The sequence below is a fragment of the Stenella coeruleoalba genome, assembly GCF_951394435.1.
Source record: "Stenella coeruleoalba genome assembly, chromosome: 1".
NCBI lineage: Eukaryota > Metazoa > Chordata > Mammalia > Artiodactyla > Delphinidae > Stenella > Stenella coeruleoalba.
In genome coordinates this window covers 27635584-27700599 of record NC_137169.1, presented here as the reverse complement: position 1 = coordinate 27700599, position 65016 = coordinate 27635584, and the positions used below count along the sequence as shown (strand labels likewise).

Genomic DNA, 65016 nt, shown 5'->3' with positions numbered 1-65016 from the left:
GAAGGCACTAGGGTGCTCACGTCAGGAGAAGCCAACGTGTGGAAACATATGTGCCAGTTGCCTTGAACAGATCAGCTTATTTTCTCATTGCCACAGCCTTAGAAGGTAGGTATCGTTATCCCTATTTTACAGATGACCAAATTGAGACTCATGGTCACGCAGGTAGACTGAGATGAAATGGTTGGAAGCAGATGATTGTCTTTTCAATACCGAGCAATAAGTTCACCGGGCTTTCCCTCCCGGATCCTTGGAGTTGGAAGAAAGACCACCAGCCCAGGCTGTGGGGATCAGTGGGGTCTACAAATCAAGGGCGTCTAGTTCTCTCAGATGCCATCATCTTTGGCCACCAGAGCTGCTCTGCTGTCTTCAGCATGCTTAAGGGGTGGGAGGTCTTCAAAAGGAACCTAGGCAAACAGAAAGTCCTGGGTGAAGCATGAAACAAATGAGTATTCAGGGTTTTGGATCTCTGATGCATACCTGATTCAGGTATGGCTACAGCCTCTGACCGAGGCTGTCTGAGGAACCCTCTCAAAGGCGCTGCTCCCAGATCGCACGTGTTTTAGTGTTTTCTCCCTGGTAGTCAGGAGCTAACCCCCAGCCCTGTGCTACTTTACCTGCAGTACCTTAATCCTCATGACATCATGGTGAGAAAAGAGCTAGGCTTGCCCCCATTTGGAAGGTGAGGAAACTGAACTAGAGAGGGATGCAGGGACTTCCTTAAGGCCACGTGTCTAGTAACTCGTGGACCTGGGACATGAACCCAAACAGTTGTCACTGGGGACCCATCACCCACAGTCTCTCTCGTTAGCCGTCCCTGACCAGGGTCCTATAGGAGTCTAGTCCTGGGATCCTGCCTCTCAGCGGTTGGCTGGGATGACTTCCCCAAAGCAGACTCCTGGAGACCTTCAGGAGGGGGAGCAGGGACAGGCTGAGCAACCTGAGGATTGATGAGTTGACAGAAAGGGAAGAACGGGCCCAAAGCAGTTGGCTGTGGCCGCAGCTAGCGGGTATGAGGGGTGAGGCTGGTCAGGCGGAACTGTATCTCGTAGGGCATTTGGTAGCCCTGGAGAAGCCTGAACTTTGCTTCTGGTGCCTCTGGGCTATATGGCCCCAGCTGGGAGAGAAGCTGGGACCCAGAGAGTCTGGAGGAAGAGACCTATTTGGGGCTGGGAGATTCCCTCCTCACGGTCTCCTCCTTCTGCTCTGCAGTGTGGGGAGTGTAAATTTCCCCCTTCATTCCTCTTTCCCCTTGCTGCCTTCCTTGAACTCTGCCAAGGGGCACACCTCGAGAGCCCCAGACGTGGCTGGAAAAGAACCATCTTTACCTGCCATTTGAGAGGGCCTAGATAAACAGTGACGAACAGGGCTGGGTTTGGTGGCGGGATTTCGAATACCAAATCCTCCAGGGGCTCTTTAGAGCCCTTATAGGGAAAGGAGCGGAGGTCCTTTCTGTGGGCTGCTGGGCACAGGAGTGGAGTGGAAAGTGACGACATTCATTCATGTGATAGATACTTTTTGAGCACCTGTTCGTGCTAGGCCTTGCTCTAGACACTCAGAATACTGCAGCACATAAGACAGACTTAGTCCCTGCCCTCCTGGGGCTTATATTCTGCTATGGGGAAACATACTATAAACATGTAATAGATAAAGAAAATAATTTCAAAGAGCAATAGTGCTATGAAGGCAATGAAACCGGGTGATGTAGAGCGTTTCTGGGGGCTGGAGTCCGACTTTAGTTAGAGAGTGGTCAGGGAGGGCCTCTCTGAGCTGAGACCTGAGAGATGAGACAGAGGAAGCCATGGGAATATCTGGGGCAGAGTGTTCCAGCAGAGAGAACATCAAGTACAAAGCCCCCTGAGGTGGGATTTTCAAAGAGATTGTAGGTAGTGTGGGTTATTCACGGGCTGAGCACTGTCCAACGGGTCAGGAGATGGATTTAGACTTGGATCTTCCTGTGTCTCAAGTGTTTTGGAGCAGAAAGCCCATTTTCTGTAAAATTCCTACCCTAAACCCCTAGGAAGAGTTGATTAAATGAAGTAATAAAGGTGAATGAAAAAGATCCCAACCCTCCCTCCTGTTCTGTTCCCCCTCCCTTCTTTCCACTTTCTGGGGTAGTGAGAGGAAGAGAAGGCTTTTCTAGGGTCCTAAGGGTGGGGGCTGGGCACGAGGCCTGCCGAGTCTTCAGTGACAGAGCTGGGTAGCGAGGTTGCAAGAGGCCAGGGGTGAGGAAACCAGCCCAGCTGTGGAGATCCTGCCGAAGGCAGCTGAGAAAAGCCAGTGCTGAAATGGTCAAGGGGGCTGGGACAGCCCTGGATGCAGGAAAAGGCTGGGGCTGAGGAGGAATTCCTATCCGTGGGCATGGAAGTGTGGGCTACAGGTCAGAGGCTCTGTGTTAGGGCCCCCCACTAGCTGGCCCCTTCACCGGGGACGGAGCCCCAGCCTCTGAGCTGCTGTCAGGATAGGGGGTGGAGGAGGACTGGAAAGGGAAACTGAGGCAGAATCCTGGCCACTCTGGTTAGGTTGACACAGGGAAAGGGGGTGGGAAGGCAATGCCTGAAACTTTGAGGTCCCAAGGGCACACGTAGCTCACCCGCAGGTGTGGAGGAGCCTGGGCCTACAGCAGCAAAATGAATTCCAGGCCTCACTTGCTGTAGGTTCTGCTATGTTGGAACTGGTGAGGGGATGACCTCAGAGGCTCCAGTGTGAGGGGACTAGAGAAGGCTGATCCACAGCAAGAGAGCAACTGTACCCTTTTGCTGCCATCTGGACCATCATGTCCAGCTTGTAGCTCTTCCAGACAGCTTCTTGGGGGAAGGCATGAAGCAGTTAATACTTGATTTCTGAAATCTTTATCTTTGCCCAAAGCATCACTTTGTGTCAGCCTCTGAGACCCTGGCTTTTGTCGAAGGCACCTTGCTCCTTGGCTGCCCAGGTGTGGACAATCTTGAGTAAGAACTGCTTTTTTCCAGTAGAATACCTTCGGTCTTATATAGCTGTCCCAGAGATACTAAGTGACCTACTCAAGGTCACACTGTAAACCAATGGAGGAAGTCATAAAAATGAAAATGCAAATACGGATAGCTACCTTTATTGAGTATTCATCATGTGCCAGGTGCAGTATTATATGCTTTACCTGGTTAACCATCACATCCTTCATCTCTTTCTGATGGTGCTAATATTATCCCCATTGTACAGAAGAGAAAATAGGCTGAGAGAGGTGAATCACCTGCCCAAGTACACACAGCTAGTAAGTGAATGGAGAGGGACTTAATGGAGTCTGACAACAGAGGCTATACCAATAACTGCTTTGATCCAGGGAGTTTGGGAGTCACCTAGGTCTCAAGAAAGGAAAATCAGCTGGTTTGGCCACACAGGGTCCTGGGGGAGAGGACAAGAAACCACTGTGACTCTTTCCTCTGCAGCCCTTTTCCTTCCTCCATTTCCCATTGTTTTTCTGGAAGGTAATTGCTTGGGGCAGTGACAACCTCCTGGCGAATTACACAGCTGGTTTCCCAGTGAGATTTGTAACAACAACTCTGCCAGCCTGGCAGCCCCCAGCAAGTTCCAGTTTAAGACACTAATTGCTGGATTGTGTAGTTGGTGCTAAATTGGGTAATTTCTCGGTGACAGCATGTGTGCCACTTCTTCCAATCCCAGATAGATGCGAGCTGCATCAGAGAATGTGTCACTCACAGCACCCTCCTAGCCTCCTTCACTCCCCACTTCCTAGCCAGCTACAGGCAACTGCAAAAGCAGCTGCTCCCCTGGGCTCAGAGGTTCGCCATCCGGGCAGCTCTCTGTGTGCTGGTGGCCTGGGATAGTAGATAGATGACTTGGTGCAATAAAATGGGGGAAAGTAGCACCAGCATCCAGAGTTGTCAGAGGGTTTCAGGGAGCTTCCTTTATTCTGTACTTATCTGACCTTGGACTTGGAACAAATTCAGTACTCACCACTCAGGGGAAAAGGCTAAACCACACTTTGGTTACCTCTGGAGTGTGTAGTATGTGTGTGGTTCTTAGTCATTTGTTTCCTTTTTAAAAAACAAAACAAAAAAACCAAATTCATTACTGTGTTCCTTCAGAAGGGTGTTTAATCCGTTTGGCTTCCCTGAGCAGCAGCCCAGGTATGAGGAAAGCTCAGGCCTTGGAGTGGGACTACACTGGGTTTGACTTCTGGGTTTGTCACCAACTGTATGACCTTGGGACGGTCAGCCCCTCCAAGCCTCAGTTTCTTCTTCTGTAAATTGGGAGGTGGGGATAATATCTATCCCTTGGCATAGTTGTGGGAATTAAAATGTCATAAGTGAAAAGGATCTTGTTCTTTATAGGCTTACATTCACTCAACAAACACCTGCCATCTACCAAACATTGTTCTAGGAGTGGGGGGGGGGGTAATGCAGTGAATAAGATGGACGAAATTCCTCCACTTACATGGAGCTTACATGCTCCATGTAAGAGAGACAGACAATTTCTGAATCACACAAATTGACAATGGTAATGATAGAAGAGCTATAGAGGTACACAGTGCCTTGAGAGCACACAGCAGGGGGATCTGACCTAGTCAGGGAGGCCAGAGAAAGCTTCCCTGAGGAAGCAACAACCGGGCTGAGATCTGAAGGGTGTGTAGGAGTTAGCAAGGCAGAGGTGGACGGGAAAAGCTTTCTGGACGGGTAGGGGGTGGGGAATAGGCCCCGTGATGGGAGAGATCATGGGACTGCAGAAAGACTGGCCTGGCTGGAGCAGAGGAAGCAAGGGGGAGAGTGTTGTGAGCAGAGTTTGGAAGCCCAGGAAGGGCCAGAGCCTGCAGGCCTTGTTGGATGGGTTAAGGCATTTTATCCTAAGAACATCAATAAGCCAGTGAAGAGTTTTAACCACAGAAGTGACATGATCAGATTTGTGTTTCCAAATGACCATTTGGATTGGAGCCGGGTAAGAACGGAAGCAGGGAGACCATTTAGGAGGCTTTTGCAGACGTCCAGGCAGGAGATGATGTTCTGAGGTAGTTGGATTAGTTAGCAGTGTTTTCTGCTGCAAATACAGAAAATCTGGCCAACAGTGGTTTAAATAAGGAGGAGTTTACTCCTTCCTGCATTTAGGCCTGGAGGAAGGCAACTGCTTTATGTCGGAGCCATGGCTCAGTGACTCCAGGGCCAGCATTTCTGTGATTCTCTAGGCCTTTCTTTCATGGTGGCAAGACAGCTACCCTAGCTCCAGGCATCATGATTGTATTCAAGTTGAAAAGAAAGGGAGGAAGGATGGTACTTGCAAGCCCCATCCCTTTTATTATAAAGGCAAAAATCTTTCCCAGAATCCCTCATCAAATTTTTATGTATATATCGTTAGCTACAAGTGAATCATGTGGCTTCTAGGTACAAGGGAGGCTGGGAAAGGGGAAAGGAGGTTGAGAATGAGTTTTGGCTAGTCAGCCGACAGTGATTTGGTGCATATGGAAATAAGTGGGCAGATCTATTTTTAGGAAGCGGAATCCATAGGACTTGGCGATGGATTGAATTATTAGTCCCCTCCTCGCTTGTTTTTCCTGCCTGTGGATTATGTTTAGTAAGGAGGTGGCAGCAGAAGGTATGTGATCATAAGTGTGATATATAGGAGGAAGTTTATATAATGGAATCTATATCAATTAAATCTTCTCTTTAGGAAATCCATCAATTGGATATCTTCTTCTCCCAGTAATTTGGATTTGATTGTATTGTTTAATATTTGGACGTTGGGGATTTGGGAAGTCCAAAATGAAGGCTTCACCTGTGGGATTATATTGTGTAATCTTTTAGAGTTTACAGAGTGGTTTTGTATCGCTTGATACGAAAATCCTTGGAGATAGGTGAGCAGGTATCATTAGGCTTAGATAGGGTAGGTCACTTGTCTAGCGTCACACACTTTCTGGTCTCAGGGCTTGAGCTTTTTCCACTAGCGAGTACTGCCCTGTAGGACATGGGTAAGGGAGTTGGGGGTGGCTTGTCTGGAGAGAAGCAAACACAGGGACCCATCTCCTTTGAGACTAGAGCTGGGAGGACATGGATTGATGCTAAAGAGACTGATAAGATCTTGATGAAGGTTTAGGGCTCGCAGCAGCACCTGTGTGGTGGTGGAGGAAGGGGGGAAACCTGGGAATGCCCACACCATTGGTGTGGACGTTCCCAGGTTTGATGTGGCCACAAAGAAAGCAAATGGGATGGTCTGGGTTTCTGTCAAAGTGGCCTTTTGTGCTGTGAGTCTCAGACATGGGTCCTGCCTGGGGCAGGAAGAAGAGGACCATGCCATGGATGAAAGACCAAGCTATCAAAGCTTCTTTCCAAGGTGGGGAGATGCTTCTAGGTGCTTTTCCAATAGCTGCTTGAGAGGCCATTTTGGTCTGAAGTCCCCTCCGCTTCCCCAGAGGGGGGCAAAGGAGGAGAATTGTCATCTAGAGCCAGGCAGTTAATATCTGTGAGGTGCCCCCCACCCAGTTCCCCTCCAGGCAAGATAACGAACATCTTCTCCAGCCCAGGCCATAGGGTGGGCCAGGGGCTGGGCGTGTCCTACCTTCCCCTCTGTGGAAGATTCCCAGGAGACTTCACAATTTTCCTCATTGTCTCACATCCCTCAGGGTCAGGAAGTTCTTCTTGTTGTCTGACTGTGTCTCTTCCACTACTATTAATCATGTCCGCAGAGCTAGCTCCTCCTGACATCCCTGTGCCTAATAATGGCATCATTAGTCTTCCAGTCACGGCTGCTGCAAACTTCAGAGTCGTCTTCCTTTCTGACTCTCTCCCATCTCTTCCCAGTGTTTTCCAAACCCGTGTCTGCTGGAACTCTCTCAACCCACGCCTCAGAACTCCTTATTTGCCCAACTCTTCTGCCTTTATGCTTGCTGTTCCCTCCACTGGGAATTCTCTCTCCCTTACACACAGCCATCTTGTTCTCCATCTTAAACACACTTTTCTCTGGGAAGTCTTCCTCAATTTCCCTCTATTGGATCTGCTCTTGCCCTCATCTTAACTGGCCTGACATTTTGGTACCTCTTTCCAGCACAGTCATTTATTCATCTACTTAGCGAACATTTATTAAGTACCAGCTCTGGGCAAAGCCCCGAGTTAGGTGCTGGAGATCCAGTGATAAATAGAGGTTGGTTCCTACCCTGCAGAAGACCAGATTCTAGTTGGGAAGACAGAAACTGAAACAGACAATTTCAGTGCAGTGTGATAGCTGCTTTCATGGGAGGAACCCAGGGTGTGATAAAAACCCAATAGAGAGGCATAACCCAGAATAAGAGCACAAAAAGTCTTCGAGGGAAGGTGGGCTTAATATGAATAAGTGTTAGTTAGCCAGGGGAGTTGGTTGGAAGGTGGATGAAAGGAGATTCTAGGAGGAAGGAGCAGCTTGTGCAAAAATACAGGGACCTAAAATAACCCTATCACGTGAGAGATTGTTCCCCTGTTAGACTACAAGCCTCTCGATGACAGGGGCCACACTTAAATCACCTCTATACACTTCTCATTCCGAGTATTATTATGGTAGCTGCTCAACAAATATTTGTGGAATGGAATCATTTTTGAGGGCAATGAAAAAAAATGCAGTGGCTCAGCACCATGGACAGATCACACAGACACCTGCAGTTGGAGGTAGTCCAAACTGTAAGCTCATTTGCATACATTTGCATAATGAAGCCAACTTCATTTCTCTGGGGGCCCAAAGGCTCTGCATCATGGGGGATCCAATCAGTCCTGGTTTGGGGGGTTGGGCAGGGAAACTGTCAAGGCCTGAGACTGATCCTCTGAGGACTCCAGGAGAATCTCTTTTCCTCTTTGCTTAACACCCTTTTCTTTTTGGTCAGGAGCCAGTGGTCCTGAGCCTTCTGAAGTTAGGATTCTGCCTGGCGGTGGGAATCCTGACACCAAGGATGGGACAACCCGGATGGTGAGTAGTAGGAGACTCTGGGAGATGGGGTTCTTTTTTTTTTTTTTGGAGATGGGCTTCTTAAATCAGAATAACCTGGGTTTGACTCTTGATTCAAAGTGACTCACCCATTTACCGGCTTTGTGACCTTACCATTTTGAGCTCAATTTTCTCATGGGTAAGTGTGGATAATGTCTACACATAGGATTTCAGTGGGATTAGAGAATATTAGGTATGCACACTACCTGGTACGTAGCAAGTGCTCAGAGATGAGCTGTGAGCAGGATTTGGAAGAAGCCATCCCCATGGTGGGTATGGGGAGGCAGTGGAGGGGAGGAAAGGAGGAAGAGCCTTGGAGGTGCTGCTGTCTGGAGTCTTTGAGGCTGTCATCACCTCATAGTCAGCAGATGGCCCAGGAGCCTGGTCTGGGATGAGAGAGGGCACCGTCTGCCAGCTCCTCAGTCCCTGTCCCTCCTGCTGGCACCCCCTCCTGCCGTAGCTCCTGTCCTGGCAGCTCTGGAGTCCTGATTGGAGGCAGTACTTGCTGAGAGCTGACCTCTCTGTCCTGTAGTCTTGGCAAGCCTGGGATGGGGGCCAGGAGCACTGGTTCCAATGCTTTCTCTCCATCACCCCCCTGCCCTGCCAGCCCACTGTTCCTGGGAGGAGGAACTCCTGGGTTCTAACCCCAGTTTAGGATTCAGATGCTGCTCGAAGAGCCAGCATTCTTCCTCTTTATGTTTCTCCTCCCTTCATGACTCCCCTCCATTGGAATGGGGGTGGGTGGTAAAAGGCAAAAGGGGAAATTTCATCAGGGGATATTTGGAACCCGGAAGAGGAAGGTGGAGTCATCTCAGGTTATCCCTTCCTATCTCAGTCCTGGGTAGGGGGGAAGGAGAATAAGCTTACAGCCAGATAGAAGGAGCTGGGTGTGGAAGGAAGCAGAGGGGTTTTCCTGCAGAATCGTGATAGATACGTAGATTTGGGTCCAGTGTTCTCTTTGGTTATTGCTTCTGGGAGCTGTGACCCAGAGGCCTGACTCTTCCTAGCCGTGGAATTGGGTAGGGATGAGACACAGGTGTGGTGCTGGATCGATTTGCCTCATGTCAGCTTGTTAAAAGCTAGTTCACCTAATGGCTAGTATGTTTGACTATTGTTTTTATGTCTGTATTGGTATCTTTTTATTTTGGGTTACCTAAGGATTTTTAAAAACCCATTTGGTTGAGGGCATTTCCTCTTGTGAATAAGTATTTATCATATCTGCAGCATTTGATGAATGGTGACGTTATTTTGTGCCCTTGTGAGCATCTTTGTCTAGTATGACTGTTTTAAGGCTTTTAAGCCCATTTGTGGAAAGATAGTGGAATCAATCGCACTAAATTGGTATGCACTACCTAAAGGGATATAAGAATACCTAATAAAAGATAGTTTCAGGTGACGTGGCCTGTCGTTCAGTCCTAATCCCACTGCTCCCTGTTTTTCCAGGAGGTTCCTGGGGCCTGGCCCCCAGCACTATGAAGAGCCCTTGCTGAGGCCATGAGGGGTTATCATGGCGACCGAGGCAGCCATCCCCGCCCAGCCCGCTTTGCCGACCAGCAGCATATGGACGTGGGCCCCGCTGCCAGGGCTCCATACCTGCTGGGCTCCGGGGAGGCCTTCTCCACCGAGCCCCGCTTCTGTGCCCCAAGAGCTGGCCTGGGACACCTTTCTCCTGAAGGGCCCCTGAGCCTGAGTGAGGGACCAGCGACAGGCCCCGAGGGAGGGCCGGGAGGGGCCGGGGTTGGGGGGGGTAGCAGCACCTTCCCCAGGATGTACCCTGGCCAGGGCCCCTTCGACACCTGTGAAGACTGTGTGGGCCACCCACAGGGCAAGGGTGCCCCCCGCCTGCCTCCCACACTTCTGGACCAGTTTGAAAAGCAGTTGCCCGTTCAACAAGATGGCTTCCACACGCTGCCATACCAGCGAGGGCCAGCAGGGGCCGGGCCCGGGCCAGGGTCTGGCACTACCCCGGAGGCCCGCAGCGAGAGCCCCAGCCGCATCCGGCACCTGGTTCACTCTGTGCAGAAGCTGTTTGCCAAGTCCCACTCTCTGGAGGCGCCAGGGAAGCGGGACTATAATGGGCCCAAGGCTGAGGGCAGAGGTGGCTCCGGCGGAGACAGCTACCCTGGCCCGGGCTCTGGAGGCCTCCACACCTCCCACCACCACCATCACCACCACCACCACCACCACCAGTCCCGGCATGGCAAGAGGAGCAAGAGCAAGGACCGCAAGGGGGATGGACGGCAGCAGGCCAAGGCCGCGGGCTGGTGGAGCTCCGACGACAACTTGGACAGTGACAGCGGCTTCCTGGCCGGTGGGCGGCCCCCTGGGGAGCCTGGTGGTCCCTTCTGCCTGGAGGCTCCAGATGGGTCCTACCGGGACTTGAGCTTCAAGGGGCGCTCGGGCGGGTCGGAAGGCCGCTGTCTCGCCTGCACTGGCATGTCCATGTCACTGGACGGACAATCGGTCAAGCGGAGTGCCTGGCATACCATGATGGTCAGCCAGGGCCGGGATGGATACCCAGGGGCCGGGCCAGGCAAGGGGCTCCTGGGTCCGGAGGCCAAGGCCAAAGCCAGGACTTATCACTATCTGCAGGTGAGGCTTTGGTGGGGGTGGGGAACAGGGTCCTCAGCCCTCATCAATGTTGTCACCCAGGGAGCTGTGGAAAGGGTTGGGTGGGAGCCAGCTATTCCCAGGATGGAGGGTCTGGAGTCAGGGAGGCTCTCCCTTGCCTCACTGTATTGCCTTGAGCCCCTTTGGGGACCTCAGTTTCCCTGTTTATGCAGTGAAGGGGCCCTTCTATTTTGATATTGTATGTCAGTGCCGGGAAGACTTTTCCTTTACCTGAGGTTTTGGACAAGCTGTGCTGGCCTCTGCCTCATGAGGCTGGAGGCAGAATGAGGTTGAGAGTAGGCAGTGAACAGGACAGTGCGGTGCTCCCTGCCTGTAGCTTCCCCAAGATTGGAGGTCAGCCGTTGGAAAGCAGTCCTCTTGCCCCTTAGGCCTTCTCCAGACCTCTTTTCTGCCCAAACCTGGGTGGTCCAGATACTGTTTGAATGTGAAGGTCAGTTATTTCCAGAATGTGCCTCTGCTGGTGTTTGGCGTTCTGGGGAACCTGCAGCAGGACACCCGTGAGGCTGTGCAAGAGCCTGGGAGCCTGTCTCATGGGTTTCCCCAGGCTGGGCTTCACACAAGTCTGAGCTCCAGACACAGCAGCAGGCCAGGGCACACTGTCCCTGTCCTCTTCTACCAACTCTATAGTGTCTGCAGTTGAGGCTAAGAGCTCTGAACCCTTCTTCTTATGGAGCCTTCATCCATCTCTCACTGTCCCCTCTCCGTCTTCCTATTGAGATGGGGTCGGGGGCTCTTCTTGCCATCAACCTCCCTCTTCTCTGCCTTACGCTCCCCTCTCATATCCCCTGACAGGCTTTCTTGAGCCCTGCTATAGTTTTAGGAGGAAAAGTCTAGACAAGTCCTAGAAGTCGAGTAGACTTAGGGTTATCCCCCAAACCCACGTTCCGCATAGTTCGTCTGCGTCCATTCATTCAGTGAGCATTTCCTGGGTGCTGTGGATACAAAGATGAAGACACAGATGCTGCTTGGGAGGAGCTCACCATTTAAAGGTGGGATAGACAAGGCATCAGGTAGAATACACTGTGATGAGGCTGTGAGAGGAGAGAGCCGTGGGAGCCTTGGGAGCCCAGAGGAGGCACCTCACCCACCTGGGTGATGGTGGCCAGAACAACTTCTAGGAAGAATGTCCCCTGAGCAGAATCTCAGTGGAGAATTTGGAGTTAGTTGAGTGCAGAAGTTCCAGGATTAAGGGTGTTCCAGGAAGAGACTACAGCACGTTCAAAGGTGTGGAGAGTTGAGCTTGCATGTGTCTTTGGGTGTCACTGGCCTTTTTGGTAAGTTGTTCACATGTTAGGGCTCTCCTGGGTAGGGAACCCACAAAAGCTCAAGGGAACAGATAGGGCCACAGTGGAAGCAGGAAGGGGTGGGAGACAGAAGGGGAGGTTGGAGACTTCTAGGATTCAGGACTTCTGGGTTGGCCTTGGATTGCCCCCTCCCTGGGAGAGAGGTTCTCTAAGCTGGGGATTGAAGGGTCCAGCAGAAAGGGTCGAGGAGAGAACACCAACCCTTCTTCTCCCATCCCTGGAAACTTGCCACCACTCCGCTGCTCCCTGCTGCTTCTCCAGGGCTTCCCTCACCTCCCTGGGGGCTTCCTTTTTAACATGCAACTCACAGTGTCCTGCAGAGGAGCCAGCAGCTCCGCAGTGGCTATGGAGTGGGAGCCCTGCAGTGTGCAGAGCGTGCCTGGCTGTCCCATCTGCCTCCCTCTGCCTCTGTGGCTCCTCTCTGTAGAGTATGGGGAAGGGCAAGGATCGATCAGGGGCTGGGGTTCCAGGGAATCTTAGGACTGGAAAGTCTGAGCCTGTTTGGGGGAGAACAAGGGGCTGCAGGGACTCTCTAGACAGACTGGTGCCCCCCTGGCACAAAAGCAGGGGAAGCTGGCCACATCAGACCAGGTGTCTTTGTTGGATCCCCAGTCCTTTTGTTGAGACCTTGTTCCCCTACTGGATGCCAGCTCTCTCTCAGACTTCTTCCAGAATCCCTCTTTTCACTCAGAGCCCTTGTTCCTTTATGGAGCCTCATCTCTTCCCTGCGTTCCCATCTTCTGATTGAGCCCAGCCCCACACCGAGCCCTGTCCGCCTCACCCCCTGAGGGCTCCTTCATGGGGCCCCATCCCATCCCTGTTCTTACACTGATCTCTGACCCCTCATTTAGTCCCACCCCAGAATCTCTATTCCTCTCCCGAGCCCTATGCTCTCCCTGAAGCCTGACCCCCACCCCATTTAACCTGTTCTTTTCAACAGGTGTTTTAAATCTTCGCTACCTGCCCTGGGCCCCTCCCGCATGCCTTCATTACACCTCATTCTTCACAGTGTAGGCCAACCATCCCAGACTCCCTCACCTTCCTGTCAGTGCACCTGGGGACTCATCAAAATCCCCAGCCACCCTCATACCCTTCCTTCTTGGCTCAGAGGAGAAGCCAGGACCACCCATCCCAGCATGACGTCTCCACAGGGCTTGAGCCCATCTCTCTGGGATCCCCTCTGTCCATGAGCTGTCCCCCCTTCCTCCCCACATTTAAAGACTGTCTCTTTACTGACTCTTTCCCTCATCCTGCAAACATGCCCAAATCTCTCTCATCCTAAAAAAAAAATATTTTTCTTCAACCCCATACCCCTTTCCATCTCCCTCCTGTCTTCCCTTCATTTCCAAGTTCTTAGAGTGTAGACTCCACTACTTCACTTCCTTTCACTCTCCCCTTTACTGCAGTCTGACTTCCACACCCCTGTCCTCTAAAATGTCCTGGGAGTGGTCACCAATGGTCTCTTGAGAACTCTCCTTGAAAGGTACCTTTCAATGCTTATAACAATGGTCAACATTGGGCACTTACTCTGTGCTGGGCACTCTATATTGGCTCACTTATCTTTCCCACCAATGCTGTGAAGTGGGCATAATTATCATCACCAGTTCACAGACGAGGAAACTGAGGCTTAGAGATTAATCAGTTTTGCTTAAGTTTACCCAGCTAGCAAGTGACGGGGCCAGAATTCGAACATGGTTCTAACTCCCTAGCCTGAATCACTAACCTCTGCACGCACTGTGGCATTTGACATTATCAACTCCTTCTATTCTGGAAATGTCTCCTGTTTCCATGACATGGCATTCTCCTGACTTCCCTCCCACCCTTCTGCCCACTCTTTCTCAGGTGACTTCATAGGCTCCTCTCCCTTTCTTCGCAGTCCCCTTTTAAATGTCAGTGGATCCCTTCCCACCTCTCTTTCTTCTTTCCCCTGGGCTGTTTCATTCACTCCTGTGGACTCAGCTGCCACCCATGACTCCCCCATGTCTGCCTCCAGCCCAGATCTCTCCACTGAACTCCAGAACCAAACGCCCAACCACCTGCTCCACAGTTCTCTGCCAACTCAAGATGCTCAACGCTGAACCTATCACCTTTTCCCCAAACCTGTTTCTCTGGGATTCTGTGGCTCAGTGAGCAGCAGCCCCATCCCCCCAGGTCCTCAGCCAGCAGGATCTCAGTCGTCATCGACTCCTCCCCACCCCCTCACCCCCCACGTCTAATCAGGCTCACTGATGCTCCTTAACACCTCTCATTTCCATCTCCTCTTCCCCCTCATTGTCATTGTCTTAATTTAAGCCTCATCATCTCTTGCCTGGATAACAGCGTCAGCCTCTTAATTGGTCTCCCTCTCGCCACTTGAGCCCCTGCCCTGCTCCTGGCCCTCCACGATCCATCCTCTATTTGGACGGTTGAAGTGCTCTTTCTGAAGCACAGATTGATGTCACTCCCTCTGTGGTTCTTCACAGAAGGGAGGCAGAAAGTTAGAGGATTTGGGCTATAAGCAGTTAAGAGGATGAAGGAGAAGGAGGGGTGAAAGGTCACTGAGGTCAGGTGACGCTTTATAGGGGTGAGGTTGACATAGGTCACTTTGGCCTCTGAGCTTCAGCCTCTTGGCACCTGGCATGTCAGCTCCTAGACTCTCTAGGTGGTCCTCAGTTAAGGAGCGAAAGGCACATGGGGGATGATGAGGCATCTCCTGTAGCGGAGACCTCACCTGCTCTGCCTCTGCACATTCCTGAACGTGGCCTGCTTGAGCCAGGGCTGAGTGTCTCCCACTGGCAGTGGAGAATGTGGGTCCCCACTTCCAGATTCAGCAGGGACTTGTCTGAAAGATAGAGGCCCCTTGTCCCTGCAGGTGCCGCAAGATGACTGGGGGGGTTACCCCACTGGGGGCAAGGACGGGGAGATCCCCTGCCGCAGGATGCGGAGCGGCAGCTACATCAAAGCCATGGGGGATGAGGAGAGTGGAGACTCAGATGGCAGCCCCAAGACATCTCCCAAAGCGGTCGCCCGGCGCTTCACCACCCGCCGCTCCTCCAGCGTGGACCAGGCCCGGATCAAGTAAGGACAGGGAGAGCTGGGGTGGGGGTGGGGTGTAGGATGCTGATCCTGGGTGCCTGTAGGAGATGTGCGTAGAGTGGGTACCAGTCAGGTTCCCTGCCTAGGGTTCAATTGGGCAGTCTTGCCCTGCCCCATATAAAGAGGGGGTGCCTGTGATAACCCCTATCTGAATGTCTCTTTGGCAGAATCCCTTTACCCAGGAGTCTCCTGGGGATCTCTGGGATTTCTGAGGGTTAGACCTGCTCAGGGGCCTCAGTGCTCTCATTCCCCTCCCCCACCTCCTAGCAGACCCCCATTCTGAATCTGGAATTTTGACCTTTCCCAGCTGCTGTGTCCCACCCAGGATCCACCCCCGGAGCTCCATCCCTGGCTATAGCCGTTCCCTCACCACCGGACAGGTAGGGAGAGGCCCAGCATGCTGGAAGGAAAGGGTGGGAAGGGGGATTCAGTCCCATGCTCAGCCTAGGCCTTAAAATCAGGAATCTGCCCATGGAGAGAGAACAGGTCTTGTTCTGGGGATCTGGGAAGCCTGCCTTGGGACTCCTGGAGCTGACTCAGACTGAGGATCTCAGAGAGTCACATCCTTAAAAACCACAAAGCATCCTCAAAGTGATGAACTTGTGACGGCAGCGTCAGTTCTCTGAGGTTCCCCAGCCCTTTCGTGGCCTGATTGCTCCCAACCCACCCCATGTAAAAGGCAAGATTGAGCATATAGACTGGAGATAGGCAGAACTGCAGTCTCAGAGATGATCAGGGCTTGAGGTCTTTCCCCTCCACTCCACCCTGTGGAACACTGGCAAGATACCTCCCTCTCAACGCCTCTGTTGGCTCATCTTTTTTTTTTTTTTTTTAATGTAATTTATTTATTTTTGGCTGTGCTGGGTCTTCGTTGTGGTGCGCGGGCTTCTCATCGTGGTGGCTTCTCTTGTTGCGGAGCACGGGCTCTAGATGCGCGGGCTTCAGTAGTTGCGGCACGCAGGCTCAGTAGTTGTGGCGCATGGGCTTAGTTGCTCCGCGGCATGTGGGGTCTTCCCGGACCAGGACTCGACCCTGTGTCCCCTGCATTGTAGGCGGATTCTTAACCACTGCGCCACCAGGGAAGCCAAGCCCCTGTTGGCCCATCTTTGAAATGACAATTGTAATGATGATTATCTCACAGGGGTTTTGTGAGTTCAGTGAGAAAATATATGCAAACACAAGGTACCTGGCCCCACACTGGTATTTTACAAGTGTGAGTTCTACCTAAGTGTAGACTTTACCCTTAACTAAAGGAGGCAGTGCAGTTTAGTGATTAAATGCATGAGGTGGGTTTGAATTCCAGCTCAGCTACTTACCAGCTGAGTGACCTGGGGCAAGATACTTGACTTTTTTGAGCCCCACTCTCCCTATTTAAAAATAGGCATCATAATAGTGTTCTTGGCACACAGCCAGCACTCAATAAAGGTTAGCTATTTTTACTGTTTGCTGGGCAAAAAAAGCAATGCAAAGACCGTCCTGGTTGGCTCCCATGGTTTTGCTGCTGCAGTCTCTCAGCATTTCTTTGTTACATTTCCTGAATCAGGGAATCTGATTGGCACAGCCATCTTTTCACAGAAGACCATTCTATGTTGCTAAACCCACTAGTTAATGCTCAGACCTTGTTTTACTTGATCCATCAGCAACATCTAATGCAGCTGATGACTCTCTCCTTCCTGAAACACTTTTCTCAGTTGGCTTTGAGGACACCACACCTTTTAGGTTCTTCTGCCTTCTCTCTCTGGTTGCCTATTCTTAGTCTGTGTCACTGGTGCCCGCAAACTTTTCAGGATCTGAACACTGGAGTTTTCCAGGGCTTAGTTCCTGGACTTCTTCCTACACTCACTCTTTGGGTGAGCTCATCCAGGCTCATGGCTTTGAATATTATTGAGAGCCTGATGACTCCCAAATGTCTATCACCAGCCCACATTCTCCCATAAATGCATATATATCTGTGTGTTGAAATCTCACATGGATGTTGAGTAGACATCTCAAACTTAAGATGTTCAAAACCAAAGTGCTGGTACCCTTTTCTCCCTCCTCAAATTTCCTACTCCATCCAATGTCTTCTCCATTACAGATAATGGCAATTTTATTATTCCAGGAGCACTGATCTAAAACACTGAAGTCAGTCTGGACTCCTTTCTCTCTCACACATCCCGTGTCCAACCCTTCAGTAAATCCTGTCGGTCCCACCTTCAAAGTATTTCCAGGATCCAGTCACTCCTCACCATCTCCACTGCCAGCACGTCAGTGCAAGTCACCATGTTCTTTTGTCTAGACTGTTGCACTGTTTTCTAGTTGATCTCTTGCACTTGTCCTTGCTCCACTTCATTCTCTCATAATACGGCCAGAGTGATCATTTAAGAATAAAATTGCATTCAGTCAAGACCTTGCTCAGGGGAATAGTCAAACACTGTACTATGATGTATAAGGCCCTGCATGATCTGGCCCTTTGCTACCTCTGAGTTCCTGTTCTAACACTGTTCCCATCCCACACCCACTCCAGCCACACTGGTCTCCTTGCTTCACCTCCGACACCACACGTGTGCTTCAGCCTTAGGTCCTTTGCTGCTACCTCTGCCTGGATCTCTCCTTCCCAGATACTCCCATGGATTGCTCCCTCGCTTCTTTCAGGTCTTTACCCAAACGTTCTAAATTTTAATTTTAACCCCCCTCAACATTTCCTGTTTCCCTTCTCTGTTCTTCTCCTTTTCCTCTTCCTCCCCCCCCCCCCGCCACTTCTTCTTTTCATCACTTTACACTATCTAACATCATGTATACTTTACATATTTTTCCAGGGGGGCATGGTTTATAACCCCTGATTTACAGAAGAGGAAATTTACAGGTTTAATGAACTAGCGACGTCACTCTATTATCTTTATCACTTTTTGCCCTTCTAGTATTTTCCTAGAACATCTTTTCCTATATTTTACTTTAAAGCTGTTTGTCTCTTTATGTTTTAGGTGTGTCTTTTGTAAGTAGTTTATATCTATATTTTATTTTATATCCATTCTGACAATTGTTTGAGAGTTTAGTACATTTATATTTATTGTGATTTCTGATATGCTTGGATTCATTTCTGTCATCTTATTTTGTGCCCGTCTATTTATCCTGCCTTTTGGGAGATGCTTTTCTACTCCTTTGCTGCCTTCTTTTGGATCAATTGGATTTTCTTCATTTTTCTCTTCACCAAATCCCACACTGATTTGGTAGTTATATGTACTAATTTCATTATTTTTGTGGTTATTCTTATACTTTCATGTGCATATTTGACTTAGCAAAGTCTCAGATTGTCTTAGATTGACAATTACTTCTACCCTTCTTCTGAACAACGTAAAGACCTTAGGACGCTTTACTTTTGATCACCTCTTCCCTTCTTACATGTACCAGTTGCCCAGTATTTTAGTCCCACCTTTTTTTTTTACCTCTCTCAGTTAGTCTTTATTATTGTTATTAAATTTTATACTACCAATACTTGATTAGTAGTATTACTAATACTTCACATTTTTACCTTTTCCCCCCTCACTATACCTTCTTACATTTCATTTCTTCCTTTTAAAGTAAATTCTGTAGTAACTTTTTTCAGTGAGTGTCTGTTAGTGGCAAATTCTGCCTTTAACCAAAAATGTCATTTACTCTCACTATTTTATATAATTTAGCTTATTACAGAATTTTAGGTCAACATTTATTTTCTCTCAGTGTTTTGATGATATTCCTCTGTCATCTGTTCTGTTGTTGCTGTGGGGAAGTCTACTATCAATCTAATAGTCTTTCTTGGTTATTTTCATTTCTCTCGGATTGTTGTCAAAATTTTGCCCTTGATTTTGGTGTCCTACAGTTTCACTATGATGTGTGTGTGTGTGTGTGTGTGTGTGTGTGTGGTGTGTTCCCTGAATCTGAGGATTCATGTCTTTCATCAAATCTGGAAAATTCTCTCATGGTTACTGTTTGCTGGTACATCTTTTTCCTTCTTTTTACTTTCTATCTACTTGCTTTTTTATCCAGTCTGAAAATCTCTGCCTTTTGAATGACGGTGTTTTGTCTACTCACATTTAATGTGGTTATTGATATGGTTGGATTGTCTCATGTCATTTTTGTTCCTCTGTTCTTCCTTTACTACCTTCTTTTGTATTAAATACTTTGTGTACCATTTTAATTTCTTTTCGTTAATTCCTTTTTACTATATTATTCAAGTTATTAGTGGTTGCACTAGAAATTACAATGTGTATCTTAACTTATTAAAATCTAATTGATTCTGGTAAAATACAGAAGCATTGCTGTAATATATCTCCTTTCTCTCTCCCTTTTCTGTGCTATTATTGTCATATGTATTACCTATACCTGTGTTATAAACCTAAAAATTATTATAAACCAATAATAGTATTATAATAATTGCTTTGCTTACGTCTTTTAAAGAAGTTGAGAGAAAAAAATGTGAAAAATATATTTATAGACCTATTTATATTTACTCACATATTTACCATTTCTGGTGCTCCTCATTTCTTCCTGTGGATTTGAGTTACTACTGGTTATCACTTCCTTTTAACCTGAAGAACTTCCATTAGTATTTCGTGTAAGATAGTTCTGCTGGCAATAATTTCTTCAGTCTGTATTTATTTGGAAATGTCTTTATTTTTACTTCATTTTTTGAAGGATAGTTTTGCTGGATATAGAATTCCTGGTTGACAGTTTTTTTCTTTTAGCACTTTCACTATACCATTCCACTGCCTTTGGTGTTCATTGTTTCTGATGAAAAGACAGTTTTTAATCATATTTTTTTTTGTATGCGATGAATTGTTTTTCTCTTGTTGCTGTTAAGATTTTCTTTTTGTCTTTCAACATTTTGACTGTAATGTGTCTGGGTGTGGATCTCTTTATGTTTAACCTACTTTGGATTCATTGAGTTTCTTTGATCTGTAGATTAATGTTTTTCATCAAATTTGGAAAGTTGGGGGCCCTTATTTTTTCAAATACTTTTTCTTCCTCCTTCTCTCTCTCTTCTTCTGGGACTCCCATTACATGCATACTGATATACTTGATGTTGTTCCATAGGTCTCTGAGGCACTGTTCATTTCTATTCAGTCATTATCCCCATCCAGTTCTTTATATTGGATAATCTATACTCATCTATCTTCAAGTTTACTGATCACTTTTTATGCTGAGCCCTTCTGGTGAATTTTTAATTTCAGTTATTGTACTTTTCAGCTCTAGAATTTCCATTTGATTCTTTTCTTGTTCTTTTAAAAAAACTAATTAATTAATTAATTTTTGGCTGCCACTTTTGGCTGGTTGGGTCTGCGTTGCTGTGTGAGGGCTTTCTCTAGTTGCGGCAAGCGGGGGCTACTCTTCACTGAGGTGTGTGGGCTTTTCATTGTGGTGGCTTTTCTTTGTTGCGGAACAGGGGCTCTAGGCTCATGGGCTTCAATAGTTGTGGCACATGGGCTCTAGAGTGCAGGCTTAGTAGTTGTGGTGCATGGGCTTAGTTGCTCTGCGGCATGTGGGATCTTCCCAGACCAGGGCTTGAACCCATGTCCCCTGCATTGTCAGGCGGATTCTTAACCACTGAGCCACCAGGGAAGTTCTTTTCTTGTTCCTTTTTAAAAAAAATTCTCTTTGTTGTGATTTTCTATTAATGCTGTCACTGTTGTCATACTTTCCCTTAAATATTTAAACATGCTTTCCTTTAGTTCTTTGAACATTCTTATAATAGCTGCTTTGTAGTCTTTGTCTGATAAATCAAATGTTTGGGGACATTCACATTTTCTTGTTTATTTACATGTGTCACAGATTTTTTGGTTGAATACTGAACATTTTAGCTAATGTATTGTAGCAACTCTGGATTCTTATTTTACCTCTTGAAGATTGTTATTGCTTTGCTTGTTTGTTTGTTAATCCCTGGGCTAAATCTGTGAAATCTATCTATGATTCCAGATGCAGCCTCTGATTTCTCCACTAATTTTTTTTCTTTCTTGTTTTTATTTTAAAGCCTGGTTTCCTAGGGGTTGACCCTGTCTCTGCATAGCTTAATGTCCAGCCAGAGATTGATCAGAGGTTGTGCTCAAAAACTTCAAGCCCGTAAGACTTCTTCTCTCTCCTTTTATGGTTCTATGTGTGATCTGGGGAGTACAAACACTGTGCTGTTTTCAAGCCATCTCTGGCTTTTACTTTCCACCGGGCTCTCTTGCATTTCTTCTGCACGTACGCACAGGCTCCATTGGCAAAGGATATGTGGGTGGGCTCAAGGCCTCTCTGATCTCTGTTGTACATGCACCCAGCCTCTAGTTAACCCAGACTATGTGAAGAGCTTATCAAACTCTCTGTGGCTGTCTTAGCCCCTGGAACTCCCCATCAAATCCCTGTCTAGTCTGACAGACCCATTGCTTGCCCCCAAACAGTGCTGAAACCTCAGCCTGGCAGGGCTGCTGGTTATTCCTATCCTTGACACTATAACAGACAATGCTCAAAACTAAGTGAGCTCCCTTTGTTAGTTGCAGTGAAGCAGCTGGTTTTCATAGCCTGGCCCACCCTTTTTGAACTATTGCAACAGACAGAGCTGGGAGCTTGGGTAATGGGAGCAGCCTCAGGCAAGGACACCACAGACTCATGCTGTCCTTACCCAAAGTTCAGTAGTTTTCATGAATGTGTTTCTTTGCTGTATACCTTTGATTGATTTTCAGAGTGATAAAATGGTTGTTTTTGACAGTTTTGTGCAGCTTTATAGTTGTCTTGGGGGACAGGATTTGGTATCCTCACTCTGTTGTGTCTGAAGTCAGAAGTCTGGAAAATTCTCAGTGACTATTATTAACCCTTTGAATATTGCCTCTTCTACATTTTATCGAGTCCCCCCTCTAGAACTCTTATTTGTTGTATTTGAGGCCTTTTTATTCTCTCCTTCATATTTTCCATCTCTACCTCTCTATGTTGCCTTCTAGGTAAGTTCCTCAGATATTATTCACTATTCACTGGTTCACTATTTTTCTCTTCAATTGTGTTTCATTTACTCATTAGTTGTGTTTTAAATTTCCCCCTTTGCCCCCTAGAAATCTGATTTAGTCCCTTTTCAAATCTTTCTGGTTTTTTCAAAACTTTTTTTTTGGCCGCACCATGTGGCACGTGGGATCTTAGCTCCCTGACCAGGAATCAAATCTGTGCCCCCTGCAGTGGAAGCGTGGAGTCTTAACCACTGGACCGCTAGGAAAGTCCCTCAAAGCTTTTATTCTATCCTTATGTTTTCAGTTTTATTTATCTTTTAAGTTTTAGAAAATTTAAACATTGTTTAAAAGCTATTCTGTTTTAGCTAAGGTAACACTAGCTGCAGTAACCGATAAACCTTGAATTCTCAACGGCTTCACTCAGTAGAAGTTTAGTTCTTGTTTATGTCACTGTCTGCATTAGTGATCTATTGCTGCATAATAAATTACCCCAAAACATACAGTCTTAAACAAAAAATATTTATTATCTCACAATTTCTGTGGGTCAGGAATCCAAGCACAGCTTAGCTGGGTGCCGCATGGATCAGATGTCTCACAGGCTTCATCAAGGTGTTGGCCAAGGCTGCAGTCATCTCGAGGCTTGCCTAGAGGAAGATCCCCTTCCACACTCACATGGCTGTCAGCAGGCTTCAGATCCTTGATGTGTGGGACTCACCATATGGCTCACAACATAACACAATTCAAACATAACAACTTGCTTCCCCCAGAGCAAAGACTCCGAGAGAGAGATGGTGAGAGAAAGTGTCCAAGATGGAAGCCTCAGTGTTTTTTGTAATCTAATCTCAAAAGTGACATGCCATTGTATCTGCCATATTCTGTTCATTAGAAGTGGACCAATAGGTCTAATCTGCACTCAAGAGGAGGGCACTATGCAAGGATGTGAATGCAGGAGGTGAAGATGATTAGGAGCTGTGTTAGAGGTTGTCTACCACACAGTTTAATATGAGCTCATCTTCAGTGTAGCTTTATCTTTGAGAACCCTCATCAGCCTGGGTTAGGAGTGGGTCCCCCAGAAAATATTTTTAATTAATTAATTAATATATTTTAACATCTTTATTGGAGTATAACTGCTTTACAATGATGTGTTAATGTTTGCTTTATAACACAGTGAATCAGCAATACATATACATATATCCCCCTATCTCCTCCCTCTTGCATCTCCCTCTCACCCTCCTAATCCCACCCCTTTAGGTGATCATAAAGCACTGAGCTGATCTCCCTGTGCTATGCGGCTGCTTCCCACTAGCTATCTATTTTACATTTGGTAGTTTATATAAGTCCATGACATTCTCTCACTTCGTCCCAGCTTACCCGTCCCCCTCCCTGTGTCTTTAAGTCCATTCTCTACGTCTGCGTCTTTATTCCTGTCCTACCCCTAGGTTCTTCAGAACCATTCAGAAAATATTTTTAAATTGCTTCTGTTCAACTATTCTCGGTCTGGCACCTTTTTATGTTAATTTTTAATTTGGGGGGCATCTGGCCCATGCAGACACTGAAGGCTGGGTCTGTGTGAAGACGAGCTTGTGGGTATAAATTCTTAGGAAATTTATCATCTTTCCCCTCTCCCCAGTGCCTGGACTACAGACTAGCTCCCTTGTCATCAGTCTGTGTTGATAATTGATTTTTCTAGTTTGTCTTTTCATCAAAGCTTTCCCCTTTCCTACTTTTATGCAGGTTCCCATTTCCAATTCCACGCTTCATGTGGGCCCAAGTGGGTGTTAAAATCTAAGCCCTTTGGTTACTGAGACCAGCAACCCCTGCCCCCGCCTCCCACCCTCCACTGGGCTGTTTGCAGCATTGGCTCACACAGTTAATATTCTGATTTTCCAGTCTCCTCTTTGCTTTTGTCCCCTGGGGACTTACCTCACTTTCTTGTGAGCTCAATTAATGTATATAAAACGTTTGTTATATTTTATTAAGTGTTTTAGAACGTTTTAAAATGGGAGGGTTTTCCAAGGTTATCTAAACCAAATGACATATGTAAAGTATACAGGATGTTGCCTTGTCCCCAGTTGGACCCACTAACTCTAGTACAGATAATTTTCAGTTAGACCCAAACAAAGTATTTTCTTTTAAATATCCCACATCCTTGGAAATATTTACTGATTCTGAGTCTGGTTTGCAGAAAGGTTAAGGTTCTCATTTCCCAAGAGGATTCTGTGGCTTTGACTCTCCTGAAAGTGAGAGTTGAGGGGAGCAGGGTGGAAGGCAGTGTAGGGAAAATAGGAGAATTCACAGCACAATGTCACAATTTCATACTTGTAATACCGTAAAGATCAGCTCAGATGTAGTATTCCTCTGAGAGTCTATAAAAATCTACATTTCCCTTAGGTCCTGGTCCCTTATGGGAACGCCAGAAGCTCCTCTTGGCTGGTAGAGATGGAATATGTGTAGCCCCAGAGAGTTTCACACCCTCCTTCCGTCTGCCTTGGATAGAATTGGTCATGGGACTAGCATATGGTGGGGATTTCAAGAGCTTGAGAACCCTTGGGAAAGATGGGCCTTTGAGAGGTATTGTCACTGTGATTTAAGAACCTCTTGCTACTAATAATAGTAGTTAATGTTTATTGAGCACCTGCTATATGCCAGATATTATGCCTAGTGCTTTACACAGAGAAAAGGGCTGGAGATACAGATATAAGCCACAGAGTGAGATTCCTTCCATCCTTGGTGTCCAGACTTGAGACTGAAATGCTCTCTGCTAGGGTTAGATAAGCTTTCTTGTGCTTCAGAGGGACCCTCTGGGCTGGATTGGTTCTAGTTGGGGAGTATCTTGAGCCCGGCCTAGCAATAGCAAGAGTTAGATCAGCTCCTGAACTTCAGGTACCACTGGTGCTTGGTACCCCAGAGGTCAAGAGATAGGAAAATGAGAGGCAGACTCACAAGGAGTCGTGAAAGTCACAGGTGCCACAGGAGTGTGGCTTGTGCCGGACAAACATGGGAGAACTTCATGTCTACAGGATCTTGGATTGATTTGTCCATGGCCTGTGATTTCTGTACACTTGTAATGAAGTTCCTTTAGAAAAAGCTGCAGACAGTCTTTCTTTTTAATTACTGGACCCATGTTAGCATCACTGAATCTCCAGCAAATTTGGCTCTGACCTTCAAAGCAGCCAAGGTGAAGAGAGGCTTATAGTTAGAGAACCCTGGGTTCAGATCCTTAGGGTGGGGACTGAGTTAATACAGGTTTAACAAGCTCTCCAGGACATTTTGATGCTCAGTTAGCCTGGCAGGAGAGACAGGAAACTGGACACTTTAGTTTTCTCACTTACATGCTGGGCATCTTTGGATAATTCATCTGCCCTCTCTGAGCCTTAGTTTGCCTATCTGTAGAATAGGATGGAAATTCCTGCTCAATTTGAGGTAGACTCTAGTGATATAATGTCATATACACTTTGGGGGCCGAGTTTGGAAACACTGAGCTGCAGTTTACACATGAGTCAAGCTACTCCTTTCTCTGTTGACTGTACATAAATATGATGCCATGAATCTTTCCTGGGAGGTCACAAGATGCAACCATGGGATACTTGCTGTCACATTCACCATGTGGATGCTACTGAGGACCTTGTCCATGACTTCCTCCAGTGGCCTCTACATAATCACCCATGGGGGAATTTCTCTTGGACTCAGTGACAAGAATAGTGTGATTGTCATGAGTGGTGGCCTGTGTCTACCAGGTAGGCCCTGAGACCATCCTGTGGCACTGACTGAGGGCTTACCTGCACCAAGTGCCTCCCTTGTTTTTCTCTGAGTTTCCTAAATCGCCCTATGAAGATGGTACCATTATCATTCCCATTTGACAGGTGATTAAACAGAGGCCCAAAACTTTAATGTTCCCAGGCCACACTGCTAGGAAGTAGCAGAGCCAGCACTTGAGTCCAGTTGAGTCTCACAACCTAGCCCATGTGGGCAACCCAGAAGCTATACTCCTTGAAGCTATGGGTGCTCTGAAGCTCAGGGTCAAATGTGCAACCATCCTGTGCTCTGGGTGTTGAGCTTACCACTGAACCACCTCCTTCCCTAACTTTATATTTTCTTTGTGTCAGTTTTCTCATATAAAGCAAATGAAGCTACAGCCGCTGGTATATTTAGTCTTAGTGGAGTGTTATGTGACATGCTTCCATGAACAAAATTTTTGTTTTGCTTTTTCTTAGTTGCTTCAATTTTTTTTAAACACCACGGGTTCTGCATCACAAAATATCAAAACCAAAACCAAGAACCTCAATCAGCAGTGGCTGAACTTTCCTCAGAGGATGAGGGCAGGGAAGGAACCGGCAGGCTGAACCAGAACCCTAGTTAGTGGGCAGAAGGTGGGGGAGGGCTTGGAACACTTGAAGGATGATAATTTTTGCTCTGTTATGTACCCATTAATTTCCTTCCTGCCACATCATTTTATCTCTATAGGTTGCTTTCCATCATTTTTGTAATGCAGTTGGTCATAAATAATAAAATAAAAGTTGTCCTTCCCTACAGTACCCCATCCCCATACTTGGCAGGAGGGTGGCTGTCAGCTCTCTGGTCCTCTCCCCCCAGGGTCAAGTGAGAGAAACGTGAAGGGCTGGGACAGGTGGAGAGGAAGATGGGGTGGTCTGGAGGCACCCGAGCTAGGCATCTGGGAGAGGCATGGGGGGGGGGGTCGAGGGAGGAGTATTTAGAGGAAAGATTAGACCCCAAGGCTGGTCCCAAAGCAGGCCTGGCGAGCAGCACAGGGCAGAGGTGCCTCCGTCTTTCTTTGCAGGGGGTGAGGGTTTCTTTTAGTCCAAAGGCGTTAAGAGTCATACAGAGACACAGCTTCTGCAGAACTAGATATATTCCTAAGGCAAAGTGCCTCAGAGACGCCCCCATCCCATCTCAGCACCACGGTAACTGTCCTTCTGGCTCCTGTACCCAGCTCAGCGAGGAGCTGAACCAGCAGCTGGAGGCCGTGTGCGGGTCCGTGTTTGGGGAGCTGGAGTCCCAGGCCGTGGACGCCCTGGACCTGCCCGGCTGTTTCCGCATGCGGAGCCACAGCTACCTCCGGGCCATCCAGGCCGGCTGCTCTCAAGACGATGACTGCCTGCCCCTCCTTTCTACCCCTGCCTCTGTCTCAGGGAGGCCCGGCTCCTGTGAGTACGCCCCCTCTGTCCCTGGCCCGGCCCTAGGTTGGAGAGCGATCTGGGTCCGGTTCTGGCCCTGGTCACGGCTCTGCTGTGTGACCTTGGGCAGATCGCTTGCCTCTCTGGGTCGGATGATGGGGAGAAGGATCCGTGGTTCTGTAGGTAGCAGCACGTGGAGTACACGTGGCTGCTGGGTCCCGTGGTACCGCGTGGGTGTGGGGAGTGGCAGACACCTGTCAGGACGTGTTTCTCACCCTATGTGTCTTTGCTTTCCCTGGCCACAGCCTTCAACTTCAGAAAGGCCCCGCCCCCCATCCCACCGGGAAGCCAGGCCCCGCCCCGCATCTCCATCACCGCCCAGAGCAGCACCGACTCCGCCCATGAGAGCTTCACCGCGGCGGAGGGCCCAGCCCGGCGCTGCAGCTCCGCCGACGGGCTGGACGGCCCGGCCATGGGCGCGCGCACCCTGGAGTTGGCGCCCGTGTCACCCCGGGCCAGCCCCAAGCCCCCCACACTCATCATCAAGACCATTCCAGGCAGGGAGGAGCTGCGGAGCCTGGCGCGGCAGCGGAAGTGGCGGCCGTCCATCGGGGTGCAGGTATGGAAGGAGGAGGCGCCGAGGAAGTTCAGGCCCCGTCCGGTTGAGGATGGATTGAGGGGGTCAGTGGGCCCTTCTGGATATAGACCTTTTCCTCGCTTACTCTTAGCTTGATCATCGACGGGGCTGCTCCAGACAGTCCCAGCCCACATCCTTGTCCCTCATCCTGGCACCATCACCCCTGGCGAGCGGAGAGCGGTGCCCAGAGGTTGGCACCTTGATGCATCTAACCTCCTGGGTCTCTCGTCTTGTTCAGGCAGATTGTCTTTTCAGGATTTGCCAGCTGGCTTGGGGCTCAGGCATCGCTTGCCCTTCTCCCTGGGAAGGACTTGCATCCCTCGGTCTAGCCCTGGCCACTGACTTCCCAATCCTGCCACCAGGTGGAGACTATCTCAGACTCGGACACGGAGAACAGGAGTCGAAGAGAGTTCCACTCCATCGGTGTACAGGTGGAAGAAGACAAGAGGTGGGTCCGAGTGGGGATATCTCAGGCTTTGCTGGGGGTGGGGTGGAGAAGAGGAGAGAGGGATGCATAACGACCTCACTGGCCTGGGCTCCCTGCACACCCTCTCTTCCTGGTCCTGAGAACAAGCCCTTTGAATGGGGAGGTGTCAGAGCAGCCACAGAGGCTCTCCATGGAGGTGTCACCAGGGCAGTCTAAAGTGAATTCTCCTTGTACCCATACCTGTCCCAGGTGCTGTGAGGTGGACAGGAGAATACAGTGGTCCCAGGAACGGGGTAGTAGGGAGAAGTAGCAGGTAGGTGCAAAGCAGGCCTCTAGCAATTGTCCTTTAGAGGGGATAACAGGATTTTTCCAATCCCTCGTTACTTCCTGTGGTGTACAAGTATGTGAACCCCAAAAGAAACAAATAAACATGAAGATTGCCTCTCAGGGGCCCCGGGCAGATATAATACTCCTCCCCACTCGGCTCATACAAGCATTTAACCAGTTGGGGGTATGCCACTATTCTGGCATTAGGTGGCCTCAGAAACAGTGTTTCCTTAATTTCAAACTGAAAAATTTGCACTGAGAACTCTGGAGGGAATACTGGGAGGAATCCCTCTGTTGTTGGCTTCCTATGGGAAGATGCTTTCTCTAATGGCCATGTGGCAGTGTCACAGTGGCCCATCCGCCCTCTGGGCTGCAGTGCTCCCAGGCCAGTGGCCCTAAGTGTGGTGTCTGGGAACCTGCCTGGGGCTGGCTGTAAGAGTTTCGTGGTAATCTGTGTTGCCCAGGCCATACCCCTTGAAGGAATAAAAGTAGAGTGCCAGAAGCAGTCCCTCACAGCTCTGTTCCCGGTTGCCATTGTTGGGTTTTAGACCTTCCCTAAATTCCCCCAACTATTTTTGGGAACCCCTGGGAGCATCTTGTGTGTGTGTGTGTGTGTGTGTGTGTGTGTGTGTGCCTGATCAAGACTTCTTGGGGTTCCTGTGGGGATTCATCACTTTTCTCTACTCTCACGCTAGCTCCCTGCAGCTCCATATGCTCCTGAAGCTGTAAATGCCTCCATCGGGTGCGGCAAAAAGGCGCCCTTGTTGCCCCCGTTATTACTGAAAGCTACCGTCTTCCAAATTCTTAATATTCCACAAAGATCACAGAAAAGTAGCGCTTTACGGTAAAGCCAATTCTGCAAGTCTATGACTTGAGTTCTTGAGAGGTGGGGTAGGAGTCATGGCTGGGTGCAGCTCTGTGTTCAGACCACTGCCCCCAGCTCTGATGCTGCCCATGGACCAGAAACCAAGCCCATGTGCCCCCATTTGCTCCCTCATGGGGCTTCTTGGTCCCTCATCCATATAGACCCCTGGGGGTCCCCCCATTCCTCCTAACAAGCCTGAATCCTGGGAAGAGTGCAGCAGGCATTCTACTGAGACTCAGACTATGTCAGTAACCTCTGTCATTCATTTGTGGATTGATTCATTCAGAAAATACTTATTAAGCATCTGTTAATAAGTATTATTAACACTTATTATGTCATAAGCATATGACAGCGCCTGTTAAATGCTCAGGGAAATGTGGAAGACATGACTCTTACCTTCGTAGAAGTTATGGCCTAGAAGGGAGTCAAGGCAATGAATAAACAAACCATGAGTAAAAATATGATTACACACTGTGGTATAATAGGTAATGTGATATTATTACAATTATGGTGGGAATATGAAAGAAAAAAGCAGGCACTAAGAGAGAAGGAACTTTATTTAGGTTAAGCAGGTGACATTTAAACTGAGACTTGAGGGTTGACTAGGAACACTCAGGTGATGGTCGGGGGAGGAAGCATTCCAGGAGGAGGGAATAGCATATGTGAAGGCACTGGGAGAGGAAAGAGTTTGACATGCATTGGGAACTGAAAGAAAATTCATGTGGCTGGTGTGGAACAGGACAGGACAATGGTGAGGGAGTAGATTGGAGAATAGGTGGGAGCCAGGTCATGTACAGCATGGGCATGATAAAGAACTGGAATTTAATTCTAATTAATGAGTAGCCCTTAAAAGGTTAAAGAAGGAGTGTGGTATGATCTAATTTATGTTTACCAAAGATCACTAGCTGCTGAGTGGAGAATGAATTTCAGGGAAGTAATGGTGGGTATGGAGAGGTAGAAAGCAGGATTTTTTCATGATCCAGAAGAAAGGCATTATGGACAATCTTCTGTTGGGGATCTTTTTTTTTTTTTCCTGTTGGGCAGTACCAGTGTCTGGGAACACTATTAAGTTTTATATGTTGATTTTGTATTCAGCAGCCTTGCTGCTCTCTCTTATTAGGACCCAAAGTTTGTCTGAAAATCACGCTGGGTTTTCTATATAGTCAGTTATATTTTCTGCAGATGAGGATATTTCTTTTAAATCTGTGTTTTTATAATTTCTTTCCCTTGTAATAGTGCATTGAAGAGGACTTCTAGTTTACTGTTGAGTGTAGCACTCTTATGTCCTTCCTGACATTAGTGAATATCTTCTAAGGCCCAGTTATAAGTGTGATGATGTTTGCAACAGATTTTTTTTTTTTTTTTTTTTTGCGGTACGTGGGCCTCTCACTGTTGTGGCTTCTCCCATTGTGGAGCACAGGCTCCGGACGCGCAGGCTCAGCGGCCATGGCTCACAGGCCCAGCCGCTCCGCGGCATGTGGGATCCCCCCGGACCGGCGCACAAACCCGTGTCCCCTGCATCGGCAGGCGGACTCTCAACCACTGCGCCACCAGGGAAGCCCTGCAACAGATTTTGTTGGATACTATTGATCAGGTCAAGGAAATTCCCTTCTAGTCCTAGTTGGCTAAGAGCTTTTAATTTTTATTTTTTAATAAAAAATGAGAGTGGAATTTTATTGAGTGCTTTTCCAGAATCTACCTAGATGATCATAGATTTAATACTTTCATCTGTAATGTGGTGAATTATATTAATAGATTTTCCATGTTGACCCATTCTTTCATTCCTGGGATAAATCCCACTTGATCCCATTATCAGTTTGGATTAAGTTTGGCTGTAACAGGGTCTCAATAGTGACTTCAGTATATTTCTCTCTCACCAAGAAAAAAGAAAAAGGCTGGATGTAGAAGTTCAGTGTCAGGACCCCAGCTCCTCCTGTCTTGCTGATCTTCTACCCTTTGTATATCACTCATAACCAAGGAGCTGGTGCTCAAGCCCCAGCCATCCTGTCTGCATTCTGAGCAGCACCAAGGAGAGAGAGAGAAGGATGCAGTTCTTCCTTTTAGAAAGACTTCCGGCGGGAATTCCCTGGCAGTCCAATGGTCTAGGGCTTGGCACTTTCACTGCCATGACCCAGGTTCAATCCCTGGTCGGGGAACTAAGATCCCGCAAGCTGCTTGGTGAGGCCAAAAAAAAAAAAAAAAAAAAAGAAAAAAAAAGATTTCCTGAAAGTTACACACAACACTTTCCCACATCATACTGGCTAAAAACTCATCCCGTGGTGGCATCTAGCTTCAAGGGAGGTGCTGTGGAATAGTCTCTTATTGGGAAGCAATGTGCAATGAGCAGAGCTGAAAATCAGGGTTCTTATGGCTAAACACAAAGAGAAGAATGGGAAATGGAACTCTAACAGTTTTTGTCACAGTCTTGCTGTATTATTTTCATATAGGTTCCTGGATTTTTGAATAGCTGTTATTTTATTTAAGATTTTTATATTTATGTTCATAAGTGATATCGGCCTACAATTTTGTTTTTATTGTTGTTATTCAGTTCAGGCATTAAGGTTATGCTAAACTCCTAAAATGAGTTTGGTAACATTCTCTCTGTTCTGTTCTTTGAAACGATTTGTGTAAAGTAGGAATTATCTATTCCTTAAGGTTTGGTAAAGGTTGCCTATAAAACTATCTGGGCCTTTTTGGGATAAGAGAAACTCTTTGCACTACAGCTTCAGTTTATTTCATGGTTATTGATCTATTATGGTTTTATTTTTCTTCTTCAGTCAATTTTGATGATTTATATTTTTCTAAAAAATGGACCATTTAACAAAAATTGACAGTTTTCAAAATTTTTGGTACAAATATTCTTTCTCATGGTATTATAATTTTACACATTTTTATTATATTTATAGGTTATGCCCCCCTTTTTATTCCTAATACCACATGCTTATACCCTACCTCTCTTTTTTGATTCATTTTGCTCAAGGTTTGTATATTTTATCATTTTAATATATTTTTAAAATTATATTTTATTAGTCTTAAAAAAACTAGCTTTTGGTTTGGGTGAGCATCTCTATTGTTTCTCTTTTAGCTTTAATATTTCCTTTCTTCTACTACTTCTCTGTTATTTTCTTTCTTCTACCATATTTGATTTTATTCAGCTTCTTGAACACTATTTCTTATTTTCTAACATGTTTTTAAGGCTATAAATTCCCTTCTAACTACACTGCTGTATCTGTATCTCATATGTTTTGGGGTGCAGTGTTTTCATCGTTCAGTTATAAATAGTTTGTAACTAACTTCCTTTAGGAAGTTTATCATAACTTACTTTTTAACTTGTAAATTATTTAGAAGAATTTTTTATTTTTTAATTTTTTTTAGTTTCGAAATGTATTTTTTGGTTTGAGGGGCTCCTTTTCACTTCTGATTTCTAGATTTGCTATATTGTGGTCATGGAATGCATTCTGTATGATATTTATTCCTTAGAATTTGTCAAGGCTTCCTTCATCATATACACATAGCATATATATGGTCAGACTTATAAATTGCATTTTTCAAATGTTTATCTTTGATATTTTTTGGATGTCTGATCTAAGAGTTCTGAGTGAGGTGTTTTAAAAATGTCTCACCATGATTGTGAATGTGTCATTTTCCCTGGGAATTTTATCAATTTTTTCTTAATTTGAGAGAATGCTATTTAGCATTCAGGCTTATGATTGTTGTGTCTTCTTGGTGAGTTGGCCCTTTTATCATTAAATAGGATGCTTTTCATCCTTACTATTGGTTTTTGCCTTGAAGTTGATTTTGCCTGATTTTATTGCTACGTCTGCTTTCTTTTGATTAATTTTCCATTATATCTTCTTCCATCCTTTGTCTTTCAGCCTTCCATAGCCTTATGTTTTACATATGTTGCTTGTAAGCAGTATGGAGCTAGAGTTAAGTAGACCTATTTAATCCATTTATAGATTTTTTGATTACTGATTTATTTGGCCTTATTTCTATCATCTCTTTAAAAATTTTCTACTGGACATGCTTTTTTATTGTTGTATTGTTTTCAGTTCAGGCATTAAGGTTCTGCTAAACTCCTAAAATTAAGTAAAGTAGACCTATTTAATCCATTTATATATTTTAATCCTATTAAATCCACTTAATCCATTAAGTAGACCTATTTAATAGAGTTAAGTAGACCTATTTAATCCATTTATAGATTTTTTGATTACTGATTTATTTGGCCTTATTTCTATCATCTCTTTAAAAATTTTCTACTGGACACGCTTTTTTTTTTTTTTTTTTTCTTTTTTGCGGTACGCGGGCCTCTCACTGTTGTGGCCTCTCCCATTGCGGAGCACAGGCTCCGGATGCGCAGGCTCAGCGGCCATGGCTCACGGGCCCAGCCACTCCACGGCATGTGGGATCTTCCCAGACCGGGGCACGAACCCGTGTCCCCTGCATCAGCAGGCGGACTCTCAACCACTGCGCCACCAGGGAAGCCCTGGACACGCTTTTTCTTTGCTTTCCTCCTCCCCTACTTTTCTGTCCTCTATTGAACCGATCAAGGTGACTTTATTTCTCTTGTTCCCTCCATCCCTCCACTGCTTTGGAAGTTTACGTTTTAGTAGTGATTTCCCTCAAATTTTAAACAAATATACTTAATTTCATATGTCTCTGATAAAGTCTAAAATTAGTTAGTACTTCTATCCTGAAATAGGCACAAAACAAGAACCTTGGTATACTTTAATTTCCTTCTTAACTCCCTCCTCCCATTTTCCATGTTTTATATATATATATATATATATATATATATATATATATATATATATATGTTTTAAATTCTTCCTTTATTGGTAAAAAAAAAGAGTGATTCTACAAAGCAATCTCAAGGGCCATCAAAGTGTGAAAGCCATCAGGTGTGTCTGGCAACAGGCAGCTTCCTCCTCCTTCAGGGCAGAGCCAGTGTTTCCCATGCCTTCCAGCCCTGAGTCAGCACTTTTTTTTTTTTTAACATCTTTATTGGAGTATAATTGCTTTACAATGTTGTGTTAGTTTCTGGTGTATAACAAAGTGAATCAGCTATATGTATACATACATCCCCATATCCCCTTCCTCTTGCGTCTCACTCCTACCCTCCCTATCCCACCCCTCTAGGTGGTCACAAAGCACCGAGCTGATCTGCCTGTGCTATGTGGCTGCTTCCCCCTAGCTATCTGTTTTACATTTGGTAGTGTATATATGTCCATGCCACTCTCTCACTTCATCCCAGCTTACCCTTCCCACTCCCTGTTCTCTATGTCCATTCTCTATGTCTGCGTCTTTATTCCTATCCTGCCCCTAGGTTCTTCAGAACCATTTTTTTTTTTTAGATTCCATATATATGTGTTAGCATACGGTATTTGTTTTTCTCTTTCTGACTTACTTCACTCTGTATGACAGACTCTAGGTCCATCCACCTCACTACAAATAACTCAATTTTGTTTCTTTTTATGGCTGAGTAATATTCCATTGTATACACGTGCCACATCTTCTTCATCCATTCGTCCGATGATGGACACTTAGGTTGCTTCCATGTCCTGGCTATTGTAAATAGAGCTGCAATGAACATAGTAGTACACGTCTCATTTTGAATTATGGTTTTCTCAGGGTATATGCCCAGTAGTGGGATTGCTGGGTTATATGGTAGTTCTATTTTTAGTTTTTTAAGGAACCTCCACACTGTTCTCCATAGTGGCTGTATCAATTTACATTCCCACCAGCAGTGCCAGAGGGTTCCCTTTTCTCCACACCCTCTTCAGCATTTATCGTTTGTAGATTTTTTGATGATGGCCATTCTGACCTGTTTGAGGTGATACCTCATTGTAGTTTTGATTTGCATTTCTCTAATGATTAGTGATGTTGAGCATCCTTTCATGTATTTGTTGGCAATCTGTATATCTTCTTTGGAGAAATGTCTTTTAGGTCTTCTGCCCATTTTTGGATTGCGTTGTTTGTTTTTTTGCTACTGAGCTGCATGAGCTGCTTGTATATTTTGGAGATTAATCCTTTGTCAGTTGCTTCTTTTGCAAATATTTTCTCCCATTCCATGTTATATTTATCTAGTATTTTGATTATACCTCTTTAAAAAACCCTGCCTTTAAAACCCTTTAAAGAATCTGTTGTTGTTATATCTTTTATGGTTTAATAGTTTGGATTTACAAACATGTTTTAACAATTTATGTGTTCACTATTGCTTGTTACTGCCCACTGCTTCCTCCTGGGTTCAATTTCCTTTATGCTCAAGCATCGCTTGAGCTTGGGACCAGTTTTAGAGTTAATATCTCAGCTTGAGGTTTCTGTATTTCACTGGTACTACTCATTCAAACCCCGTACCCACAACCAGAGCAGCCTTAATATTCTGATTTCTCAGCATCCTACTTCCAGGCCACATACCTGAATCATGACATGAATTTTCTAGTCCACATTTGTAAATGAAACCACCTTTTTTTTTTGGCTGCTGGCTTTATGCGTGGGGTCTCCTTCCAGGTCCGCAGGATGCAGAGGCTTGGGGTCTCTCCTTTAATCCTCCCTGGGCGTTACCATCTAGCCTCTAGGATATATCTGGCCCATAGTCCTGTGGCTCATTGGCTTCGGTTCCCTTTCACCACTAAGGTTTTGAATTTCCTTTTTGTTTCTGATACCTGAAGATGTCTCTTTCCTGCTTTCAAGCTTGGCATTGTAGCAAAACCATCTTTTGGGCTCTATTTGATCCAGCATTTCTATAGGTATGGGGGTGGGGTGGGTGGGCACTTCCTAAGTTAGTCCAGTCCACTACATGGATCAGTCGTCAGCAGCAGTTACAGAGAGAAGTGGGACCAATTTTGGAAGCGTTTGGAGTGAAGTCAGGGAAGGGTGGGGACAGGCAGAGAATGAGGTCTTCCTTGGTCTTGTGTAGGTGCTTGGGGAGGTTTGGAGGGGTGGGCAGGGGAGAGGAGAAGGTTTATGGATAAATGTCTAAAGAACTGGATTGCTTGGGACAGGTGATCACACTGGGAATCCAGAGGGGGTGACAGGTGGGGAGAGAAGAAATCTGGCGCATCTTTCTGGCCAGGCTCCCTTGCTTGTCTGCTGAAGGCATCCTTAGTTATACACCTGCACCGTCCTTTCTCTCCCTTATGTCCCTGGCACTTTAAGTCTGACTTACCGCACACCATGCCCCAGCTGGTACATAAAAGTGAGCCACGAATACCAGCAGCCCTTCTAGGCACACATCCAGGCCTAGCCCCCCACCCACTGCCACCCCATTTTCTTGGACTCTCTTGTCCTTGCTTCTGTCTCACTGGTCCCAGTATTTCTCTCTCTTTCTGTACTTTGGTTTAAAAAAATTGCTGGGGAGGAAAAGTTTCTCCTTTTCTGCCTTTCAGGTGTTCCCTGCTAACCTATAGGGTGAGGAGTGCAGATTTATAGCCCTTTATACCTGGGAGTTGTCTGTGGGTCCGTTCTGTTGCTCATCATCAGTGGTGACTTGGCTTAGAAATAGACAGGGGTTGGGGTTGGTGCCCCTTCAGTTCCATGTCCACCGCACCTCCACCTAAGATTCATCTGTCCACAGACATTTATTATAACCCTATTATCTGTCAAGTACTGTACTGGGCACCAAAGATACAAAGGTGAGCAGAGCCAGACACAGCCCCTGCCCTGTGAAGCTTGCTGCCATGTTAATCTAAGAACCTCCTGAGTGATGCAGAAGTACAGCTGAGAAGGAGCCACAAAGGAGAGGTGTGTACACTATGAGAGTGTGTAATAGGGGCCTTTGACCCAGGCAGAGGGCTCAGGCATGGATTTCCTGAGAATGTGACATTTGAGTGGAGATCTGAGGGAGGAACAAAAATTAACAAAGTGAAAGTGGGAGCTGAGTGTTCCAGGCAGAAGGCCCAGCAGGTGCTAAGGCCCTGTGGTGGGAGGGAGCATCATTAAGAAACAGTTACCACCCCCATCTCAGGGCATCCTACAGCACCTGTCTTCCCGGACCCAGCACACTGTGGGCCATGATAAAAGAATGCATCAAATGTCATTGATGGACATGAGAAGTCTGTCCCTAGGGCCTTTTGAGAACATCAAAACCATGTGATTTTTGCCTCTCTCACTAATCATGGGATCCCCTTGTAGCTTCCACTTCTAGATCCCTGCCACTAAGATCTTATCTTAAATTCCAGATTTAGCAGAAACAAAACAAAGTAAACAAGTAAAAACACCATACCACCCAATTAAATTTGATTGTCAGATAAGCAATGAATTATTTTTCGTATAAGTACTTCCCAAACAGTACTTGAGACATACTTATACTAAAAAAATTATCTGTTATTTATTTGAAATTAAAATTTAACTGGGAGTCCTGTATTTTATCTGACAACCCTACTTAGATCCCCTTGTGCCCAACCAGGGCTCCCTGGAGAACTCTGTGTTGGAAGTCCACCCCTCCCTCAGCTTCATGATCATTTCCGGCTTTGGGACCTTGGGAAGGGAATGTGCAGAAAGAACAGGAAGCTTCCATCCTCATGAAGTTAGATTCCAAGAGCAGTCCTGCAAAAGCAACGAGTTGCTGACTGACCACAAGCCTGGGGTGTGGACACTGCCCCTATTCCTCAGCATCAACTCCAGGATGGTCATGACTCTTCCTCAACTCCCACCCTAGCCCCACCTCGGCATCACTGTCACAGCCCCCAGCCTGCGGTGGTGGGCTTGGGGATTCCTGATTGATTATATGTTTAAGCTCTTAGATGCTTTCTCAGAGAGGGAGCTGCTATAATGGCTGAGCCTTGCTGAAATGTCCACGCCCATTCTCCCTCCCACCCCCCGCCAGCCTGCTGCCAAATACTCCTGGCAAAACTTCTTGACAACTCCTGGATGTTGATCATTCCTTGGACAGTATGTCTCTTGGGATAAGCCAGTTTCTTCCCAGAGCCTTTTGTGTTATCCCTTAGAGAATCACAGGAGAAACATCTCCCAGAAGTAACCATGATAACTTCCAGAATCATCAGGAATGTGAGCATTGTCACGCTAAAGGACTTGAGGGGAGGAGGCCTCCTCAACCGTGTTAAAAGGCTTGGGGAGAAAATATTGTAAAAGGCATTGTTATGAATTAGTGATGATTCATAACTGAAGCCAGTTTCTCTCCTGTGTTTGCAGCGATTGGTGAAGACTGCAGCAAATACTGCCAAATCCAAAACTAAATAGGGACATAAGCCTTGGACTTCACTACCCTGAAAATGGATCAGTTAGAGTTAGGATTACGTTTGGCTGTGAGTTACAGAATACCCCCAAATGACAGTGACTCAAACATGATAGAAGTTTATTTCTCTCTTGCTTAGAAGTCCAGAGAGTCAGTTGAGGGCTGGTACGTGCTCCGCAGTGTCAGACCCAGCCTCCTTCTATCTTATTGCTCCTCCATCCTCAGCACGTGGCTTCCATCTCATGTTCCAAAATGGCTGCTTGAGGTCCAGCCATCATATCTACATTATGGTCAGCAGGGAGGAGAAGGGAACAAAGAAGGGCATGCCCTCTCCTTTTAAGGACATTTTCTGAAAGTTGCACATACTACTTCTGCTTATAACCTATGAGCTAGAACTTAGCCACATAGCTGCACCTAGCTACAAGGGAGATGGGTAAAAGAATCTTTATTTGAAGGGGCCATGTGTCTAGCTTAAAATCATGGGATTCTTTTACTAAGGAAGAAAGGAGAATGGATGTTGGGGGATGATTCGTAATCTCTACTATCCTCCCTTCCAACCAACCAACCAAATAACCAACATTTATTTGAGGAAGTGCCCAATTTAGTAAGGGAGACAGATATGTAAATAACTAACTACAATACAATGTGATATGGAGTATAGAAAAGGTTTTATTCAGAGTGCTGTGGGAGAACAGATGGGAATGATCAACAGCAATCATAATAATCAATAACTACAATGGTCTGGCTGGGTTCTCAGAGCTACACTCCCATTGTTTTACTTGTCCACCTCCCTTTTTTATTCAGTGTGAGCTACAAACCTTCCTGCCTCACCATGTCACAGCTAACACTTGCAGTGGGCAGGCCACGTGCTGTTCTGAGTTTCCTAGATACATTATCTCATAACAATCCTGTGAGTAGGTACTATTATCATTCTCATTTATAGATGAAGAAACTGAGGCACGAGCCATAGAGCTGGGTTTTGGACCCGGACATTCTGGCTCCAGCGCATACATGCTTAACCACTCTGCTAGCCTACCTTCCTTAAAACTATTCATTCTCATTCCCTCCCCCAGCCTTCTCACCCCCAAATCTCCAGCAGACGACCTCCCTGCTTACTTCTTTGTAACGACTGAGGTCATTGGTGGGACCCCTCTCCACTGCCGGACCAGCCTCCAACTGTATCTCTTTCCTTGCCTCCTCCAGCAGTCCTGCCTCAGGGGTTGAGGCATCTGCCTTTCTGGTTAAAGCTGCTCCTGTCCCTCCGTCCTAGGAAGGCAGTGGAGTGTAATGGTTTAAGAGCTGGCCTCTGCAGACAGACTGCACTAAATTAATAAGTGTCTGGTCTTAGGAAGTCACTTAGGTTCTCTAAGCCTTAGTTTTCTCGTCTGTGAGTAGGGGTGATACTAATGTGAGGGCCGAGCATATTGATTCATGTAAAGTGGTTATTATTTGTTCCCCTCCTATCTGGTCCTTGGATTACTGCCTCTCTCTTCTCTAGCTTGAGTTGACTTCTCTTTACAGGTTGTATTAGTTACCTACGGCTGCTGTATGATTACAGCACAGTATTATAGCCACTAATTTAGTGGCATCCAATAGTCCATATTTATTATCTTACATTTCTAGAGGTTGGAAGTCTGAACTGGGTTTCACTAGGCTAAAATCAAGGTGTTGGCAGGACTGACCCCTTTTGGCATCTCTGGAAAGCATCCATTTTTTCACCTTTCCCAGTTTATAGAGGCTGTCCGCATTCCTTGGCTTGTAGCCCATTTCTGTCTTCAAAGCCAGCAGCGGCGGGTTGAGTCCTCACAGGCAATCCCTCCAACCTTGATCCCATTGTCCCCTCTGCTTCTCTGATTCTGACTTTCCTACCTCCCTCTTTCACTTATAAGGACCCTTTGGATTAAAATGGACACAACTGGAGACTGCAGGATCTTGTCTCAAGATCCTTGACGTAATCATTTTTGCAAAGTCCTTTTTGCTGTGGAAGGTAACATATTCATAGGTTCTGGGAATTAGGACATGGACTTTTTTGGGTGGCCATTATTCTTCCTACCCCTTGGGGATATGGCATGTGAGAAGCATCCAGATGTCCCTCCTTTTTCTCCCCCTCAAGCTCTATGGAGATACAATTGACAAATAACCAGATCATGCCTTCCTTAAAGGTACATTGTCTTCTTTCTTCCTTCCTTCTCAACCAAGCCCTTTGGAAGAGTTGTCTTGCCTAGTTTTCTCCACCTCGTGACAACCCCCTCCCATCTGCGTCTGCCCCCATACTCCACCAAACTGACTCTTGCCCTGATCACCAGTGGCTTCCATATTGCCAAGTCAATGGACACCTTTCATTCTCAACTGGCTGCATTTTCCAGTTGGCTGCTCATTCCTGCTTGAGACCCTTTTTTGAGGATTTCATCCTTTCGTGGTCCCCTGTCTGCCTTTAGGTGACTTTCTCTTGATTTTCCTCCTCTTCCTCTCTGGCTTAGACATGCCTGGGGCTCTGCCGTCTCCACTGGCCCCTGAAATGTCTGTGTTCCCCAGCGCTTTGCATCTTTGTTCCATTTCTCTTTTCTTGGGTGATCTTGTCTCACACTGCTGGTTTTAAATGCCACTTGCACAAAGATGACCAATTCCTGCTTGTGCTGTGCAGATCTCTGGCTCCTGGCTGGAAGTGTTGGTGAAGATTGTGTTTCCAGTAATCCCATAAGCTCCTCAATTTCTTTGGTCTTCCTTCAAGTAGACACAGTGAGAGAGCTACTTGAGGTACTGACTTGAGAACCATGAAGCCTGGGGCATTCATGCTTCTGTTCCAGACTGCGTGGCCTACTTCCATCAAGACACAGTGTGGGGCTTCCCTGGTGGCGCAGTGGTTAAGAATCTGCCTGCCAATGCAGGGGACACAGGTTCGAGCCCTGGTCCGGGAAGATCCCACATGCCACGGAGCAACTAAGCCTGTGCGCCACAACTACTGAGCCTGTGCTCTAGAGCCCATGAGCCACAACTACTGAGCCCACATGCCACAACTACTGAAGCCTGTGCACCTAGAGCCCGTGCTCCGCAACAAGAGAAGCCACTGCAATGAGAAGCCCGCGCACTGCAACGAAGAGTAGCCCCTGCTCGCTGCAACTAGAGAAAGCCCACGTGCAGCAACGAAGACCCAACGCAGCCCAAAAAAAAAGATACAGTGTGATCTTCTCAGGACCCCTCAGAGGACAGTGAAAGGCACAGACCCAGTGATGACAAAGGACAGCTCCATGTTTCATGGGGGTAACAGAAAAGCAAATAGGGAAGGCAGATCTTCACTAATGTATTTATTGGGGCAAGCCCCACCTTTACCTGTGTGGTTTGCAATTGCTGGAGCGCCGAAGGAGCCAGAGGCTAACGAGCTCAAAGCATAAAAATATTTAAAGGGAGCCAAAGGGCACCCTGACAGTTCAGTTAGACGTACAAAACTCTCACCAGAAACAGAGCAAGGTAACCAAACCGTGGGACCGCCTCCAAATGCAAGAAGACGGCTGAGGGAGGGATGGTACGAGGATGGCCTCGGGGCAGTCAGGGGGCTCACAGAAGAGGAGGGGGCTTGAGCAGGGAACCAACAGGCAGTGAGGGGGAGGAAGGCCATTTCAGGCAGGGGAATAGCACGTGCAGAGGCTGAAGTCAGGGCCAGTATAATCTACTTGGGGAGCAAGGAGGGTTCAAGGGAGATGAGGCCAGAGAGGACTGCATCCAGAGTAAATGCTAGCACAGGAAGCCTGGGCTTTATCTTGTTGGCAATGGGGAGCAATGGAAGGGTTTTGCGCAGGGGAATGGGTTGGGCAGAGGTCAGCTTTAGAAAGACTACTCCAGTGCTGGGTGGATTGGTGAGAGAATGTTGGGCCCCAGATCTTAAAATATGCATAGGTAGAATTTTACAAGGTATAATTTTTAAAAGGTATAATTTCATTTTATTTTATTCAAAAAATTATTTTATTATTATTTCTTATTGAAGTGTAATTGACCTACAACACTATGTAGTGTCAGGTGCACAAATTCAATATTTCTGTACGTCATTCAGTGACCACCACGGTAAGTCTAGTTACCATCTGTCACCGTATAAAGTTACTACGATATTCCTGACTGTATTACTCGTGCTGTACATTTCATCCCTGTGACTTATTTATTTTGTAGCTGGAAATTTGTCCTTCTTAATCCCCCTCACCTATTTCACTCATCCCCCACCTGCAAAGTATAATTTTAGAGAGAGGAGGTACCTTGGCATTGGTACTGGTTCATTCCTGTCATTTTATAGCATATGTGTGTGTGTGTGTTTATATATAATACATATTCATATATATCATATAGTGTATTTTATATACACACATACATATATACGTACTAGATGGCCCAGGTGGAGGCCCAGGTGGAGGCCCAGGTGGAGGGTGAGTGACCTCCCAAAGGCACATAGCAACAAGGCCAGCGTTAGAACTCCGGTCTGCCTCGCAATCCACTGCTCTTCTTCTGTGCTCTTCTGAGTGGAGGCAGCAGTGTCCGAAAGGAGGTTGATCCAATAGTCAAGGAAAGAGAGATGCAAGCCCCGACCAGGGCAGGTGCCAAGGTGAAGACCACATGGGAGGCAATGCGGATATGTTCCTGCTTTCTCTTTCTCTGGGTGGGGGTTGGGACATAGGGCTGGCTGGGGACTGCACATGAGTGCATCTCTCTTTCCTGGGTCCTGCAGCATCCTTCTGGGTCTGGTTTCTATGGCAACAGGCTCCCAGCAGGCAGCCCGCCAGCTGGAGGGAAGCAGGCAGGCAGGGAGAGAAGGCCCAGGCAGCATGAGGAAGGCTAAAGTTGTGGGGGGTGGGGGAGTCTTCTGGGAAGCAGGAGGAGCCCCTAAATCTGGCCCCCCAAAACCCTCTCTCTTCTGACCATATGAGGGTGGAGGTAGCTTAGGACACATGGGCTTTTCTTTCATGGTCCTTGAATTTCCAGACCTCAAACGTCTGTTCACCTCTCCCTGCCACCCTCACATCTCCTGACTCTCTCTTCTTTAAGTATTATCTATTATCTGACCCCAACCTCATGCGCCTCAGGGAGCACTTACTTCTTCATAGAAAAGAGCCCTCACTCTGATTGAACTCGGTGGGGAGGGGGAGAACAAGGTCAACTGATGTCCTGTTTTGCATAAGATTTGCATATTATTAACTCAAAGACAAGAAATTTCCAGGCCGTGTGTCATTCCTGCCAACAACTTAATTCAGCTCCACTGGCACCCGCTGACTGTGTCTGGCCAGGCTCCGTGCTGAGCCATGGGGTCCCTAGAGGAGAAGTCCTCCCAGCTGCAGCCCACCCCTTCTCGCCAGCTGCTCTAAGGCAGTTCTTCCTGATGTTCTAGCAGCTGGTGTGGTGGGAAGTTCTTGGGCTGTGGAGCGTGGCAGCCCTGGGTCCAGATCTTGGCTCCGCTGTTTTCCAGCTGGCTGACTGTGGGCCTCTCTGTGCTATAGTTTATTCATCTCTCCATAGGACTGAGGATATACCCGTACAGCTGGTATGAACTAGCGAAGACACGTTGTTTGTTAAAATGCTGAAATAATGCTGTGTTCATTGGTAAAGAGCCACCACCCTGGACCCTCCCCAGGCCCTTTTGGCCCACAATCCAGCTTCTGCGGGGTGATGCCCTAGCACTTTGGCTTTGTCCGTCTGATTGGTGTCTGCCAGCATCTGTTCTGCCCATGAAGTACAGGTGGTTAAATATTTTGAATATCACCCCTGTCCAGAACCGGTGCAACAGGTAGGTATGTTATGTACCGACCCATGGCAAGGACTGATACATTTAAAGGTCGTGAATTAATGTCCATCACTTTGTAGGTTTCCTTTTGGCCTGGGGTGCGGGTGAGGGCTGGGATGAGACTGGGCAGGGGCAGAGATAACCGCCAGCTCTCTCACCAGGCGGGCGAGGTTCAAGCGCTCCAACAGTGTGACAGCCGGCGTGCAGGCCGACCTGGAGCTGGAGGGCCTGGCCGGCCTGGCCACCGTGGCCACAGAAGACAAGGCCCTGCAGTTCGGACGCTCCTTCCAGAGGCACGCCTCTGAGCCCCAGCCCGGGCCCCGGGCCCCCACCTACTCAGTCTTCCGCACGGTCCACACGCAGGGCCAGTGGGCCTACCGCGAGGGCTACCCACTGCCGTATGAGCCGCCGGCCACCGATGGGTCGCCCGGTCCCGCCCCTGCCCCTACCCCCGGCCCCGGGTCCGGGCGCCGTGACTCCTGGATGGAGCGCGGCTCACGTAGCCTCCCCGACTCAGGCCGCACGTCCCCCAGCCCACGGGATGGCGAGTGGTTCATCAAGATGCTGAGGGCGGAGGTGGAGAAGCTGGAGCACTGGTGCCAGCAGATGGAGCGCGAGGCGGAGGACTATGAACTGCCGGAGGAGAGTGAGTGAGGGGACCCCGGGCACGGAGGCATCGTGGCGGCGGCGGCCACTACCGCGATGTGATAGGAGAGGCCTTTGGCTGGGCCTGACTGTGCCTTTCTCACAGTTTGGTCGTATGGCCCCAGACCTTGGTGGCTCCCATTGGCAGTAGGGCATGTTGGGAGCTCTCGGAAGGAAGCAGGGAGCAGCTTCAGAGGTCGGAGCTAGGACTGGGAAAGTGACCGGGTGAAAGGGCTGGGCCTTCTAGGAGATGGCTGCCAGCCCAAGTCCATGGGGATTGAGGGGACCCTATTCCCATCGGGGCTGGTGTGGGAATCCAGGTCTGATCCAGGTGTGAGACCAGGACTTCAGGCAGAGGGGGAGGCAGTGCACAGTGTCAGCTCATGTCTGAGGCCTAGGAGAAGGAGATTCAGCCAGGGAGACAGGGCCCTGCACGAGGGAGGACATGCCCTTCCCTGCAAGTCCAGTCTGAGGGGAGACACAGTCTTAACCGCAGAATCCCCAATTTGATGGGATAGTGACTAGCAGACAAGAGTCATGCACATGACATTATTTGGTAATTCTCAGTGAGCCAAGGAGTCATATACTGAGGAGTGACAAAGTTCTGCCAGTGAGTGGTCACGGACCTAGTGCCTGGCTAAGGCTATTGGGCTAGGCTGGCACTGCTTTCCATCTGTTCTCTGACATGGGAGGGAAGCGGACACAGGAGGATAAGCGGTCAAGACGTGTAGATCGTGTGAAAGAAGAAACATCAGTGTCTGAGGAGACAGTCTTCTTGGTGAAGTGGGATAGGAGCTGCTTGTTATGACCTTGAGGATGGGATGGGGAGGGGGCCGGAGGAGACAGACGGATAGACGGTGCCAGATAACAGAGGGGTCAGTCATTCAGGGCAGACTTCCTGGAGGCTGGGTAAGGAGAGGCATCTTTCCTCTCCCCGCATCTCCTTTTGCTCTCCAGTCCTGGAGAAGATCCGCAGTGCCGTGGGCAGCACACAACTTCTCCTGTCCCAGAAGGTTCAGCAGTTCTTCCGGCTGTGTCAGCAAAGCATGGTGAGTGCCCATTGGCACGGAGCCTATCAGGTGTGTGTACCTGGTAGGGGACTGGAGTGTGTGTACGCCTGGAAGTGAGACCAGGTGTTTGTCTTGTCTTGTCTCCCTACCTCCCAGTCCCCTCCCCACTCTCCCAGGTTGAGCTTCCTGACAGTGAGGGTGGGTTGGGCTTTCTCTGGTCCAAGCTGGGGCTCAGACCCTGCCGACTGACTGCCTCCCCTCTGTCTCCCTCCACTGCAGGACCCCACTGCGTTCCCCGTGCCCACCTTCCAGGACCTGGCGGGTTTCTGGGACCTCTTGCAGCTCTCTATCGAGGATGTTACCCTCAAGTTCCTGGAGCTACAGCAACTCAAGGCCAACAGCTGGAAACTCCTGGAGCCTAAGGTGGGGGGAGGTCCCTTCAAACCAAGAGTCCAGACCCTGGAAAATGCCCTTCCCCAGAGAGTGTGGGTGGGGGCGGGGGGAGGAAGGCAGGAGAAAAGACCCTGGGCAGCAAAGGTAGTCCTGGACAGGTGATGGTGACCCTCTTTGACCCTGCTCTTGGTCACTGCCCTCTGCTTGGTCCCACTGCTCATCACTACCTGAGCTGCAAGAACCCTTTGGTGGCTGCAGCCACCTCGGACCAGCTGTCGTTTGAGGGAGCCAAACTAGAGCTTCCAGAAGGGCAGACTGCCCTCAGCTTGGACCTCGGCACAGAGGGGACCTTCAAGGTACCCTCAGCCCTCATCTCACTAGACCTTGTCAGTGATGGGTCCCAGCAGCCTGGAACGTGAGCCCTCATTGCCTTGCCTGCGTCGGGGGAACTGCACTCCTCTGGACCAGGAGGGAGCGAACGCTCTGATGCGAGTTGTGGAAAACGGCTCCACCAGGGGGCGCTCGAGTCCATCTCTTTAAAAAATGAAAAATGTGGGTTTCACCTCGGCAGAACAAGTACCCCTGGGGCTTCGGGGGCCGTCACACGCTCTCAAGAACCTCTCTCACGAGTCAGAGGCGCGCGCTGTTAACCGTTCCGGGCCGCGGGGGCGCCGTTTGGGAAGTCGGGTGGGACCCGCCCCCAAACTAAGTGCCGCCCCCTCTGCCGGCAGGAGGAGAAGAAGGTCCCTCCGCCGATACCAAAGAAGCCCTTGCGGGGCCGGGGCGTGCCGGTGAAGGAGCGCTCCCTGGACTCGGTGGACCGGCAGCGGCAGGAAGCGCGCAAGCGGCTCCTGGCGGCCAAGCGCGCCGCCTCCTTCCGCCACAGCTCGGCCACCGAGAGCGCCGACAGCATCGAGATCTACATCCCCGAGGCCCAGACCAGGCTGTGACCGGCCCGGCCCGCCCAGCCCGGCCCCGGGCCCGCGGTTTTCTACCCGTACTGTACACCCAGCGTCGAGGTCACTGTGAACGCGGGCTGCCCCGTGCGCCCGCCCCGCCGGCACCGCACGCCCCGGCCCCTCCTGCCCGTCACGGTCTCGTGGGTTTTTTACCTTCCCGACCCCACGCGAAGGCGCCCGGGCTGGGCTGGGGGCCGTGCCTCTCCGCCCTGCGCTCCCACCGGGACCCCCCACCTTCCAGGTCCGACGCTTCGTCCCCACCTCCTCCCCACGGGCACCATCTCTGCCATTACCCCACGGGCCAGGCCGGGCCGGGTCCCCCATCTGGGCTCTGCGTCCCCCCCACCCCGCGGGGCTGGGCTTCGTGGGGAATCAAGCTTCGTGGCTTTTTATGAAGACTCCCGAACCCCGCCTAGGAGCCCGCCCCACCCTCCCAGGGGCTCTACCCTCAGCCCTCAGCCCACCGGGCCCAGGGACCACAGTGGCTGGACCAACCCAGGACCAGGGCGCCTGGGCCTCTCCCCTTTCCCAGCTGCTGGGGAGGGGAGATGGGGGCTTCCCCTCACCACACCTGTGGCTGTTCCCACATCCCCTTGAGTATCCCAGGAAAAATAAAACGGCAGAACTGCACTCGAGCCAGCTGCTCTCTCCAGAAGAAGCCACCTCTGCCCGAGCCTGGGACGGGGTGGAGGGAGGAGAGGCCGGAGCCCAGGCTTTTGGTCTGGGGAGAGCGGGGTTGTCTGGGCCAGCTGGGGGAACGGGGATTCGGCCCCGCCGGGTGGCGACAGAGGACCTGAGCCCTCCTGGAGGGGCCCGGGTGGGTTGAAGGGGCCCCGGGTGGGGTGAGGAGGCCTGTCTTCCAATTCCTCCTAGTTTAGTCCGGTTCCCTTTCTGCCTTCCAGTTCCCCAGGGTTCCCCCAGAGAGGGAAGCCCAGAGCCCAATGCCTGGCACACAGCGTGTGCTCCATAAACAGGAGGGCTGCTGTTCTTCGATATGGGCAAATATTGGTTTCCTTCTCCCTAAGGGGCCACTGTTCTTTCCGCTCCAGAAAACTGTTCAATTCTGTGCTGTCATGTTTTCTGATGCCTCCTGTGCATGGGTACATTGATGGGGAACAAAAGAGAGAACAGAACTTTCCTGGGAAGCTCAGTGGCATCCCAAACCTAGTAGTGATGGCTAATATTTATTGGATGCTTGCTGAGGGTCAGGCAAGATGAGAGTGCTTAACATGAACGTAGCTCATCCTTACAACAGATGAGAAAGCTGAAGCCCAGGAGAGGTCAAGTGCCCTGGCCAAAGTCACAGGCAGGCCTAAGAGTGGTGGACCCAAGTCTGTCTAATGTAAATCCTGAGCGTTTAGCTCTACAGCCTTTTGAGCCCAGAAAGAGTTGAATGGCAGCTCCTACCCACAAAGCCCTCTCTCCAGTCTTTGCATTGACGTGGACTCTGAGGCAGGACGAAGAACCTTCCAAAAGGGTTGGCTGCTCTTCTGGGCCACACTGGACTAGCCAGTTCTTCTCATTCATGTATTCAGCAAATATTTATCAAGAACCACTGTTGGCCCTGTCCAGCACCTGAAGATAGCTCTGAACAAGTTAGTTTCTGCTCTGTGGTGCTATCAGCCATATGGGAAAGACAAGTAAGTAAGCAGTTACATTATAAGGGTGAGTGCTGGAAAGATGACTAGGTATTAGCCACTGAAGGAGGGCGAGGGCTGGGAAGAATGTTCAAGATCAGAGAACAGCTGTGCAGAGGCTTGGAGGAGAAAGAGGTATTGGGAGTGCAGAGGCTTGATCATGCTGGGCTTTTGGGTCAATTTGAGGAAGGTGGGCCTGGATCCTGAGGGCCACGGGGAGCCACAGAAGGGTTTTGAACAAGAGAGTGGCATGAACATATTTTACAGGCTGGTCTGGAAGACCACCTGAAAAGCAAGAGGTCATATTCCCACACACACTCATTTGAGACCACTGGGAGGTGAAGAGGGCTCCCGTGCGACCCGAATTCCCAAAAGTGAATCAGCCTGGAGCTGATCCCAAACAGATTCCTGGGCCCTGTGCAAGACTTAGTGAAGAGTCTTTGCTCTCAGATGAGTTTTTTTGGCTTATTTATTTTGGCTGCGTTGGGTTTTCGTTGCTGTGTGCGGGCTTTCTCTAGTTGCGGTGAGCGAGGGCTACTCTTCCCTGTGGTGCACCGGCTTCTCATTGCGGTGGCTTCTCTTGTTGCAGAACACGGGCTCTAGGCACATGGGCTCAGTAGTTGTGGCTCGCGGGCTCTAGAGCGCAGGCTTAGTAGTTGTGGCACATGGGCTTAGTTGCTCCACGGCATGTGGGATCTTCCCGGACCAGGGCTCGAACCCGTGTCCCCTGCATTGGCAGGCAGATTCTTAACCACTGCATCATTTTGATGGCAGCCAGGTTTGGGAATACTGAAATTGGATGGCTCAAAGTTTCAACTAGAAATGTTCATATGTCTATTTCCCCCAGATTTGCCAAGTGGGGCACTGGCTGAGTGACTATCATCCTGAGGTTCAGTTTTCTCGAAAATGGGGAGCTGGGAGAGGTTTGAACTAGACAATACTCAGAGCAATCCTATGAAGCAGGTATTGTTATCACCCCCATTTTACAGATGAGAAAACCGAGGCTTGGAGAGGTTCAACAACTTAGCCCAAACCACAAAGCCAGGAAGTAGCTGAGTCCAAGTTTAACCTCTACATTATATAGATTTTTATGGGTCTCTGTGTTTTCCCAGAAACTGGGCCAGGCTTGCCGGGACCATGAGGTATATGGGAATGGACACGGAGAGCCGGGTAGCATCCAAGACTGTGTGGGCATCCTGCTACAGATGTGATGTCTAAAATCTCCCCTTGTGGGGCTAATGTAGGGGGCATGTGGGGAGTCTCCTTAGGGTATTGTGGCCTAGGTAGTTGTGCTGGGCTCCATGGACATGTGAAGGATTAGATCCAGTCCCTGTGCCTGAGTTCCTCCCATCTGGCCATAGCAAGGCGCATAAACACAAAGTTATGGTACAAAGGGAGGCCTGCTCTCCCAGAGGGGCTGAAGAGACCAGAGGAGGGAGCCTCTAGCAGCCGGCAAGTCTAGGAAACCTTTCTGCAAGAGGAGCCTTTTGAACTGGGTCTTGCAGGATGAATTAGAGTTTTGTAGTCAGGGATGAGGAGGGAAGACATTCATTTCAGGCAAAAGGACCGACCAGCTTAGGCAAAGGCATGGAATGCTATGTGTGTGTGGGATAATGGGAAGAGCAGAGACTGGAGAGAGGTGACAGGCTAGAACGGGTAGAGGGGAAATAAAGGAGATGTGGCTGGAAGGGAGCCATGGGTTTAAGTTGGAGAGTCCATGGTTTTATTTAAGTGTTTGAAAGACTCTTTGGCCAACAGAATAGAAATGGACTGGAGGAGGCAATGGAAGGCAGAGAGACCACTGAAGGGAGTTGCCAAGGTGGTCCAGGTAAGAGATGATGATGAATTTGAGAGACATTCAGGAGGCATAGGTGCTATAAACTGGATCTGGGGAATAATGCAGAGATGAAGAGGCCTTGAAGGTGTCACTCAGGTTTTTGGCTTGGTGAGTAAGTAATGCCATAAATGGACATAGGACGTTACAGAAGGAGGAGTAAATTTGAGGAATACTAAACATGCTGGTGATCAATTACCAAGCACTTAGAAGGTGCCATATACTGTAAATGCTAAGCATTTTATACACATTAGGTGATTTAGTACAGAACAACCAAAGGGGGGTGGGTACTATTACTGTCTTTTTTAAAACAATGAGTGTAAACAGCTTTCCTGAGATTAGCAGGCAGCAGGGTTAGGATTTGAACCCACAACTCTCTGATTCCTAAATCTGTGCCCTGCAGCCCCACTCAGTTCTGCCTGACAGAACTGCTAGCCACTACTTGAGACTTAGCTCAAGGGCAGGTTCCTCTGGGGAGCCTCCCCTGATTATTCCTGGGGCTCCTTCTCTGTGCTACTTGTGCATGCTCCCGTCATCCCATTTCTCACACTCTCTTGACATTTTGTAGACCCCTCTGCTTCCCTGTTAGTCAGACAACTCTTGGGGGAAAACACGGTCCCAGTCATCTTTGCATCCCCAATGCCTAGCACATGTTAATTGGCTGACTGAATGCTAGTTATTCTGGGCAATTCTGTTCCCTTGTCCTCCCTCAGTGAACACGTTCTGCTAATAATGGTTTCGTACACATTTCTTTATTCTTTATCTGTTCCTTTTTCTCCACCTCCATTGTCAGAGCTTAGCATTGAGATCTTTGAGATCATAAAGGAAGGGAATCTACCCTGATAATGCAATCTAGGAGGCTTCCTACCAAGGTGTCCCTTGAGCTTGAAAAACAAGACAGAGCTACTTTGGTAAAGAAAGGTGGGAAGGGCACTCCAGGTAGATGAAAAAGCATAAATAAAGGCACAGAGGTGTGAAACAGTTTGGTCTGCGTGGGGGAGGGGAATAAGAGGGGTTTAGTATGTGTTACCAAAGGTAAATAAGTACGCCTGCCTGAGACTAGTGGAATGAAGGTGGAAAGACAGGGCTAGGTGGGGGTGTTATGGAGCTTAAGCTTTGGTGTTTTTTTTTCTATATGTGTTAAAGTAGACATCTGTACAGGGCGCAGTGGGGACACAGAGGAGGCAGTGAATACTTGCACCTAAGGGGTCAAGTAAGACAGGTTTTACTATATTTCAATTATTTGTATACTAACAATAGTACCATTTATTTCCCTGCTTGTTATGTGCCAGCACAGCACTTTGCATACATTGTTTCATCAACTCTCACAACATCCTGTGAAATAGGTGTTATTACCTCTATGCATAAGAAGGAAAGGAGGCTCAGGCAGATTGACAATGTTCCCAAGGTCACGCTGCTAGAAAGCTAGCCCAGACCAGAAGAGTTCTTAAGAGTTCTAGATTTTACTCTGCTGAGACCTTCTTGAGGTCAAGGATCATGTTTTTTATTTTTCTGTGTCCAGACCAAGGTCTTAGAAGAAGCCTAATAAACATCAGTTGAATACATGAATGCGTGACCTTCCACTTTCTCCACGCGAAAGCCCGTGGTGATGTCACTGGGAAACCTCCTGTCCGGGAGGAGGCGCTGTGTCCCTCAGCGCAGCGCGGCCCGTTGCGGAGCCCTAGCTTCCTCAGGCCTTTGGCTCTGGAGCTCAGCCAATCCCTGCGCTCCGAGGGAGCCGGCGCCGGTGGGCGGGGTCCGGGGCGAGGTCTCGCGGGCCGCTGGGAGTGGCGGCTTCGGAGCTCCCCCAGCGCGGGCGGTTCGCGGGCGGAGGGCTGGGGCCGGACGGCGGGGTGTGAGCTGCGGCGCGGGTGAGCACTCGTCCCGGCAGGCAGTTCCTACCCCCGAGCGGCTGCTGGGCCGCCCGTAGCTGTGGCGACGGCTGGTGGCCTTGACCTCTGAGTTAGGGGAAGGGAGATGGCGAGCGTCCGCTGCGGCCCTGGCCAGGCTAGACTGCTCCCTCTGTTCCCCGGGCTCGGCGTGGCAGTCTGAGCGCCCTGCAGACATTCTGCAGCCCGGGCTTCTCGGCCTTAGGCACGTGGGTGAGGACAGACCAGACGAGGCCGTGAGCGTGGTGGGATAGGGGCAGGGGACCGGGAACCTAGAGGAGGGAGAAGGGCAGACCCTTGGACCTGACCTCCTTGCGCTCTCATACCCGGACCGGGCTCAGTACCGGTCAGAATGAATTCTTCCACCCAGTCAGGTCTCCTCTGCCCTTGTTAGCAGTTCTCAAATCTCGGACTGCGGCTTCGCGTCTCCTAGGGCCTCCGAGGTCCCCGGCACAAGGGCAGGTTTCCCGGCAACCTTTACCGTTTGACCTTCACCGGACGCTCAGGCTCCTTCATTGCGGGGCTGGAAATATTTGCCACTTTTGCCTGTTTCGTTTTGACACCCTGGAGATGACTTGTTAGAGTATCTAGTTTCTTGTAATCAGCAAAGGCACCTGCTGTGTTCCTGCCGCCTTTCGAGGGCGGGTGGTTAGATGACTGCGGTGGTTTTACACAAATGAGTTGCTTGGGCTCTCATTCATTCACCAGACTTTTTAAGCACTTAATGCCGGGCGTGGTGGGAGGGGTGGGGGATGAATAGGGCACAGTGGGGACGCACAAACATGGGCCTTTCCCTCTTGGAGGGTTAAGTGCTTTGAGAAATGCAGACAAATGGGGTAGGCCAGCCCAATGTGTGACACAGAGAAAGTGGTTATAAATGTTGAATAAATGAAAGGATTACGTTATTTGGGAATGATTAGAATGTGAACCCGACCACAGAGGGAGACCTCGGGCTGCATGTGAGAAGCAATATTAGTTGTGGACTCATGCTTCATATATTTGAAGACAGATTGGAAATCTGAGTGGAGAGTTGCTGTTTAGGAAAAGTGTTTACTTACAGAGAACTTGCTTACAGGTAGGAAAGAAAATGAAATATTAGGTTTGAGATTCTTCAAGGGTGCCTCTTTTAACAACTCCTAAATCTTGTAATGTCACAAATCTCTGAGTGTAATCTTAGAGTTTGCAAAAAGGGAAGCTCTTCTAGGTAGTGAAATGCCAAGCTGATGGGAAAAAATTGCAGTAAGTTCTTCTCAAGTCCAGGATTTGGACAGAAACCATACACCTATTTGCAGTGTGTTCTTTCCAGTAGAAGGAGCATAGGTGTTGAAGTTGGAGAGGCCTGGGTTCCAGTCAATGTCTCTCTCACTTCTGGTGATCTTGGGCAAGTTAAGCTTATGTCCCTGAGCCTTTGTGGCCTTCAACAAAAATCTGGGCTAATAATTCCTACCTCATAGAGGTGTTGTGAAGATCAGATGATGACTAGTGTGTTAATTGTCCAGCATAGTGCCTGGTGCTAAGACAGGGACTCAGAGGGCAGTCTTGGAGCTGCTACAGTTTTTTCCTTGGTGATGGTCCATTATAGTCTTGGGTCCACAAAATGCTGGGGTTCTTCCAGAGAGAATTGGAACCAAAGGGAGGGGGAGAGAGTCATCTTAACTTTGGTGAGGTTCAGACCAGAAATAGCTAGATTGGAGAAATACCTGCAGGGGCACAAAAGGAATGATCTTTCAGTTGAGACTTCTGGGCACGTTACTTAACCCTCTGGTCATGCCAGCTACATCAAGAGAGTGGACATGCGGATTAAAGGAGAGAGTATATATAAAGAGCTTAGCCCAAGGTCTGGCATGTAATAAGTGCTCAATAAATGGAGCTATCACTATTATGATAGTTGTGAATAGTCTTTGATAATTGTTAATAATGATAATAATCATTTGAGACTAAATGGCTGAGAGTGACCCAATTTTTGTGTTTTTACATTATCCTGGTGTTGCCTTACTTAATTTCTGGAAGCCCTGGGGTCATTCCACTTCTTTGTTTCTCCACTTCTTGTACAGTAGTTTTTTAACATAGAATTTTCAAGTTCTAGTGTGTCCAGAGTATGTATAATGGGCTGGTGATATTTTTAGGAGTTTATGCAAATACGAGGATATGGCTTTGGTTGAAGAGAGTGTATTTTGAAAGGGGTTTGGCAAGCAGATTTGTAAGGAAGAGGTTTGTCTTGTTAGAAAAGTCAGGTTCAGAATAGGAAAAAACCATTATCTTTATCTAAAATCCAGAGTGGTTGGGTAATGGTTTGGGGTTTTGGCTGCCTAAATACGTTGCTTATTCTTTATGTGGGGCAGAGGAACTACTTCTCATTAACCTGGAGACAGGAGACTCACAGCGGTGAGCGTGGTGGGGAAAGGATGGCTGGCTCTGCTGATGGAGGAATATTGTAGAGCAGAGAAAGGCTCTTACCCACTCTTAGAATGTTGGCAAGTTGTGCAGGGAGGGCCTGGGGTCAACAGTAGGATTGAAGCTTTATTAGGTAAGGCTCAGAGGTCCTCTCGTGGGGAACGCTGCCATACGTGGTTGCATAATTGTCAAAGAGTGTAGTACGTAAATGAGATTCTTTCCCCCTTCCCTAACAATTGACTCTTCTGAAATTTCCTGGATTGTTTCGGAGACCCAACTGTTGCATAAAGCAGGGTGCCCTCTTGCATTGCTCTGCATGGGGTGGATGCTCAGTAAATTGTGCCAGGCTGCCTGGTGAGTGGAGAGCCCTGGTGGGTTGTCCATGTTTGGTGGGAAGGGGTGCTGCTTCTCCCTAATGCGGCCTCCTACTCTTCTGCAGATGTCATGTGGCCTGTGCTTTGGACCGTGGTGCGTACCTATGCTCCCTATGTCACCTTTCCCGTGGCCTTCGTGGTTGGGGCTGTGGGCTACCACCTGGAATGGTTCATCCGGGGGAAGGATCTCCAGCCTGTGGAGGAGGAGAAGAGCATCTCGGAGCGCCGGGAGGACCGCAAGCTGGATGAGCTGCTAGGCAAGGACCACACCCAGGTCGTGAGCCTTAAGGACAAGCTGGAATTTGCCCCTAAAGCTGTCCTGAACAGAAACCGCCCGGAGAAGAATTAATGGAGGACACAGGGCCCTATGGGTCCTTCTGGGGGCCAGGACTGGTCCTGCCACCATGTCGACCCAGCAACCAGAACCCACATCTGATTTACTTTATTGCTTCTTCTGGCCCCTCCCGCCCCACACAGCCACACACATACTGGCTGCTCTGCTATGGCCAGGCAGACACACTAGTAGCTGAGGGGCCAGTGAAGAGGAAGGCCCGTGAGGGTTCTGGCCTGAAGGCTGCCTCTGCTGGATGGTGACCACAGCTGCTCAGGCTTCTGCGTTGCTAGGTGCACCACAGGGAGGAGAGTGATGAAGTGAACATTGGCTGTCAGTCCCTGTGGGGAGGCAGTTTGGCCTCAGGTGGGAGTGGCTGGGATTGGGGTGATGCCTTTAGGAGGGGTACCTACATGCCTAGTTCTAGTTTGCACTGGGAAGAGTTCAGAAATCTCCCTGGCTCCCTTAGCTAGCTTGCTCTGTCCTTTGTGCGCATTCTCCCTGAAATCCTGTCCTGTCAGCTCAGGAAGGGGATTCCCCTGGGAAGGAAAGCAGTTTTCTGTTCTTGGGAGCCCAGGCTGTTCACCTTGGGGCAGGTGAATTTGCTTGAAAACAGTCATTGTCTTTCACCCCCCACCCCGTCACTGTGTAGTGCAAAACTTGATTAAAGTGGCGTCTGAGAACCATTTTGATCTAATCCTGTCTTCCAGGTGGTGCTGGGGTCTCCTAGGAGCTATGCAAAGCAGGCATCTCCGGGTAGGATAAAATTGGCCTTTAACTAAGGACTTTGGGGCCCCGGAAGCAAGCTTTGTTTTACTAGCGTGGCTGCATTGGATCCTGGAGGCGGTGAGTCCTGGAGGCGCAGGTTCCCAAGGGCCTTTTTATCATGATGACATGAGGCTTATATACTTTCAAAGTCTACATTAAGAGTAGACCAAGGAGCTTAACAATTGCTATCAAATTTTCCAACTTCACACACACATGCACACATACTTTTCCCTATAAAAGTAGTATATGTACATTAAATTTGGTAGGGGTTTAAAAAAGGTTACCCACATTCTGAGGGCTCTGGTACAGATAAAATATTAACATTTTGGTATCTTTCACTAATTCTTGGACTAGTTTTTTTAGATACTACTGTACATTTAATTTTATATTCTTTTTTACATAGTGTTTTCATATCATAATCACTTTCCTGTCTTATCACATGGTCCTCGTAATCCTAATTGTTTTCATTAGCTGTATAATTGCCCATCAAGTGGGAATACAGCATAGTTTGTTTTTAGCAGTTTCCCTATTGCTGGACATTTGGGTTGTTTCTGGTCGTTCACTAGGAGAAATACTGCAAAGAGTATCTTATATAAGGATTTTCCTGCTTTTTTGGACTAAATGGTAGGAACAGTAAATGGCATTTTGGAGCTTAATCCTTTGTCAGTTGCTTCATTTGCAAATATTTTCTCCCATTCTGAGGGTTGTCTTTTCGTCTTGTTCATGGTTTCCTTTGCTGTGCAAAAGCTTTTAAGTTTCATTAGGTCCCATTTGTTTATTTTTGTTTTTATTTCCATTTCTCTAGGAGGTGGGTCAAAAAGGACCTTGCTGTGATTTATGTCATAGAGAGTTCTGCCTGTGTTTTCCTCTAAGAGTAAATGGCATTTTGGATGAAATGGGACGAACAGTTTTAAGGGCCTCAATGCATAATACTAAATGTCTTTCCTGAAGGGCAGTAGGAGCTTATACTAAATGCTGCCACTAAAGATGTTGTCGGTGAGGTTGGAAGGGGTGAGAGCAGAGAGCCAACCTATTGCCTCATGAAGTCAACTGACCTTTAACCTGAGTGAGCAAAGACAAGTAATGAGCATTTGATGAAGAATGAACCTGCCTTAAAAGGAGGAGGGTGTTTGCCCTGCCTCTTACCTCAGGATCTGAGGCCCAGTGGTGTTAACAGGTGGGTGAAGGTAGAATTCCTGAACAGGTAGAGATGCCGGCTGTGGGTTGGGAGGAGCGGGGGGACGTGGAAAGTGGTAGCCAGAAGCCAGAGGAGGAGGGGCAAGTCGATTCGGTGGCTTCCCCTCAGTCGCCGAGGCCTGCTGGGAATGTTGAGATGAGCTGCTGTTGCTTCTCAGGGCATAAATCGGATGGGGAGCGTGGGGAAGCAGGGTCTGCTGCTGAAGTGAGGATGAGGTTTCTGGTTCTGGAAGGATGTGCTAGTAAGCTCAGCTTGGTTACAGGCTCAGGCTGTCCAGGCCTCATGGGCAGACCAGTGCTGCCCCCCTGTGGCAGTCCTGAGGACGACCAAGCCTGGGATCCCTTCACTGGGCTAAACCACCAGTAGCAAACTCTCTTGCCTACAGGGGTCAGTCAGGTGGCTTAAATGAGCGGCCAGGCCAGGTGCTAGAAAAGCACAGGCCTGCCTAAAGGGGGCAGTGGCTGTGCAGCTTCGTGCAATTTGTGCTGCTTGCCCAGAGATACCAGATTGTTGTTTTCCTCTCGAAAAGATGCCAGAAGTTCAGATTTTTTGGGGGGACGGGGGAGGTGTGTGGTATGGAAACTTCTGATTTTTAAATGTTGAAAATTTATTTTTTAAAAAATTCTAAGCATGTTAACATACCCATAGGGTTAATTTGATCCAGTGGCTGCCAATATGCCACCTGTCAAGCTGCCCCTTGCCTTCTAATGAAATCTTAGAGGTGTGCTTTGTTTTTAAGCAGTCTAACAACTGTGGCAAACATTAGATCCCAGGATTGGTTCCCTCAAAACAGTTTTGGGCATCCTGCACATATGTAGTTTAATATCGGCCTAAGCAAAACATAACAGGACAGAAAACCTACAGAAATAACACAAAAAAAGTTTTCCCACAGACTAAGACATTTTTGGATTTTCAGATATTTTAGAATAACCCCGCCACCACTGATGTACGTCCTCCCAGTGCCTGATGGAAGAAGCACTATCTTTGGAAGTCCAAGTTGCTCCCTTTTTCTAGTCTCACTTTGTGCTCCTTTTAAATAATTTTATTTCCTCGGGCTTGCCCTCGCTGAATTTTTGCCTCCAGCAAGTCTGTTAGTATTCTCAGCTGGCTCGCTCTTTTCCCACGGGCTGGCTGAGCTCCGCTGCTACCGCGGGGCTGTGAGATCATGCGTGCTTTCTTGCCTCTGCTCAGGTATCATCAGGCAGCAGGGTTTCTGTGGATGGGGCAAAGGTGGGCCAGGCTTGCTGGGACCAACCAGGGCATGGACTGGTTTTCTTCCACACTTGCTGATTCACCTTGGAGGCACATGACCCTCTTTTGGGTTGGCCCAGCAGTCACGATTCACTGAAACACATTAGTAAGTAGATGTACTTGGGGCTTTTACGCACCCCTCCCGGCCCCGCCCCGTCTCTTCCCAGCCTGGTGATAGTGGTGGCTTTAGAGCTGCGTTATCCCGTCTGAGCATGGCCGGGATCACTTCTCTGCCCTCAGCGGCCCAGGGTCTGGTGCTTTTCCACTCTCTCTCGAGCCTTTCCTGTGCCTGTTGCTGTGTTAGCTCAAGTCAGCTGGGCAGCTGCCAGGACAAGCCTGCCAGGGGGCCCTTTGACTCCTGTCAGCTTCCCAGGGCCCCAGGCTGGTGAGGCCGTCGGCCGAGTGAAACACCATGGGATTAGCGTCCCCAGAGTCACTTGGGAGCCAGGCAGTGAAAATGAAAAGGCTCGTGCCTTGCCTCACTTTTCCTTTTCCACTCTGGTGTGGGTCTCTAGGCACTTGTAGAGTGGTGAGCCAGGGCGGTGTGGTACAGTGAAAATAAAGTGGATTCTCGAGTCTGACAGACTTATGAGTACTGCCTCAACCACTAGCTGAGTGACCTTGAGCAAGTCACGTAGCCTTTCTGAGCCTCAGGTATCGGTTATCCTCATCTGTAAAACAGGAATAAGAGTACCTATTTTTGCTGGGTTGTTACAAAGTTAAGGTAACATATGTAAAGTTCTTAGCAGAGTCCGTGGCAACAAGTAGGTGCTCAATAAATATTGGCTGCTGGAGTTTTATTGCAGAAAAACAGTTCCACGTAGCCTTGTGATCCTAGTGAGTTCACGTAGCCTTGTGATCCTACTGAGCTAGGGATCCGGAGGGGAGAGCAGCCGTGGTTGGGAGGGTGATCACAGGGACCCACCCTCACAGGGACCCTCTCAGGCCTGGTGGTTGAGGGCTTCTTAGGAGTATTTTACAGGAAAGGCTGCCTTGTCCAAGAACCAGGCTGGCCACGGGGGTGCAGGCTTCAACCTGTGTCGCTAAGTAGTAGCCGCATCGGTGCCGTCTCAAGGTCAGAGACAAGACGGGCGGAGCGAGGTTTGGGGGAACACCGGGGAGTAGCATGCGTCAGGATGGGTGGAGGTGAGAGCCTTGGACTTGGAGGCAAGAGACTGGGGTGGCCTGGGACATGCCCCTTCACCTCTTCTGGCCTTGGAAGAATAGGGGTACTGATATCCTTCCTGCTGTAGTGTAAAAAGAGCGAGAAGCCAGCTTAGAGCTTCGAAAATGTGCAAGTGCTGTTCTATCCCAGTAAAATCTCCCTTTTATCAAAGCAGGATGGCAGCCAGTCTGAATAATGGAATAGACATAAATGCTCCTTTATTCTTTTTCTGAACAGTCTCTTCAAAGTATTTGCTAAGTAGAAGTCTTTGGGGAATCAGCTTGAAGAGTAAAGAGGAGTAATTAGTAATTAGTGTGTATCATTTTGCATCCTGTTCCAGTGGTGCCTTGATGTACTTAAAAAGTTTATTCTTTTTAAATTAAATTTGTTAACATTAGTTATCTGTTTATCAAATCCCTTTTACACAATGCAGAGATGAACCTTGGCTTTGGTTTTTTGTTTAAAAATTCCAAATGGGTCCTCCAAATATTTTTGAGATTTTTAAACATCTTTACTGGTGTCCCAGAAAGGGCAGCTCTTCTGTCTAGAAGAGTCCAAAGTCCCTTGTACTCTTATGCCCCTCTCCACTGGCCCTGTTCCTTCACTTCCAACCCCAGCTCCACTGTCCATTTCTGTTTGCTTCTGGGCCTGAACTGCCCAGTGCAACTAGAGAATTTTGCATAACCGTGTGGCCTGACACTCTGCATGTATGGGTTCAGATGCAGCCTTCAAGGTGATTTCTTATTTATTTGTCTTCTTTGGCTGTGCTGTGCAGCATGTGGGATCTAGTTCCCTGACCAGGGATCGAACCTGTGCCTCCTTCATTGGGAGCATGGAGTCTCAACCACTGGACCACCAGGGAAGTTCCTGATTTCTTTTTTAAACAAGCTTGGTTTAAAAAAAGAAAACAAGCTGTGAGGCCAGCTTGCCCTCAGCCCCACCCCTGCATTCCTCTTAGCCCTTGCTGCTTGCTCTCCACTTCCACCACTAAAGTGGTGAAACCAGTTTGGCTAAAAGCGTTTGTGATTGCACATGTGGAATCCACTCCCAGTCATACTAATTAATCTTTTGCAGTGTCCGGCACTCTTCACTGAATTCTGTCTTGACATCACCACCACCTGTGTTTCCTTTTCCAGCTGTCTCCTCTGCCACTGGCTCCTCCTGTTCTCCTACCTGTGAGTGTTCTTCCAGTTTCATCCTTGGCTTTTTTCTTGCTGCACTGTTTTAGCCTCACCTGTGGCTTCAACCACCTGCTGATCTACCTTGAGGACTCCCAGATGTCTTATCTGTAGTCGTGAATTTCCCCCCAAGCTCTAGATCATTCTCTGAAACAGCTCACTGCATCTCTGTCTAGATTTGTATGACAGTTAAAGGTGTTGATCTGGGTTTGAAGCTTAACTCTGTAATCTAGTTGCGTGACCAGAAAAGTCACTTAACTTCTCTAAGCATCATCTGTACAATGGGGACGATTCTTGTGAAGATGGAGGGTGTTTGTAAAACACCCGGCCTGGTGTTTGGCATGGATTCCGTCTCCTCTCTCCTGTTGCTCAACTTGGTTCTGACTCCCCCTTCCCCCAACCTGTGGTGACCCACTTCTTCTTCATCTGGAATTCATCCTCTGTTCTCCATCTTACTTCCCTGCCCTTATAATCTCTTGCCTAAACTTTTGGTCTCTTCCTGAAAATTCTTCCCATTTCTGGCAGCTTTTTCTCTCTAAAACACATCTTTAATGAGGTCACTCCTTAAAGACCTCCATGGCTTCTCTCACCAAAGCCCCTTGTGTGCCATGCAGATTCTTTCATCATCTTGCCCTAGCCTCCCTCCCGTCATCCCCAGGACAGAACATGCTTTGTATTGATACCGTTTCCTGACGTGTTATGCTCGTTCCGATCCTGATGCTTCCGGGTGCACTACGCATCGGGCCTCCTTGGCTGCCTGGTGAACTCCATTACACCACAAGACAGCCTAGGTAGCTAAGCAGGGACTGCCATTCCCTCTGCCTCTCTAACCCTGTGTCCGCTCTCCTGCTGCAGCATTTACACAAGGCACTGTGATGGTCGTGTGTCTGTTTCCCTAGACTGTGAGTTCCTTGAGGGCAGGGACCAAGCCTTGCACAGATTCATTTCCAATAAATGTTGAATGAATTAAGAGGCCCCTGAGTGTGATTCTGGGACAGAAACTGGGGCTGGGTTTGGAGACAAGCCTCTTTGGAAGATGGAGCAGGGCTCCCAGGTGTGTGCTTTGAGCTGCCTGGCAGCCTTGAGCTAATGGCAGCCGTGTCTTGCTACAGCTTTGCCTTCCCCAAAGCTGGTAATGAGCTAAACCAAGAGCAACCACTGGCTTAATTTTCCCAGGGGAAGTGGGGCTTGGACAGAGGGCGGGCTTTCCCCACTGGGTAGGACCTGGACCAGCATAGCCCATGATGAATTTGACCCTGATGACTCTGTAGTGGGGAACAATGTCCTCAGGAAAGCATTCAGGAAACCCTTCGTGTAGTAGTGATCAAAGCCGTGTAGCAGCTCAGCAGGGTGGATGGGAACCCTCCAAGGAGCCCGGCAGGGCTCTGGGTCAGAGCCCAAGGAACCACTTAATGCCTTTACCAGGTAGGGCTCTCCCTCAGCCTCAGCAGACCTCTGGGTTGACCCTGCGGAACACGGAAATCTGGGAAGGCATGGGAATGCCTGGGAGCCCAAGGGAACCGCTGCTTCTGGAGTGTCTTCTCTGTCTCCTTTTTCCCCTTCGTGCCTTCCCTCTGGCTGTGGCCTGGGAGCGGGTGGGCTGGAAGGTGAGGCAGAAGCCTTGAAAACAGGGATGGGGCAGGCTTCGGTGTCCTCATTTTTTTTTTTTCTAATTAACCATTTTATTTTATTTATTTTTTGGCCATGCTGCGCAGCATGCGGGATCTTAGTTCCCTGACCACGTATTGAACCTGGGCCCCAGGGTGAAAGCACCGAGTCCTGACCACTGGACCAGCAGGGAATTCCCTAGGTATCCTCATTTCATCAAGAAGCTGGCCTAGAACATCTTGTGTTTATATGAAGCCCTCTTCGTTTGTCCCTTCTCCCCAAGGAGCTCAAACAGAAAGGAGAGGAGTCCTGGTTCCCCTTATGCTAACAGGATCGAGGCGCAGGGCGGGAAATGGCTCACCCAAGATAACACAGGGAATTCTTGTCAGAGCTTGGCTTGCGGCCATCCCACGGCCCCGCCCCTTCCCAGTCTGCTTCTTGTCATCACACCAAACTGAGGTCAGCTGGCCTGCCAGCCAGTTGACTCTACCAATGGAAACACCCTTGAGTGTGTGAGGGCTAGTGGGCACAGAGCTGGCACTGCCACAGCCCCTCTGCTGGTGGCTGGCGTGACTTGTCTCTGCCCGAGGCTGCAGCCCGCTTCTCCTGCCCCTTCCCAGTTTCATTTTCCCAGCACACAGACCAAAGATAAAGCTTTGGGGCAGCTGTGCCCCTTTGATGCTCTCCAAGCTGTTTTCCCCACGTGCAGGAGGGTAGGAGGTCACAGTCTTTCCCACAGATGGAGGCCTTTGTGTTTATAATTTGGTCAGTTGATGACAAGGTGGATTGCTCCGTCTGCTGTTGTCCCTAAAGCCCTGTCCTTGGCTGGCCCTCGCGTCACCAATGGGCTCAGATCCCAGCCTTCCCCTTCTGCCTCCAACAAACTTGGCTCTGGAGTTAGACTGCTTGGGTTCAAAGCCCAGCACTGCCACTTACAGCTCTGTGGCCTTTGCCAAGCTACTTAACTTCTCAGAGTTTAATCTCAAGTGTCAGGTGGAACTAATATATTGCTTACCTCAGGGTTATTGTGAAGATGGAAAGAAAACACGCAAGGCGTTTGGCACAGAGACTCACGTGTAGTTAGCCCTTAGGAAAAGTTGGTTATTTTGATTAGTGGTATTTTTCCATCCCATGCATTTACCCGCACTTCAGGACTCAGGTCTGTGGTCTCTAAGAAGGGGTGCCTGACTGTAGAGGGGAACCGAGGCCTAGGGCAATGCCGTGGCAGAGGGCTGGGGGATGGTGAGGGGTCCTGGTCCTCAACTCTGAGGCCGCTTGGCTCTGCCATTCGATGCTGCTCTCTTCCCACGTGCCTCCCCCACTCCCAGTCCCTCTGTACCCCCTTGGTATTTTACAGCATCCCCAGCTCCAGGGGGGTCCCTGATGCACACATAGCCCTGCCTTGGTTGGCTCACTGCATGGTCTGCATGGAGATGGGGGTTTCTGGAAGAGGATGTAGAAGCTGGGCAGCGGAGGGGTGGGGCTGAGTGGGAGGGGCCCTGCCTGGGTTGTTGTGGCTCTTGGAGCGCCAACCCATTGTGAGGCTCAGCTGGGAGTAAATGGGGGGCAGTCCCCCCAGACCGCTCCTCATGATCCCCGGACGAGGCGGGGGGCTGTCTTAGTTTGCTAGGGCTGCTGCAACGAAGTACCACAGACCAGGCGGTGTAAACAACAGAAATTTGTTCTGTTGTCCTCCCACAGTTCTGGAGGCCAGAAGTCCAAGATCAAGGTGCCAGCAGGGCTGGTTTCCTCTGAGGCCTCTCTCCTTGACTTGCAGAGACCATGCTCTTGCTGCCTCTTCACAAGCTTGTCCCTCTGGGCATCTGAGCCCCTGGTGTCTGTGTCCAAATCTCCTCCTTTTATAAAGACACTGATCAGATCGGATTAGGGCCCACTAATGGCCTCATTTTCGCTTAATCACTTTGCTTAAGGCCTGGTCTCTGGAACAGTCACATTCTGAGGTGCTGGGGTGAGGAGTCAGGTCTTCAATGTATGAATCTGGGGGGGGGGGGGACACAGCTCAGCCCATAATAGGAGGATAGACAGGGTGGCATCATGGAAGGGGCTGCCTCTGGGGGAATCTCCAAGGAGAGGGCGGCAGTGGCCAGAGCCTTGGATACGGGTGCCCAGCCTCCTGAGGCAGGAGCTCACTGGTCCCTG

At 48.5% G+C, this 65016-nt stretch overlaps 2 protein-coding genes across 2 annotated transcripts; both read left to right on the top strand.

The window, feature by feature from the left end:
- Positions 1-9426: 9426 nt before the first annotated feature.
- DLGAP3 (DLG associated protein 3) lies at positions 9427-47949 on the top strand (the record flags this gene model as incomplete). The annotated part of the gene is made up of 10 exons (XM_079922314.1): positions 9427-10524; positions 14719-14924; positions 15250-15322; positions 26826-27043; positions 27271-27628; positions 28009-28094; positions 44384-44868; positions 45825-45916; positions 46157-46300; positions 47002-47949. 10 exons carry the CDS (start codon positions 9427-9429, stop codon positions 47218-47220), a joined length of 2979 nt encoding a protein of 992 aa, XP_079778440.1. The 3' UTR covers positions 47221-47949.
- A 4519-nt stretch (positions 47950-52468) lies between these two features.
- Positions 52469-57514, top strand: SMIM12 (small integral membrane protein 12). Its single transcript, XM_079932291.1, has 2 exons — positions 52469-52571; positions 55423-57514. Exon 2 carries the CDS (start codon positions 55428-55430, stop codon positions 55704-55706), a length of 279 nt encoding a protein of 92 aa, XP_079788417.1. The 5' UTR covers positions 52469-52571; positions 55423-55427; the 3' UTR covers positions 55707-57514.
- The last annotated feature ends 7502 nt before the right edge of the window (positions 57515-65016 follow it).

What these genes read in the sequence shown, in the direction of transcription:
- SMIM12 (XM_079932291.1), top strand. Translation starts at nt 55,428, where the DNA reads ATGTGGCCTGTGCTTTGGACCGTGGTGCGTACCTATGCTCCCTATGTC.